This window comes from Panicum hallii, chromosome 3 (assembly GCF_002211085.1).
Source record: "Panicum hallii strain FIL2 chromosome 3, PHallii_v3.1, whole genome shotgun sequence".
Classification (NCBI taxonomy): Eukaryota; Viridiplantae; Streptophyta; class Magnoliopsida; order Poales; family Poaceae; genus Panicum; species Panicum hallii.
Window position 1 is genome coordinate 19212965 of NC_038044.1, and position 70657 is coordinate 19283621.

At 45.9% G+C, this 70657-nt stretch overlaps 5 protein-coding genes, 1 long non-coding RNA gene and 1 pseudogene across 7 annotated transcripts; 4 read left to right on the forward strand and 3 right to left on the reverse strand.

Annotated features, from left to right (window-relative positions):
- Positions 1 to 4356: 4356 nt before the first annotated feature.
- Positions 4357 to 16765, reverse strand: LOC112884941 (annotated as a pseudogene).
- Positions 16766 to 27854: 11089 nt separating this feature from the next.
- On the forward strand, positions 27855 to 30268 carry LOC112883833 (LRR receptor-like serine/threonine-protein kinase ERECTA). Of its 2 annotated transcripts, none has more exons than XM_025949078.1 (2): positions 27855 to 28482; positions 28565 to 30268. In XM_025949078.1, the coding sequence occupies exon 2, from the start codon at positions 28639 to 28641 to the stop codon at positions 29845 to 29847; it is 1209 nt and encodes a 402-aa protein (XP_025804863.1). In that variant the 5' UTR covers positions 27855 to 28482; positions 28565 to 28638; the 3' UTR covers positions 29848 to 30268. The 2 variants fall into 2 exon arrangements, with proteins under 2 accessions (XP_025804863.1, XP_025804864.1); XM_025949079.1 differs by having other exon boundaries at positions 27855 to 28460.
- Positions 30269 to 34386: 4118 nt separating this feature from the next.
- Positions 34387 to 37342, forward strand: LOC112887061 (cytochrome P450 734A6). Its single transcript, XM_025953142.1, has 4 exons — positions 34387 to 34959; positions 35813 to 36057; positions 36169 to 36526; positions 36640 to 37342. Exons 1-4 carry the CDS (start codon positions 34447 to 34449, stop codon positions 37054 to 37056), a joined length of 1533 nt encoding a protein of 510 aa, XP_025808927.1. The 5' UTR covers positions 34387 to 34446; the 3' UTR covers positions 37057 to 37342.
- On the reverse strand, positions 36870 to 39513 carry LOC112887063. The gene is made up of 3 exons (XR_003227486.1): positions 39132 to 39513; positions 37100 to 37160; positions 36870 to 37011 (listed from the first exon to the last, which is right to left on the reverse strand). It is a non-coding gene; the product is annotated as an uncharacterized LOC112887063 (long non-coding RNA).
- Positions 37632 to 38866, reverse strand: LOC112887062. Its single transcript, XM_025953143.1, has one exon. The coding sequence runs from the start codon at positions 38339 to 38341 to the stop codon at positions 37994 to 37996; it is 348 nt and encodes a 115-aa protein (XP_025808928.1). The 5' UTR covers positions 38342 to 38866; the 3' UTR covers positions 37632 to 37993.
- Positions 39514 to 40249: 736 nt separating the features above from the next.
- LOC112884673 (pyruvate, phosphate dikinase 2) lies at positions 40250 to 53889 on the forward strand. The gene is made up of 21 exons (XM_025950149.1): positions 40250 to 40405; positions 40537 to 40784; positions 46992 to 47048; positions 47157 to 47390; positions 47477 to 47614; positions 48661 to 48823; positions 48934 to 49169; positions 49320 to 49448; positions 49643 to 49822; positions 49936 to 50073; positions 50352 to 50516; positions 50685 to 50846; positions 51021 to 51110; positions 51268 to 51406; positions 51800 to 51977; positions 52189 to 52318; positions 52483 to 52611; positions 52835 to 52972; positions 53223 to 53300; positions 53378 to 53469; positions 53586 to 53889. Exons 2-21 carry the CDS (start codon positions 40566 to 40568, stop codon positions 53626 to 53628), a joined length of 2838 nt encoding a protein of 945 aa, XP_025805934.1. The 5' UTR covers positions 40250 to 40405; positions 40537 to 40565; the 3' UTR covers positions 53629 to 53889.
- A 2399-nt stretch (positions 53890 to 56288) lies between these two features.
- LOC112883786 (methyl-CpG-binding domain-containing protein 4-like) lies at positions 56289 to 58843 on the forward strand. Its single transcript, XM_025949001.1, has 2 exons — positions 56289 to 56514; positions 58140 to 58843. Exons 1-2 carry the CDS (start codon positions 56467 to 56469, stop codon positions 58644 to 58646), a joined length of 555 nt encoding a protein of 184 aa, XP_025804786.1. The 5' UTR covers positions 56289 to 56466; the 3' UTR covers positions 58647 to 58843.
- The last annotated feature ends 11814 nt before the right edge of the window (positions 58844 to 70657 follow it).

Genomic DNA, 70657 nt, shown 5'->3' on the forward strand with positions numbered 1-70657 from the left:
CGCGTGGGAGGCCCAGGGGGGTGTAGTGCTAGCAAGCAGCGACGGAGATCGAGGCGGCGGTCGCACACGTTGATGGGCGCGCGCGCAGGCGTCAACTGATGATCGATGGACTCGGCGCGCCGCGGCTGCAGTCGCTAGCTGTACAAACGGCAGGGTAGGCGCGCCGTACTATCTTACTGCTAGATTTTTGAAGTTTGCATCCAAGCAATTTATGGTTCTGGTTGAAAACTTGACGTATTTTCTGCTGGGGTATGTATCTCTGCAGATCTTTCCTAAACAGCTTCATTTATTGGAAACGTGTATTTTTTCATCGCTCAAGTATTATAAAAGCATGACAATCATCCTTCATGTTTCATTTGGTGCAAATTAATCCCTTAACTAACTTAAAATTGGTGCATTTATCATCCTCACCTTAGTTTAACAATGGTACAGTACTATCTAATGGCGATTTATGCCACACAAATCATCTGACTAATAACTAATAATCACTGCTTGGTAATGTAATGTGCTAAGTTGAAGATATAAAGCCCATAAAAAGTTCAATAAATTTTCTAAATTAGGTACCCATAAAATTTTATCCAAAAAAATATTAACATAACCGATCCACATGAGCGATTATAGCGATTGACTCAAAATTAGACGTGGCCAAGCAATGATTAGTTAGATTATTACATGACCTAAACCAATATTATATGACACTAAACTATTGTTAAGCTAAGGTGGGATGATAAATGCATTGATTTAATTAGTTAAGGGGTTGATTTGCACCAAGTGAAATATGAGGGATGAATGTCACCCTTTTGCAATACTTGAGGGATAAAAAATACACTTTTTACTTATTTATTTGGTTGAATATGGTTGAGTCAGGTTGTGTACAGATCCTAGCTAGCTGCCATAATAATCTAAAGAAAGAAAGGACAACATTGAATTTGCATATCCGTAGTTAAGCATAACCCTAATAGCTATAAAATCCAAGAGTTTAAACCAATCCCCACTCATATGGTCGTACCCATCTACTAGATTTTGCAAGATTTAAACCACATCTCAGATCTAGCAAAACGTTTGAATAATAAAGAAACGTAACGTTACCTACTAATTAAATTCCACATAATAAGAAGATGCATATACAAGAGATCATCTACAACATGCATTTATAAGGAATTCAAGATACAACCCCATTGGTGCGTGGTATACACCAATAAAAGAGAAGAATTTAACAACAGGACGTACATTTTTGTGATTTCAACATAATTTCGCATGCCTTAATTATTTGTTTACCAAAGTTTTGTTTGTAAACGTTTACATTGGTCAGTGTCCCATGTTGTCCAACGTCAACTGGTTAGGTTAGAAGACGTACACTCAGTTTGAGTTCTCAGCAAGCACATGTATGTGATCGTATTTTTCTGGATTTATTTTAGAAACAGACGTAGCATGTATGTGAGCATTATCAAATTCTGTTAAGAAATGAGGTGTGGTTGGAACTTCGCTCGTCAAGGATAATGGTGAGAATTTTCTTGTACGGTAGGAGAAAGCTAAGTAATTCTAACACGGGACACTCCACGATATCCACAAGTGCGCTCATGGTCGACAATAACGGTGATGGCTCCAAACGACATCAATCACAAGCTTTTTTATGTAAATAAAATGCGTTCAGCTGCCTCCTTCCGTATTTAAACACTTCGCCTAGCTAGCATGTCATTACTACGATTCTGTATTCATTTTCACGTATGGTAAAGGTGTTTGCCGCTACTCTAAATGGACAAGCCACGACGAAAGGATACGGGTCACACGAGACCGTGCCATTGATGTTCTTGAGGTGGGGACTGCATGCGGAGGGAGGATGATGTCGATGTGGCTCTGTTACCGGGCCGTGCTCACAAGCGACGTGCAGTCCGTATCGGACACCAACCACGGCCACGTGGATGTCGTGCCTCTTCTTCTCCAGTGCTCCGGCCGGCAAGATTCATGGATCAATGTTCTCGCAATCGTATTATTGGGGCCGTGTGGCACGCCGCGCGCCGCTGTCGAGACCTGGACCAGCGCCGCAGCAGGCAGGGACCATGGCCGCCGATGGATCCATCCCTTCGGCAGGAGCACGAGCGCGACGATGCTCCCGGGTGGTGGCGCGCCGCGCCCACCACCACCACCACCAGCGCGCCGCCCTTGGAGCTCGGAAAGCGGACGGACGCTCGGGCGGTCGGGGAAAACGACCCGCCGGATCGGAGCAAGGAGTTTGTGGAGAGAAACACGGATCTCTGCTTGTCTCGGCAGCAAGTCAATGGAAGTGAGATGAGATGGGACGATACGGCAAGGCAATAAGGGATACACGCTCACTGCTCACCAATCAAAAGTTCAGAATTGACCGTAGCTAGCAAGGAGTGCGTGCAATAATAGTAACAGGACGATGACATGCATGTCATGTAGGAGCAGAATATATTTTTTTAAAAAAAAAACATTGACCAGAAACAGCTTTAATTTGGGTTAGGTTGGTGGCATGAAAGTGACGCATGGGGATATACTTGTATGGAAAACGGTTGATAGCCATTTTATCGGGTGCTGCAACTGCAAACATTTATTTTCTATCAGACTTGTTAACAAGATGCAGGGATAAATAAAAAAAATCAATTTACTCCCTTCAAGTATAGCTAAAGTCTAAATAACCTTCTAAACTATAACTTGATTTAATTTACCTCCTAAACTATGTTATTTAGTACATTTTATCCCATAATAAAATTTGTCTTTTTGTTTCTCCATAGACAAGTTGAATTTTAATTTCAAATTTTGCAAGGTAGTAATGGACATCATAATGCATATTAAAAATTTGTTATAATTTTTTCATCGTTATATTTTCATATAATTTTAAACTTCTATAATTAATTTATTATTAAATATCCTACCGTATCAAAATAATAATAAAAAATTATGATGTATTTTTTCTAACATCTTGTAAAATTTCAACTTAAAACTTATCCTATGCAGGGAGAAATGAAAAGAACAAATTATATTAGGAGGTAATTTGAACCAAAGGATATAGTTCGAGGGGTAAAATGAACCAAACTATAGTTTAGATGATTATCCGGACTTTGGCTATAGTTGAGGGGAGTAATTTAGACATTTTCCAATACAAAATCATGAGACTGGCAAAAGGAATAGAGAGAGACTGGTCCCACTACCGGAAACCGTGGTGATGATATTTTTTTAATGGTTTTGGCAAAATCAATAGGGAAATTATATATTAGGAAATCCACTTGTATGAAGTGTGACGTGTATTCAGATTGAATTGTTATATGAATGAAATTATATGTGAGCTATTTGAATTAAATATGAGCTAATATTATCTCCACTTCAGTTTCCCTGATGGAATAAGGACGACTAAAACACTTTCTTTTGATGACAATGATAAATCCAACAAGAATATTAATTTCCCTAGCTGTATTGATATTTTTCTCTAGCGGGTTTTGATGACAGCAAAACTAACTCATACGCGGCAAAAGCAAATTTCCCTCTGAGCTAAAAACCGAAAATATTGGTGAGATGAATCGATGGGAAAATTTTATTTCCACGCCGTGCTATCCCTGTCGGCTGTTTGCCTACCAGATTCCTACTTTTCTCCGGACTTTCCAATTTTTCTTTTCACTATTTTTCCTAACAGTTTTAAATTGTTAGGCCAATTCGTATGAAGATTCAAGGCAAAATAGTCATTTTGATTCCTCAACTTTATCCCAAAAGTCAAGTTCGTCCCTCAACTTTTAAATATGCCAATATAGTTACTCAATTTTTGTTTTAAGGTCAAATTTATCCTTGTGCTGATATTATGCTCTATAATAACATGAGTTAAATGCAAAAAGTTCTTTTTACCTTTAGTTTCTTTTTTCCCTTCTTAATTTCTACTGTTTGTGTCACTGTTCGTTCAACTTTCTATAATACTTTATACTTTATACAGTGGTACGTAATTATGCAATAAGTACTTTAATTTTACTCTCCATGCATCTGCAATACAATACAATCCATGTGTAAATAAAATTCTATATTCCAAATTAAACACTTGTGATGCTAAGCTTCTAAATAAATTTGGAAGGGGAAGAAGCCAAGGGCAAAGAGAACTTTTGCACAAATCTCATATTATTATGGAGTATAATATCAGCAAAGGATGAGTTTGACTAAAAACGGAAGTTGAGGGACTATATTGGCCAATTTGAAAGTTAAGGGATGAACTTGATCCGCGGATTAAAGTTGAGGGATTAAAACATCTATTTTGCCAAGATTCAGTACAAGTACAATTTTTTCAGTAATTTCTGTTGTGGTGAGTCGGTCAAGGATATACTCTATATATATATATATGTATGATATCCGATATCCTGAAAGTACTTCCGAGACAAATCTACACGTCATCTCACATGTTCAAAGTAAGTACACCAGCGCGTGCCCATGCTTAGGCGTCAAACAAACAGCAGCCTCGGCGATGCGGCACGCCGAACTGCCGGCAAGTTCTTGCTACGATTCAAACACAGCCCAAGTGAATCAAAGTAAAATACCGGACATATGAGGAAGTACAATCAACTAGCATAGTGAGCTTTGTTAGTTCTCCTTGGTGGAACCTGTCCATCAGTTTCGTATCTCAGGAGTGTTCATATGGATAGAGTGTACATACGTGTGCTTGTAGGGATAGGTGTATGAGTCTGTGCATTATCATGGAAGATAAAAATAGTATCAACGGAATTGTTGTCGGGCCATTTTGTTTAGATTGGACTCTTTCTTTTTTTTCCATGCACTGGCACTCGGTTGTGCCAGTCGATGAAACATTGCACAATCTTAACGTTGTGACAGTTGAATTGATGCTTTTCCAACATGTTGCCTGCCATTCCCAGCAGCCGCTTGAGAACTCCGAGACAGGTGATGGCTGTCACTGTTTGATTTCTCATCTTCCTTTCGAGAATGAGAACATATGTGGAAAAAAGGATTGAACAGAACCAAAGCAATTCTGAAAAAGAAAACATTTACTGCTCCAATAACAAGACAGCATTACCTTCATTCGACTGAGACGAGTGGGAAGGCCAATTCAGTCAAGTGTGTATTATGGTAGTTCATGATCCTGACAGGCCAGATTTTAGGAACCCTTGATAATCTCCACCGATTAATGATGCACCTATTAATTTTTTTTATGTTTAGTCATGTTGAAGAGTAACATAGCAAGAAAATAGGAGGCTTTTTCCAAAAGAAAGTAGGTAGACTACTGTTGAACAAATTATGGTTGTTATAATAAATGAGAAACAGAGTTGCCTAAATAAACAAATAAAAATATTGAAAAGATATATGTATTGCATCAGTGTATGTACAGACATGCTCAAACTCTGAGGAAGTGTGGATTTTCCTACCAGTCTAAGGAGAACGAAAAGTATGCTACCTTTTTATAGGCTAGAGATCTGCTCCCGAAAGAAAACAGAACGGTTGTGCTTCTGCTTAAGCAGCATTACTACATAAAATTCATTGTTTATGTTCATGCCTCCAATTTCACAGGTGGCCTGCTCCAGATTATGGTCTGTTCTTCAAAACTAGTAATGACGGCAGTTTGCTTCGTGTTGCCTAAAGAATTGGCGACTCGTTTGTAGTATTCTTCACTACTGAAATCGCCCAATACCTTTACAGAATTTGCACTCTCCTTGTTGATCACAATCTGCCCGTCAGTGCTTATTGTGCTGTTGGAAACAATGCTTATTGACTTCGGTTGCAATGATGGTTTTATATTCAATCCTTCAACGAGGTAAACAGCACCAAGAACTTCTCCCAGAAACATATCCTACAATTTTGAGAATATACCCCCACATTGACAGGATTAGTAGTGAATCAACTAGGAAAAATTAAGAAAGATTTTCACACGCTACACCCTGAGGTAAAATAATACCCCCATTATTAACTGAAGAAAACACTTCGAACTACCGAAATGAAAGCATGTTACTACTGAACCGCGTTCCATAATAGCCCTTCGGTAGTTGACGTCAGTTACCACTAAAATTTTGTTCAGTAGGTATAGACTATTATTCTACCCAGGGTGTATGTAGGTTAGCACATGTATATTTTATGTATAATTTTGGCCATGTACTCTGACGTTGTTTAATAATTTTTAAAAAGTACAACATAGGAGTTGGACCAGAGATCCAAACAGAGATGCAGTACCCTGTTACCACCTGCTATTATAGCAGGAAACCAGTGGGTGCCCAGAAATAGGTGAAAGTATGTTATTTCAAGCAGCTTTGTTCACTGAGATCTAGATGCTATCACAACTTGTTAGAAGTTCATTGTTGTTTACCTCAAATAAAAGTTCATAGTTGTTGAATGTTTGAAGGGAAAAAAAATCTATTGGAAATGACCAGTATAGGACCCAGAACGAGACAATCCAGTTATCACTGTTCTTGAGGCTCTGATGTAATAAAAAGAAACTCCAAGATTTAACTGGGGCCGTATTGGAAATTAGGATGGTTGGATGAATCTAAGTAAAAAGGAAAGAAGGCAAGCTCCGGTCTGACTGTACCCTGCTTTCATTTGGAACACACCATCGACCCTGAATCCTGTGGCCAAATTTGGGATGCTGCGTATTCTAGAAAAAAATTGGGATGTTCTAGGACTCTCAGTAAGCAAGTTCAGTTTGAATCAGTTTATAAGTTTGTGAATTGTTCAGGAGATATATAGATTGATGTGAAAAAAGAATCAGAATGCTCAAGATTTGGTTGTAGCAGAGAAATAGAAAAAATTGCAGATGTTTACCATATGGTTGTAAAGCCGATGCTTCTGCTGAAGGTCATATAGCAAGAGCAACAAGCGGCGCACAAAACCTGATTCTGGAGTGTGATCAACATGCTTTAGGGCATGAAGGATAAACTGAAAGGAAGCAGCTTTTCTTTGAGAGACAAGAGGAATCAGTGTGATATCCAGAGATGATTCCAGGACTGTTTTCGCAGCTAGGGGATCAAGTAACACATTAAACTCCGCATATCTGTTTGATGGAACAGTAAACACATTTCCCTTCGAATCATTTTCATCTCTGATATGACCACCAACCAAATAAACCTTCTGCATACAAGGAACATTTGCATTTGCATATTAATACTAACAGTGGCAAAACTCAAATTAGCATAGATCAAAGTACAGCTGGAAAGTCACAGAACCAAAAGGCATAAAACAGCTGACCTCTATTACAGAAATTGCATCCCTGTCAGAGAGCACGATATTGGCCAAATTTGTAAGAGGTCCATTGGTAAGAATAGTGATCTTCTCGTTTGGATCAAGCTGCTCTTTGATAGTCTGCCAAACTTCAAAAGCCAATGGCTGCCGAAGTTCTGGATGGTCAGTGTTTCTAGGAGCACCATATTTTACTGAATTTTCAGCAGTATACCTAAAAATGGAAAGCATAGATTTTTTTAAGTATCTAGGCCATGCGCACTAACTTGTATGCTGTTCATCTGGTGACTACAAAAAGATACCTTCTAGGACTTCTTGGCAATGATCGAGCTAGTCCATAGAGAGTGTCCGAATCAATAAGTCCTCCACTACCTTGGGGAATAATACTGACATAGTGACAACCAAGACTTGGAGTACCTAATGCAGTGGTATTACCACGTCCAACAGGAATGTCATCGCGACCCATCATATGTAAAATGTCATAAATAATATCAATGCTTGCAACATTTGCCCAACCATTGCCACTAACTAAAATCCCCTGTAACCATTATATTAAAATTACATTTGCCGAAATAAATACAGGACCAATGTTTAAATGCAATGGATACTGTGTGAGTCCTGATAACCGTACCTTTACATCTATTACTTCAATAGGTGCCTTCAAGAGGTATATTAGGGACATAAAATCTCCGGGACTCATGTCCATGTCAACAATAACAGGTCTGCCCAAATATTTCTGTTTAAAGTCTGGTTTGTATAGAATCTCTCTGTAAAATGGGAATTGCGCTTTAAAGTCAAAACTGCCAGAGTTCTCCGGACCATTCAGTGCCTGCAGGTCATAGTTTAGTTATAAGAGTAGAAGCCACATAAATGATGCTGATGAATGTTTGGAGCAACATTTTAGTTTCATAGATTAACAATCATGTATGTAAGTGCATTAGCTCCTTCATGGCTTCATGTAAGACTTTGTGTGACGGAACCAGTTACCCAAAGAGCAGCTGAGCACCAAAGGCTAAAGCGCGTGCAGGATTGTAGGGCAAAATGACATGCTAAATGAGTTTCCATTATATTATTAGTAGACTACTGATCACAAGATTTAAGTTTAGTACTCCCTCCAGGACAAAATAGATGTCGTTTTAGCCTCTTCTACTATCTTCAAAATACATATCGTTCTACAACTTATAGACAGATTTGGCCCATTTTTTCCAGTATCCCTTCCTAACATCATCATTACTAACTTGTTTTCCCATGCATGTCTCATTTCCACTGCTGTTTCACCTAATTAAACAGCCACGCATATAACAACTAATAGGAACACTTTAGGAGTAGATGAGGGTAAGATGGTCATTTCAGCTACCTTCTAAGTTCTTGTGCTCAACTCTAAAAGACATGTATTTGAATCCGAGGGAGTAACCTTATCCAATGGAAGCACTAAGTTGAAAAAAATACAGGCTCATGGTGGTGTAATTCTGTGAATGGTAAGATGATGTTGAGTAAATAGTTTGGCACTACCAAAAAGGTGAGAAATGCAACACTTGAAAAGAAAAGTGCAACTGGCATATGCGATAAATAAAGAAGCAAGCTTATTAGATCATTTCAACTTACTTACTAGGCACAAAATAGGTACAATGCAAAAATATAAGATGGAAACCTTGTGACATGGGCCAAAAGGCAGAAAAGCGTACCTCAAGGAAGCTCTTGAAAAACTCCCTGTCCAAAGGGCTATTCTTATCCATGTTTGGTTTAGCCTTCGTTGCAACACGAATGTGGGCTGATTCTGGACTAGAGACTTCCTTAGTGTATCCATCCTAAGAAAAGCAATTGGTCAGAAAATGCATTCCCCCTACACAGTAATATTTTCATCCATCTTATACATTTGCAAAGTGAAAGAGTAGGTTTTCCAATGTCCAATACTAAATAGCAAACATTTACACTGTTCGCAGAATGTCTTCTTCATTAAATATTATATGAAATGCATGGGTGGTCCTTAAACTTGTTATGGGGTATCATCCAGGTCCATAAACTTTGAAATTGCATATCAGGGTCCTTAAACTTGTTAAATGTATCATCAAGAACCAAAGTGCCCACAATACCCCCTCGGTTTCTATGCCGCATACCAGTTTGGAGATTTCTTTTTGGCAAGTTAAACTCAAAGAATTAAAGGCATGCTGGAGATGCGGTTATTAAAGTTGAGTTTGATCACATAATTATGCTTTAAAACTTATCTACACCCACCTGCCTGGCAACATCATATAACAGATAATAAAGGTATGCACGTGAGGGAAGTGAATGGAATTTTTTTGTAAATTTAATCAATATCAGCAGCAGCTTTTTATCAGGGAAAAAGAATCGTCGAATTGTCCACGACAATTTGGCTATGTTGGAGTACCTCACATCTTCCTTTATTACTTCCCTTGATGCGACAGAAGCTATCCGTAATTCCAGTTTGAACATGGCCACTATGAACTCCACCTTTTTGAAGACCAAACTTGGGAGTGGTGCGGCCATCAAATAATGGGTTTGAGCCATCACGCACACCATATGGTTTGTTTGAAGTTATAACTGTAATGTTCATATATTCAAGCTCAGCAAAATCATTTCCAAATTCACCGTTCTTATCATTGCGCATGCTGGAGATGGCAACACCAGAAGTAAAGGAGTCCCACATAAAATAGCTCTAAACAAGGAAAAAGGAAAAAATTAAAATAACAAGGAAAGTGAAAAAAAACGTGGCAAATGAAATGAAGTAAATGGCATGAACTTACTGTGTAGAATCGATCATTGAACCAAGTGTCTCGAGCCATCTTTAAAGACTTGAAACAGTATTGTGCCTCATACGTACTTTGGTGACGTTGGAATTCATAGAAGAATTCTTCATTGATTGGAATTGTATTGGTCGCATCAAGAGGAACAAGTGTGATTGGAATGCCAGAATGAAACACCTGATGAGGGTTACATTGTTAGCTAATCGAAAAAAAAAACATCCTATGCTATTGTTTAGCTCTTCAATCCACAACCTGCCACCATATATGTGAGATTGTTTCACCCATCATCATAAACTTTTGTGTGTGTGTGTGTGTTGGGGGATGTGGGGGGGGGGGGGGGGGGAGTGGGGGCAATTAAAAGGGAAGGATATTTCTGATGGGGGTCCAAGTGTAAACAGGAGAGCAAGAAGATAAGCGTGAGAGCAAGAATATCATTGTAGTGCCATAGTGGGGCCTATCTTGTTTCATGTTCTTATTTCTGGGAAATAATGAGTAAAAATGATCTTTATGCTATATGCAGTAGCAAAATTAACAGTGAAGTGGCAGCAATGGCATGAAGGGCACAGAATTTTTGGAAACTGATGGCTTAAAAGGGAGCACGAGTTATCTGGTGGCAGATTGGTTAATTATCACACTGGCATATGAGGAATCCACTATAGCTGATTAGCTGATCTGTTACTTGAAGTGAACTAAAAATGAACTAAAGATAGATTCATGCATTATTGAATTTTATGGATTCAAGATTAAGCAAATATAGGTACACAAGAGTTTACAGCACACTTAATCATAAAACTAAATTGAGTACCAAAATGACAACTAACAAGTGATTTATCTCAGAAAAGAACTTGTCATGGAGGGTAGACAAAATAAAAATAAAAGATAAATGAGAAATAGGGGCCCAAATTAAGAAATGCAGAAGTTGAAATGAAATTACAACATCCACTTTCAAACTTCCATGAAAAGTGTATGGTAGACATTGTCCTTCGAATGTAAAGCTTATACCTGGTATGCAGCAAAAGGATCTCCAAATATGTTGAATTCTGCATTCGGATTAGTAGAGTAACTAGTAAACAAGTTACCATGGTCACCACACTGCTCTGGCGTGCATGATGTGGTAGCATTTTTTGGACAGCAACCTGTAGGATTCTTCGATCTCACTCCACCACCCATGATGTATATGTGCTCCACGTTTCTTTTCAGGTGTGGATGTGTCATAAGAAAAATGGCAAAGTTCGTATGTGCTCCTATCAGAATAACAGCTGTAGGGCCAGCAGATATTGTGTCTATCATTACTTGTTGTGCTGTAGGTTGGTGAAGTGGTGTGTATCTTCTGTGACCCTGTTTTACAGATTACAGAGGTCATAGTAAATACTAAGTTAATCAAAGTAGACATGCTTGTCTTCCATAAAGCACACTAAAGTGATCACTGAACATTGCAACAAGTATGCTTAAATTGGTTTTTATTTTGCCTCAGCCTGTCTCACCTAGACTGCAGATATAAATGCTGAGCTGTTCCTGACTGCGAATAACTTCCTAGTAATCAGGTCATCTTCAAAGTCTAAACCAATCAGACACCAGCTGAAATATGAATGATTTCCCAAGACATCAAGACACATAATGCAGAGCAAGTTCTCAAGGTAAATAATTCATGGTGATAGTTTAACTCCACTTAGCAGCATGAAATGCCTAAGCTAGCGAAAATAAAAGGGAAAACATAGGACCAAACACCAAAGTGTGTTTTGGCACATGTTCCATATGGACAAGGATCTTTTTTTCAAGTGAGAGCAGCACATCACCTGCCAAACTTTATTGTATTTATTTTAGAAATCATGTAAGCTGTCAGATGATGCAGTGATGAAGTAATTGACTAATTTTAGGACAACTGACTCTGCTAACATGTGCATTCTCATTCTGAGAGACATGAGCATCGACAAGAGGAACACATAAGTATACCTGTGGAAGGAAACCCCTTCTGATTCCGAAGTTTGTGTTTACATCCAACCGTCCACCACCTTCTAGTGGAATAGCTTGCCTGTACCGACAGCCTCCTATTCTTGCCATGCCCTAAATATTAGCGTTCATATTAGTTTCTAGGAATTAAACACGAAAACAATAGGATACATGATAAATCCCCTTTCTTGAGAAATGAATAGTCTTCTCTTCGTTTGAAAGAGAGGTAGGTCTCTAGATTACAAAGTTACAGTGGAAGGTAAAATAGAAGTTCGTACCTGATCAATCAATGGTAAATAACCACCGACATTTGGATGTACGGTGCCAGAATTTGATATTCCACCATCACCACCAACTCCAACCAGAATGTCATCACGGCCCATCATATAGAGTATATCATACAGATGATTCACAGCTCATCACTCCACGCATTTGCATTGATGGTTACTGCCTGCTTATGTTACCATGAAAAAGTTAGGGTATGTATCGTGCATTTTAGAACAAATGAAGTCTAGCAAAAGTTGCCCTGGCTCTGAAGTTTATATTGAAAAAGGGACAGAAGCAGACATAGTGATATAAAGCAATGTCTAGGGTCTGATAACAGAAACATTGAATATTCAACTCACACATGCAGCCAGGTTACTGGAACAAACAAGTGAAACAAAACAGAAACATGCAACTAACATACCAGCTTAGCGGTGCCTGGCAAAGCCTCCAGACACAACCTCTTCTGACATCAACACAACAAACAAAGCTTGACAGCACCATTGTGGTTACTGCAATGGAGGACCACCACACTTGAATTGCCCTCGAATCAATCACTGTGCATTCTCTTCCCAAACTTGAAACTCTTAACAGCACCGGTTACATTCAGCTTGCGCCCAACGGCTCTTTTAGGGACTACAACAGGCTGATCAATTGGAGCACCACCACCAGCTCACCAGCCATATCATCAGAAATAAGCAGAATCAAGCGGCAAAGTAGCTGACTAAGTGCATCATCCTAGTATGACAAGAACCCAATCTGATTTGTGACATCACAGTTCTATTTGTCTTGTGGGGGATGACGGGATGGTGAAGAAGAGAGAACCCTCCTTGGTATCTCACCATTCTGCCACTTGAACCGATTGGGCCTCTGCCGCAACCCACTCCGGCGGCGGTCCTCGTCCATCCGCGGGTGCCACCGCCGGATAATCCATGTTCAATATTCGTTGAGAAAACGCTGAGGCGCAGGCAAAAGCGCACCGAAGCGGCTGCATTTGGATTCGCCTGCCGCCGAGGCCGCGCCGCCACACGTGGTGCCCCGCAGCCGGCTTCTGCCTCGCAACGCACTCCAACTAGCGGCGAGTGGCCTTCGACCCGGTCCCCGGCACGCGTCACCGGCCGGCCGCGCGGGTGACCGGCGGCCTGGCGGCTGCGGCGGCGGCATGCCATCCATCCCCCACCCTCACCTGGCCGGCCCATCAACGAGAAGGACATCGAAGACCTGAGTGGAGTATGTACCTGGGCCTACGCGAGAGCCCAACCTTGAGCCCACATTTCAGAACTAACTGGGCTTTTCAGTGTTATGAACTCTAACTGGGCTAACCTAATGAAGAAACCTTTCAAAGATTCATCTTTTAAATGCGGAGAACTTTTTCCAGATTCTTACAGAATTGAACATTTTTTCACTATAAACCAGCCCATTGGCCATTTGCCTGACGGACAACAGTTAGCATGTGCCGAAAGGACATGATGAGGGGATGCAATCCAATCATGCAACATGCACTACTGCACTCCATGCAGCCTTGCAGGTAACGATGAAAATGGAGCGGATCCGATCCAATCCGAATCCGAATTTTGCAGATATGGAGAAATATTTTTGATATCCACATGGATATGGATAATCTAAATCTGTTGTACATGAATACGGTGTAGGATATGGTATTAACAAAATTTGGCGGATATGGATTATCTAATATTGAACATGGATAATCCGAGATTTATAATAGAATATCTGACTTTTTGAGCCTGCCTAAATATATATATATAATATTTTTATAGCTTATTAACCAATAAAAGAAGGATAAAGGAGGATTTCCTTAATAAAGTGTCTTTATTTTATTTACATGTTCGCTCTATACACTACTTAAGCCTGAACTGAGTCTTGTAATATATATTTTTTGTTCGATATTAAGTTTAAAGTGTCACCGTCAATCTAAATGTGATGTGAGTGTTTTCGTGATATTCTGTTGTTTTATGGCTGTGATTTAGAAATTATTAATCAACATAAAAAGGTACATATAAACATGTATTCATGTATTATTTGATTGTTTTAATCAGCATCTAGTCCAACACCAACCTGGCTCCGCATCGCATCCGATATCCTCAAAAACCCATATATGTAATTATATTTGTGTAATATCCGCTCCGCTCCATATCCAATCAAAAAATATGGATGAGGATGTGAAAAAGGTATTATCCGCTCCGCTCCGATCCGCTTGTATACCTACTTGTAGGAATAACAAAGGCCTGTTTGGTAGAGTTCCTGATTCTGATTCTGATTCTGATTCTGTGATAGAAATGATTATATGGTTGAAAGTGATTTTTTTTATTTTCTAGCATAAACTCTTAAAATCAGGATGGAGAATCACTTCGCAATTGTGAGAAGCTACTTTTTTCAAGTCCCAGCCTTTTAGTTCATTTCACAGAATTACTTCACAAAATCATCATAGAATCACTTCTCTCTGAAAAACTATTTGAAAGAGCTCCTGCTGGATTTAGTAGAGAATTGGTTCTGAGAGCTTCGCCAAATGCACCCTTAGGTGATAGATTATTATTGCATTCGTTAGTTTTCATATACAGTAGTAGGTTGGAGTCCATACAATATACAAGGATATGAAGAAACTGTTAATGAGAATTGGAGCAGCCAATCCATCGTTGTCTTTATTTATTTACCAAATCATCTCGTTAGTCACGTGATCAACCATTATACTTTAATTCTCATACTGAATTACTCTAGAAGTTATACGCTCTCCTTTTCGAACATGAGAGCATTCCCCATGAAATATCTCCTTATAATATCAAAGTTATTAGTAGCCTGAACAAATCGATACAGATATTCTACCGCGTAAAAACAAAATAGATCAGGAGATGATGATGCGTGCATCTTTTCGCATAAGAGGAAAAGAATCAGAAAGCTTTGCTGCTATATATAGTATACACTGCTACACACATTTTCAACCACAAACCCCCACACAAAATGCTCTTTATAATTAAATTAGGAATACAGTTCCCCTCCCGGATTACTTTTCGTCGATACGTTGTGGTGTAAATACGAACACTATATATACGGAGAACTATTTGGTCAAATAAACTCGAGATGGAAATATGGAACATGCTCATCTATCACTGTCGTCTTATCTACTGCTAGTATTGTATTTGTATCGCTTGACTAATCACAGTGCCATGGAATTTTTTTAAAGATTAAGGTTAAAAACCGACCTTTTACAGCTAAGGATTAAAAGACGCTTAGACTCTAAATCTCAAAACGAGGATTATAAAAAAGAAAACTCTCATACGAAGAAAGAAAGGTAGAAGTCTACGTTTTAATCTTTTTTTTCGTTCATATTTCAGTCTTGCAATATCTTTACGCAGTATCAATCCAACATATCTCTTGTCTGTTTAGAAACTTGATGTCTTAATTATCCGTTGCTTGCCAAAATCTTTCACGTAGAAATCACATAGATAAACTCCACCCAGGCAATGAATTTAGGTGCAAAGAACCTCCGTAGCTATGTTTCTAAGGTGAACAAGATGTTGAAGACACCATCGTCGCCCATACGACGAGCCAGAGTTACGTCTTCACTCGGAGGACTACTGACCTTTGTAGAAAGCACTATAACAGCGCCTCAAGAGAGAGAAACGACGTCCAAATAGTGTCGTTGGTGTTGGCCTGACACAACGGTGAATAGAACTTTCACTCGAAGCTCCTACGAGATAATATCATTGCCACCGTAGGCAAACAAACCATCTCACGGCCACGGCAGTCCAAAAGCAGATCCGAGTCGGGTGGATTATACCACTGACCTCTCCAATGGCCACCGCGCAAAGAGAAACTAGGAGAGGCATCAGCGGCCGCATGTCGGGACCGGGGGCGGCGTCCTGCAGCCTGCGAGCCTATCGTCCCAGCGACCGCTCTCGGCGCCCTGACGCGGCCCGCCCCGCCGCCACCTCGGTCGCCGCCCACAGTGCCATGGAACTAAATCAGTGCGTGTTGCTTTATTTTATACGAAAAGGTTTTGCAGTTGGATCGGGTGATCCTCTCTTCGATCATATGAGAATTTGTTTGTAGATCGAGGCTTGGAAATTGGAAGTTCGGGACTACAATGGTAATACCTTACGTGGACTGATCGAAATGCTGTAGCACCCCTGTTCACCAAAAACTCTAGCGCACTTGCTAAGCACTCACTGTACGTTTAACGTACGTACCTTGAGGTCGAACTCGGAGCGGTTCTGCTTGAGGATGTAGAGCAGCGCCAGCAGGTCGTCGGTGTCCGTGTCCGTGTCCACCAGGATCCGCTGCGGCGGCCCAGCCTCCGCCGCCGCGAGGCCGGCGACGACGAATAAGGCGGCCGCCACGAGCGCCGCCCTCCATTTATGCAGCGACATCATCGTCTTCTTCATCGTCCACCCGCTCACCATCACAAGACGATCGAGCCCGACGAGAGGATGGAGCTACTAGATCGGCTGCGACACGCGGGAGGCGTGCGAGTCAACACACCGGGCCGAGCTTTAAACGAGGGAACGATCGGGTAGGAGGGCGAGTGCTGGCCTGTGGGCACAAGATCGAATAGGCCAACGTTGTTAATTGCGCGCGTGCTTCGTGGCTTGGTGGTGCCCGCCATCCCTGCCCATGCCGCCGGCCGGCAAGGTTGTTACTCCGGTCCCTGTCCGGGCTCGAAACGACTGGCCGGCGCGGCGTGGCACCCGGGGGGCGGATGCGATCGCGTGCATGAGTTGCCCGGCCTTGTTGGTCCGGATCGGACAAAACCGGGCGTTGGGGAAGGTCCAGTGGTGACAACTGAAAGGTTGTTAATTAGTTTGGATATATAGAGAGATCAGCAGACAATCACGCACAAACTGATCATAGGATCATGATAATCCTACGTAAGAAAACGATGAAGTGAGTGTGGACATCAGGACCCGGGTCTTGTTGGGATGGAGCGAGAAGCAGAGGAATCCGAGCTAGCTAGATAGGTCACGATCGAGGAGACCGGCCGGACCGGATCGCGCGGAGGAGGACAAGTTTGGTTTCGCTGGATGATGGAACGCAAGCATGTGTAGCACGAGGCAAATTACATAAATCACTCAACCATGATATCCTCGAGATCTGTTTGGAGAAACTAAAGTTAAGTGCAATTTTATCACGTATTAGAGTTATATATATGCTAAAGTTTTTAAATCATGACTGAATGTTAGCCTACTCCATTAGCAACCCCATTTAGATGAGCTAATACTATAGTTTAGTACTTTTATCCATTAGCATTTAAAATCAAACAGTACCTTAATTTGTTTACATACAGCTACAGCAGCGTGCGCATGTACAATTATTGGATGCCAATAAACTTGGCATCTTTTCGGTTCTTGCGGATGATGATAAATAGTGGATTTTTTTCTCGAACTTATCACTTCCGCCCTGTCGCAAAACAAACTATTTGTTATTTTAAAAAAAATGGAAGGTATTATTATAAAGCAGCAGGTCCACACACGTATTCGTGCACTGTTAATACGTGTCGACTTTTGGTGTCAACATAGTCACTGACGTGCTATTATTCTGACCACTAATCACTAACCGAAGGCATCATGTGCTAAATTTCGCAGAGGAAAAGTCATATTAGAGTTCCAAGGTATTTTCTTCGTTCCAAATTGTATATCATTTTCTGCATAAATTTTATTATGCATCTAGATATATATTGTGTCTAGATACGTAGCAAAATTTACGCATCTAAATTTGCTAAAACAAACTACAATTTAGAATGGAGAGAGTATATATTATCAATTTATGTGCACTACAATAGTAGAACCAAATAGAATAGGAGGTCTCAAAGTAATATGGCAGTTGCAATCATTTGTACAAATCACAAAACACAGACTTTGTTGGTTACAATAGTAGAAACAAACCCCTCGAATAATATTGTAAAGATAAAAAATCATGCGACAGAATCTTGATTTTAGCAACCATGCTAGCTATAGAGTACAGACTTTAGAGGTTGAAAGAAAGACCAAATTTCCATTTGTTTGTGCACTAAATTCCATTCTTTTTATGAAATTCAGTAAGAGACGCACCTCGCTGTCAAGGCGCACGTTGCCTACCCTACTACTGAAAGAATAGTAATGTTTAATTTATAATAAAATGAATTCAATAAATAGAAGCATACGTGCTGGGTTAAGCAGATTCCACAAAAAGTTCCTTGCCAGCTGAGTTATACTCAATTCGCTCTGTGCAACTAATTCTGAAAGCTCAAAACGTTGGAAAAAATATTTTGTTCTCTTTGCTAACTTCTAAGCTCCTCTCTAGCTTATGTAAAAATCTCCTAGAATGCACACACACTCGTCCTGCCATTAGACTCTGGGCTGTAGAAGGAGCGACGGAAGCATGATCTTGTGTTTGTCTCAAATTTGGTCGGTGCCGCGTGGTTGGCCCATTATGGCATCAGTTATGGCACTCGCGTGACGGGCCTTGAATGCGACAACCAGCCCAGTTGACCCTTGGGCTTGTGGGCTAGTGAATGCTGGAACGCCCTTTTTCACGTAGTATTGTTTTTGTTGTGGTGGTGGTCCACACCACACGGCACCGGGAACAAACGCAGCGCAGCCCGTCGCCACGCGTTCTGCGTTCACGCCCGGACTTGCCGCGGCGGGCGACCAGTCCGGACGTCGAGGACGCTGGGCGAGCATGGCATCTTGCCGTCCGTTTTCTACGGCAGCCACGAGCGCACGGAACTGAAGGTGGCGCCGGAGCCGAAGGCGATCCATCCGCCCCCGCAAGGACCGGCCGGCCGGATGTCCGACGCGGGGAATTGAAGAGCAAGCAGGTCTGACCTCTGACGAAGCGAGGAGCCATAGAAACTCGGGGGCTATTAGCCATCGCATGCGTGACTGGAAGCAACGGTACCGCAGAAAGGAAGAAAAATAGGATGAACGAGCCCAAGCAAAATAGAAAAATCTTATTATGAACCTTTTTCTTTGAATCTTCATTTCCATATTGATGCCAGCATGCAGCTCTCAGCTTATATGGGCCAAGTACCAATCATGGGCCAGGAAAAACGCATGTGCCAGCCTTTTGAGACGTACCTGCTACCAGTCGCGCGCGCGATCTCGAATATTTGCGTTGCGCGTACGTGCGACGAGCGTGTAGGCTTTGGCGGCCATCCGTACATATCCGCCGCGCGAGAAGGCCCATCCGGGCGGGTGGTGATGGCTGGCGTACGGGTCGGTTTCGTCACGCCAGGGCGGCGACGGCGACGGCGACGGCCGTTCGTCGCGGCATGCGTGCGTGTGTGGCCCGACAAGCGACCGTGGCCATCCAGCCCAGCTAGCCAGAGCCGGGACGATCTCGGCCGGGAGGGAGGAGGAGACCACCGCGCGCACCGGTGGCCGCATGGACGTCCACACACAGGAGCCAGGACTAGGTGCAAACGTGATAGCGTACGTACGGCCTGACGGCTGCATGCATTACCAGTGGTCCGCGCCAAAATGGTCGTGGAAAAAAAACTCCAAGTCGCGTTGGACGGATCGAATAATCCAAGTTTTTTTTGGTTTGTTTTGAAACTTGCTAGGAGGCTGGAGCACTGGCTATCATGTAAAAAGAAGATGAGGCACGCGCATCGGCCAACGCTCGAGCACGGGTGGGCTCCAGCGGGGCAAGCCTACCGAGCCCCGCACCATCCAAATATGTGAAGTCTTTCTTGCAGGGGATGCTTTTATTGAAAAAATGTTGTATGATGATGCAGGGGTGGAGCTACGTGTAATCGTCGTTGTCAGCTAACAACGGCGACATTCTTGTACCTGTATGCAGATCACGTACTCTTAACATTACCGGTGAAAATGCATCCCGACACCGACAGCCTAGCCAGCCCAGCAGGCAATAGCCAGACGCCCAGCATGTAGGCCATCTACCCAATCCGCCATTCATGGAGATAATGGCCACAAGTCTGAGAGCCTCTCATCAATCCCTCCGTAGGCAGCAGCCACAGACCTGTGTTACGATGCCATGTTTCTAATTTTCTATTTGCATCTTCTCACCTTGCGGCAGGTAGCTCGCTAGCACCATGACAGCCGGGCCCGAGACAAACCCCAGGACCATCTGGTGATCTCTGTGGTCAGATTAACCTAAAAATTATCCAATTCGCTGGTGCAATTTCTTTACTTGACGTGGGGAATGGATTAAGGATTTCATCTTAGGATTTTTTTTCTCCTAGACGGTTCAATTTCTGAAGTATTAAATGTTATTGTTTCAATGCTGTTAGCTACTAGTGCTATGAACGAAGTTTGAAACAAGTAGTGGCCAGAAGAGCTTAGTTTCATTCTTCATTCTTCGATCTACTTTTCCTTGTAGCAAATGCAAAATGTCAGGTAAGCGACTAATTATTTTGATAACTCAAGACAGTGATTCTTGCATATTTCACATATTCCAAATGATGATGTTATTGTTCGCTTTTCACAAGTTGGATGGCCATAGTGGTAGCGAGGAATTGAAATTGTAAAGGATAATCACTATTGTAAAACTTAATAATGTCACAATATGTCATCTTTTAGTTTTCATTATGTTATCCATAAAATTATAGTATCAAAAGTATGAGTTAAGTATATTGTACCGATACCGGTGATAATATTTTCTGATTTTGCTCCTGTTATGATGTCCTGTAGTACGTCCGAAGTTTCCGAAGGTATGGTATGCAGGTGGCCTCTGTGTGCTAGGCTGCTGGCTACTGGGCGATAGAGGGGGCCGGGCTTCATCTTCAATTCTTCAAGCACTCAAAAGCCCCAAATGATGGTGCTAAGTGCATCCTGCGTGGCCAGCTTTCGACATTGATGAGCCTTCTTTGCTCGCGTCCACCGCAGCTAACTCCAATCCATGTCTCCATGGCTCCGTCCAGCCAAGTACGCTATTCGTGCCTTCGAAGATTTCGGCACCATGATGGCTGGTGTCCTGCGAAACGTTTGTTGGCCCGGCAGATCGAGCGCTGTTTGGCCAAGAGGAGCGAGTACAATCATTGCCCTTTCAGCTTCCCAACCCATTACCTGTTCATGCACCACCTACTAGTGTGGCAGTGTTCTTGGATGCCAAGGACTGCCAGCCGCCACACATGCTGGAGCAGCGACGGCTCTTCTCATCCACTGCTTGACCACCAACTCATCACGAGTCAGAAACGAAAGGCAAACAAACCAAGGATTATCCTGCTGCTGCTGCTGCTTCGCGTCGGGTCGTTGGAGAGATCGTGCTGGATGCGCTGCGTGCTTGTTTTGCGCAGTGCGAGCAGTGGGCCTCCTTACTTCAAAAAACAAAAGCAGTGGGCCTCGTGGGTGGTGCCGATTAAAGTAAAAAAGGGCCGGTCAAACGAAGAGCGGCCCATCTCTCGGCTCGGCATGAACGTTAGTTTTACCCGATGCGGTAATGCTCGGCCACGTCTCCTGCTTGTCTTTTCTTTTTTTAACCCGAGTCCACGGCCTCCCCCACCCCAAACAGCCAGGTGAAGCCAGTGGCTCGGATCCTCTGACCCTGGGAGTTGATGATCGATGATTTCTTTTTCTCTTTTTGAAGAAAGGATGATCGACGATTCACTGTGAGGTCTGTGAGGCTACAGTGATCGTGCCCGCACGTGTGCACGCTCGCCGCACACCACCGCCGGTGAATCGTACCGTTGGCTTCCCCGGGCCCCAGGGACCTGACGCCTCCCTCCCCGAGGCCCCCCTGCCTCCTCTCCTCTTGGCTGGGCAGAGGTGAGGTCAGTCACCCCATCCCACTTGATGCTGCTGCCTCCACCACAGCCCACAGGAGGAGGGAACTGCCAACGCAATGCTAGAGCAACACGACACGAGGCCGCCACAAAAATCCAGCCAGCAGCTTCCCTGTTTGCCACTTTCCTCTTGCCTTTGCCTACCCTGTTCCACCGCCGTTGCTCTGTCTGGCTCGTGGGCCCGCTGGTGGCCCCACTACATGTCGGTCCACGCCAACCGGGCGGTCTTGGCAGCGACGCTGTGCCCTTGGGTGAGAATTGAGATCGAAGGAATTGAAAACCCATGCTATTCATGTCCAGTCCACGGTACTGATTGCAAGTAACTTTTCCGTAGGAGTACGTGTGTGGCCATGTACTAGTAGGTATATATATTTCGGGAATCATCGAGGATCTTGCCACCACCTCGTGGCCAGGGCAGAGGACCCGGTATGGTAATATAAGGCGACCGCTATACCTTAAATTTTTTCGTCAGAATCCTTATGTTTGCAATTCAACTATCCGTCAGCCGTCACTGGAGATCCAATCCTAATCTGAGCGTGAGGAAGACAGGTGCACAGAGGAAGAAGAAGAAGCCTCGGGCTAGATTGATGAAGTCGAACCGTTTTTGTGCGAACTGGGTCAACTTGTGGGTCTTTTTGTTGTTGTTTATAAGGCCAACTCTAGCTCATTTGCATATGTAGTTTGCCCCCACCTTGGTGACTCCTTGACTTCCCAGAAACGCACGCACAAGATTGACCGATTGGAGAGACGGAGATGAAATGATGAACCCTAGCGCAGCTGCGCTGGGCAGCCACCAGCCTGCAGGCTTCACAGCCCCGCATTAGCGCCGGGCATGTGTCGGGTGAACTATCCGTCCGCATAGAATCTGAAAGTGCATTTAGCTCCTTAAATGGATTTTGGTGTTGATGACATACAAAATTAAGAGCTAATAAGTTTATCAAATTATGGATAGGTTAAAATCAATGAAATAAAAAAGAGTAAGAAAAGACGTCAAATTTGTTTAAATGATGGTGTTGGACTTAAGACAAGATCTTTTACTATTTTGAACTTGAGTTTAGAAAATACCGTACTATTAAGAGGGATACGAATGTATAACATGAAGTTGTCAAAGTGTTTATTTGATATGTTAACCATCAAGGAGAGATACAAAATCGTACACTTGTGCACCTAGTCTTCTGACTGTTTCAGTGTGTGTCGGAAGTTCCGACACTTGTCGGAAGAAGCTAGATTCTTCTGATAAAGGGTCCTCTGCCAGCTGTTTTTAATTGCTCGGAAGTTCCGACCCTGTGTCGGAAGTTTCTACAATCACTTAACCAGTGCACTAACGGCTAGTTTTTGGGTTTGGGTATTTATACCCCCTCAGCCTCACCTTCACTTGCTGCTGATCTAATCCGAGACAAACACCTCCAAGAGCATTTACTACTCCTTCTCAATCCCTCTTTGAGCTAATTCTTTGAGCTAATACTTTAGTTGATTTGAGGTAGGGCTCGAGTGAGAGTAAGATTGAGATGTGAGACTCAACTTTTTAAGTGAAAGGGCAGCCAAGTTCATATAAGAGCACTTGAAACATCTTCATCCTTTGATTCACATTTGTTAGACTTGAAGCTTACTTCTAGACGGTTTGGTGTCGCCCATGGAGCGTCCTTTCGTGTGTGTGCGTCCCGAAAAGTTTGTATTACCTTATCGTTTGTGGATTTCATAGTAAGTGACTCAAGCCTCCTTTGAGGTTGATTGAGCGAGGTAAAAGGTTAGTGGAAGACCCGGTGTCGGTGTTTTTACCGTCGACCTACCTAGGGATACCCTAAGGTAGGTGATTATTTGGTGATGAATCGCCGGATCTGGAACTTAAAGGTGAAAGCAAGGATACAAGACACAAATTTAGACAGGTTCGGGCCGCTAGAGTAGCGTAAGGCCCTACGTCCTGCTTTGGGGTGTTGTATATTGCGCGCCTGCGCTTGGGTGTTGAGTTGTCTGTTGGCTGCTCTCTGTTGGTTCACTGCCTATCTAGGTATCCCTGCCCTCCTTTATATATCCCAGAGGACGGGGTTCCTGGTAGGATTACAAGGTAGGAGTCCTAGTAGGATTACAAGGTATGAGTTCTAATAGGATTATAGTGGAATTCTAGTAGGAATCAGAATTCTTTTTCCTCACGGATAGCTTCCTTGCGGTACCTAGGGGATATATCCCTGACACCCGGCTCTTTGTGAGCTCGTCAATGGAGACATAACTTCCTTAGTGGAAGTGAACTTCGGTAACAAATCTCTTGTATCTTGTGGTTATTGCATTTATTTAGTTCCTATTGACCTAGAGTTTGTTTTGTGCCGATCTACGTACTCGAGTTGTTGTGCTTGCAAAGATCACCTGCAGTAGTCTTCTAGTATCATTGTGCAACTTTTAATTCAGTCAGATTCTGCAGTTTCAAGTTTAATTTTGATTTCGTAGAAGAACTTTAGTTTTGTCGGAAGTTCCGATCCAGTGTCGGAAGTTCCGATGGGTGTCAGAAGTTCCAACCTATCGGAACTTTGTACACAGTGTCGGAAGTTCCGACACATTTAATTGCTGCGAAGAATTTTTCAGGTTTTCCAGGTACGCATGTTCACCCCCTCTTTAGACATCATCAAGATCCTTTCAGAACCTTATCAGACCATTGGTCGGTATTTTATATTTTTCCAATTGAACATCTGTCGGTATATCTAATTATGTTTACCGACAAACCATCAGTCGGTAAATCTTAATTTTACCTTGAACCATCCATCAGCATAAGTGCACTGGACCATTTCCCTCCACACGCGCGCTCCGGTCCAATAACTACACGTAAAATTTTTCAAGAGACCCACTTATCAGTAATGCTAAACCCTAGCTTTCCTCTCCTTCCACTTTATCAAAATTTCACTGCCGCCAGCCCCAGCTCTCCCCCAAATTGCCGCCAGCCCTCCAATTCACTTGCCCTCCAAAATCGAATCTCCACTCGCTGCTTCATTCTCCACTTCCTTCCCTCGCCGCCAGGCCTAGGCTGCCATCAGGTGCAGGACTCCGCCCGACGCCCCGAGGCCCCGTCCAAGCCGTCGGCCGCGCCTCGGAGGCCCCATCCAGGACGCCTCCTGGCGTCCACTAGGCCGAGGCCCTGCGCCCCGCACGGTGCCTGCCCGGGTCGCCGCCCTGTGCCCCACGACGCCTGTCCAAATTGCGGCAAGCCGCCGCCCTGCACCGCGCGCGACGCCTGTCCAAGCCGCAGAAGGTCGTCGCCCTTCGCCCCGCGAGGCGCCCATAGAGCCCCGAGCCCGACCCCATTGACGCCTTCACCCGCACGTGGAGGTCACAGATCCGCACGGACGCCCCCACGCCGTCGCCTAGCTGCTGTGCCGTTCTCGAGCAGGACTTAAGCGGCTGCCTCCCTGACTTCCAAACCAGCCCCACATCCCTGACTTCGACATCGAGCACGCCACTAAAGGTTGAATCCCATCGACAGTGTTTGTAGAAATTACACTAAGATGTATGTGCTCTGCTCACACATGCACAATGTTTGTAGAAATTACACTGAGAAGTCTCTTTGGTCCAAGTTCTTATTGGTTCAAGTGGGGAAATAATTGAAGGTTCAGTACAGCTTTGGATTCTGGCAGTTGTTTTTATTGTTAACTAGATGCATTAAGCCCTGGATTTCAGCATTTCCATTAAGCAATCTGACATGTAATTAGTCAACTATATGTAACCCAAAGATTTTGTACTCATTAGGCTCATGTATTCAATTTCTTGAATTCAATGGTGGCAATCTTCTTCAAGAGCACCGGAATAGAATAGTATTTCTTTTGTTTGCATGTCTTGTGCTAAGTTAGGTGCTGCTCTAATGACTAAACACATAAGATGCTTGTGTAGTGTGTACATAAGTAAGGAACCACACTAGTATGCTTAGTTAGGTGTTGCTCAAATGAATAAACAATTAAGATCACCTGTGTTCGATGATATCCACTAATATGACAGTAACAACATTTGAGTGGTTGTATGTCATTTTCTTTTTTCATACTTTGCTGAAAACTGTCACTGATTTCATGCTACATTCACTTTCAGGCAGTTCTGGAAAAAATGCTAGGAAGGATGCTTGAAGTTGTTTGCAAGCTGGAAGAGAAGTGTTCATGCAAGTTTTTATACTTGTTTTGTTTTGGAGTTCTAGGAGATGAATATTTTGCACAAGCTTAATGGCTGTGGTGAAGTGTGATAGTTTGACCTGTAATGGTAGATATGGAAATGTTAACAACTGCTCATAGATGCAGACCTGATGGCTGTGAGTTAGCTTATTTTGTATTGTTGTAATGTGCAATTGGACTAGCTTAGCTAGCTACCTCATGTATAGAACTATGGATGACTTAGTATCATTGTTATATGCTCATTTTCAATGAATCATTATGGATGTTTCAATTGTTGATTTATCTTGTGATTCCATTATTAACAGAATAATTTTGAGACATATATACTAAATAATAATTTATATTGTGTCCATTTGAATAGTTGTCGTTGGATTGTTGGTCGGTATTTCTTTTCCCGCTCATCAGACAGTTGGTCGGTAAAAATATGTTGGTCGGTATAGATTTATTCCGACGCTATTTTACCGACAAATAGCTAGGGTCGTCATAACTTTATGCCGACCGATGATCCATCGCTACAACAACTTATAACGACCACAATGGAGTCGCTATCTTGGGGCTGTGGTATAGTGTGTATGCCGTGCCCGTGTTCGCCAGACAGCAAGATAAGCAGACGCAGGCAGCACCACAATAGGGTGTTAGACGTCGGTGCATCGATCGGCAATTGTGGTAGCGAAACTGGTATGGATCAGAAGGGCAAGTGTGAGGCTAATGGGATAAGGTGAGAGATGTATACTGAATTTTCAACCATTGCAGTTCAATTAATTGTTTTTCATTTGTTTTTTATTTGCTTTGTTGAATTGATGATGTTTTTTATTTGAATCTTACTTTTCAACGATTCAGCCTTGCCACACCTTAATTTTTTTTCGGTCCTACGGTACTACTTGTGGCGATAGCTACGGCGTGCCTACGCTCCTGTCCTGGACCAGCCAGCGTCCTGCGATGCAGACCGGTAAATTCAGTTGCCAAGATGTTCGCAAAACCACGGTCGCTGCTCATGCCGTGTATTTTGCCCATTCGACAACTAAGAGAGTCCCAACGACAGCTAAGAGAATCACATGATCCTGCGCCGCAATCTCGGTGGCTACCTGAACGGCATCCAGTTCCGGCCCTGTTGTCACGACCGCGACGCTCGTCGTGCTCATCCCCCTGATCCCCGCACTTTGTGCATGATTGTACACAACAAAACCGGCGCGGCGCCTTCGCAAGCCAAGCGCCCCCCCCCCCCCCCCCCAACCCCCACCCCCACCCAGTACGCGCGTCGACCTATACAGTTCCTGGCGCCAAGTGGTAACCCAGGCTTCAAGCTGCTTCTGTTCCGGCGCTTTTAGCCGTTCCCATCACAGGCGACAAAGCCTAATCTAACCCGGAGAAGCCTTTTTCACCCTGTCGCCAGCGTGGCGAGCCAGAGTCAGAGAGAGACACGAACGCCAAAGGCGGCTGGGCCCGGGCTGGGTGACCGGCCCGTTACGCCCGCGTCGTGTTCCGGCGGCCCCTTCGCGAACCCCACACCTCCACCACCTCCAGGAGGGGGTAGATCAGATCCCACGAGCCCACCGCCCCGCGCCAATGACAAATGGGCCCAACGTGCTCCAGGGAGGCTGCCGTTTCTCGGTCTCTAGCGCCAGGGAGGCTCGGGGCCGAGAGCCCCGAGGCGGTCGCATTGATGGCGGCCACCTGCCACGTGAGACGGGAGCCCCGCCTGTCATACGCAGACCTGGGCGGCGTGGACCCACCCGAGCCTCAGGGTCGGACAGCCGTTTGCGTATCCGAGCCTGCCGCGCAGGGGGACGCCGACCCCGAAGCCACTAAAGAATTCGGAGAACCAGCGGAAAAGCAGAGGAAGCCTATGGGAGGAGGGGAGAGAAGGCGGAAGGGGAGTGGCCTGGTAGTAGTGTAGTGGTGGGCTTAGTGCTCGCGGAGGCGGAGCAGAGAGCTGGGAAGAGCGAGCAGAGCAAGCAAGCAAAGCGTAGGCAAGGCGAGGCGAATTGATTGCGCCCACCACCGCACCACGTCTTCTCCACCTCCGTCCGTCCTCGCCAAGCCACCATCATTGCCGCCACCGCGCCGCCCGCCCGCGGGATCCCAGCGGAGCATTCTTAACTGTTCCTCCCTTGGCTTCTGGGCGAAGTGTTGCGGTTGCGGCGGTACGTGTTCTGTGCTGTGCTGTGCTGAGGGAGCGAGGAGGGAGCTCGAGCACCACCCACCACCACCTCCATTAAAGGCGCTCACGCGCCGCCTCCGCCTCCACGAGAAAGAGAGGCGAGGGAGGGTGAGGGCGTACGCCACCCTGAGCGCTAACTCGTCGTCAATCCCTCTCTCTCTACCTCACTTCCCTCACGGGGGGCAGGCAGCCACGTACAAAGGCCGCTCGCCAACGCCTAGCGCCCCCTCGCCGCACCACCCCGCACCACGCCGTGCGCCTTTAAAGTGAGCGCGCGCCATCTTAAAGGTTCCCACGCCACCGCTTGCGCTCGTCTTTGCGCCACGACGAGGTTGATCGGTGCTTTTGATTTTGCTCCTTGTCGCTGCAGAGGTCAGAGAGAGAGAGAGAGGGAGGGCCGGCAGCGTCGCGCGCGCGCGCGGAAGCAGAGGAGGAGCGGCGGCAATGGCGGTGACCGCGCGGCGGCTCCGCGCCGTCGTGGCGTGCGTCGTCCTGGCGGCGGTGGCGGCGGCGCCGCGCCCGGCGGCGGGGATCCTCGACCCGAACGACTTCCTGGCGCTGCAGGCGGTGCGGCGGTCGCTGGACGACATGCCGGGGTCGGCGTTCTTCGACGGCTGGGACTTCACCGCCGACCCCTGCGGGTTCCCCGGCGTGTTCTGCGACGGGGACCGGGTGGCGTCGCTCGCGCTCGGGGACCCCCGGGCCGGGTCGCCGGGGCTGACGGGGCGGCTCGACCCGGCGCTGGGCAGGCTGTCCGCGCTCACCGAGCTCTCGCTCGTGCCCGGCCGCGTCGAGGGGCAGCTCCCGGCGTCGCTCGCGTCGTGCTCCAACCTCCGGTTCCTGGCCGTCAGCAAGAACCTCCTCTCCGGCCAGATACCGGACGGCTTCGGCGCGCTGTCCAACCTCCGGACGCTCGACGTCAGCTTCAATCAGATCTCCGGCGCCATCCCGCCGTCCATCGCCGCGCTGCCGTCGATCACCAACCTCATCCTCTGCCACAACCAGCTGACCGGCGGCGTGCCGTCGTTCCAGGACTCGTCCCCGCTCCTCCGGCTGGACCTCAAGCACAACGCCCTCACCGGCGGCGTGCCCACCCTCCCGGCCGGGCTGCAGTACCTCTCGCTGTCCGCGAACAAGCTGAGCGGCACGGTTGACCAGGTGCTGCCCCGGCTGACCCGGCTCAACTTCCTGGACCTGAGCATGAACCAGCTGGACGGCCCGATCCCGGCGGCGGTGTTCGCATTGCCCCTCTCCGTGCTGCAGCTGCAGCGTAACTTCTTCGCGGGGCCCGTGCAGCCGTCGAGCGACGTGACGATCCCGGTGGTGGACCTGAGCTACAACCGGTTCTGGGGCCAGCTGTCGCCGCTCCTGGCCGGCGTCGGGCAGCTGTACCTGAACAACAACCGGTTCACCGGCGAGGTCCCGTCAAGGCTGGTGCAGGAGCTGGTGGGCTCCGGCGGGCTGCAGGTGCTGTACCTGCAGCACAACTTCCTGACGGGCATCGAGATATCGCCGTCGTCGTCGCTCCCCTCCACCGTCTCGCTCTGCCTCATGTACAACTGCATGGTGCCGCCGGTGTACGCGCCGTGCCCGATCAAGGCCGGGTCGCAGAACACGCGGCCGGCCGACCAGTGCCCGGAGTGGAGGGGCTGAGCACCGAGCTCCAGGCTGATCGATCGTGCCTCAGCAACGCCAATGCCGGATCGCCTCGGATCATCGGCCGGAAATCGAAGAACTGAAGAACAGTGGAGATTGCAAAGCGGTGGTCTCTGATTCTTTGATTGATTTGTCCAGTTGTTACTTGTGTTCTTAATTCTTTTTTTTTTGGTTTGGGAGGATAGTTACAGACAAGTAAGTGCCTCAATAATCGGGTGTTACAGGTGCATTGTGTCTCCCCCCTCTGCTGTATAGTGAGCTAGCTACTGTCACACCGGCTCCGGATGCTGTCGGATCAGACGATGGATGGATGGTGCTGGAGCCGGTGACGCTATTTATCTATCTCATCATGTCACTGAAACTGAACAAATCAATGTGAACAAGCATGCACTGTGCTTGATTTTTGTTTGCCTCGTCAGGAACTCCGCACAGCGCGTTACCGATCCTTTTGTTTGTTGCTTCTTTATTAGCGTTGCCTGCAAGGATGCTGGTGGTGTCATGCTTGCGATCTTATCCCTGAAATCATTGGATGGCTGGTGGTGTGGAAAACCCCCGCCGGTGTTCTTCTTCGCTGCATTGGGGGGTAGGACTATCAGGTGTGGGCAATCATTCTACTCTAACTAAGCAGATCTGCCTCGCTATCAGATCATGTGGGGTTTAGGGAATGCGGATTAATGTCTTCGTTGTAGTGAATGTCAAGCTACAATGATGATGCTCTGCTCTCTCTTGCCTAGTAGTCTGACTCTTCCCCGTTATTCTCTGTCAGTGTAGGCAACCGAAAGCTCTCTGCTCCGTACTCCTTTTCCCTTCGGATTGTAGCAGTTTACTTTCAGTCTTTCAGAGTTCCACCACCATTGTCCTCAGAGACACGCATCTGCCTCAGGATCGCCCTCGCGCGCTTCCAGTGACGGCAATCTGAACCTCCACTCCTCTCTGAATCCGGAGGTCGCCACTCGCCACGTAACTGTTCTGTTAGAACAGGACGGGTAGCGGTAACATGGGTGGCCTGGAAGCTGAAACCATAGCAGAGCAGCATAGCTTAAGACACACTAAACACCACCCGAACCGTACCGATCGGCACGGCTACCAAATCTATCTCGCCCTAGTGATTCAGTGTGATCCGACGCAGCACAAGCACGCGCCCTGCCTGGCCCTGCTGCTTTTACAAGCGAGAGTCGGACACCGGACGGTTCCCGTATCGCGCGGTACCATCACGTCCGGGCGCCCCGGCTCGAGTGGCTGCCTGGGAACGCGTACGAGGAGAGCCGGCCGCGAGGTGGCCCCCCCGTACGCCGGCCTCCCGCCCGGTTCGCGCGTCGCGGGCGTGCAGGCCGCGCGGCGCACATCGACGCGATCTCGCGGGATCGGCGCTGCCCCTGCTCCCGCACAGGCACATGGCCGCCGATCCGACTTGGATACGTCGTACGCCGCGCGTATTGTACGGTTGCCCCGGTGTACAATTAATTGTACAGCCAGGCCAGCCCGTCGTGGCGAGCGGCGGCAGCAGTTGGTTGGGTGCGCCGCTTTACTGCCCCGCCGGTGTGCCGGGCATGATGGGCATTTACGTTCTTTCCTTCTGGCTCTCGCTTCTTTGCGTGAAGCCTCGCCGTGTCCCGGCGACACGGCCGTACGGCAGGCGGCTGGCTCCTCGTCTCGCCGCCGACCCGCCATCGTCAAACTGTAAAGAGGCGGTTATTACAGCTCGACGTCGACGTCGACGCAGCCGCCGGCCGCGGGGGGGGGGGGGGGGGGGGGCGTGCCGCTGCCGGGTGGGCCACATACGATGGGTGTTAAAGGGGATAAGGACGGGCTGTTCCGTGGTGCCCTGGCAAAAGCTTTTGGTGGCAATCGGATTGCCAAAAGATGTGCTGGTTTTGCTGTTGCTTCGGCGGGCAGGCACCTGCGCCGCTGCAACAAAGCGGAGCTCCGAGAGAGATCGCTACGCTTTGGCATGTGCGGCTCGGCTGATCTCCGGCTCCGAACGAAAGCCTGACGGCGACCGGTCGTCCACGGTGCTGGCTCTTTTGAGTTTTGACTGCCCGGCCGGCGTGGCGGCGCCCTTTTCGGCGCTCATCCCTCGCCTGGGGCACTGACGGACGGACGAGAGAATTTTGCGCAGCGGCGTCAGAGTGGAAGACAAGAAAGCACGTTTTGTCGCCGAAGCAGAGAGGACGGGGGGCGTGAAAGAATAATCCTGGTTCGGCCCGGCCTCGCACTGGTAACTTTTTTCTTGATGATGGTCACTGGACGGAGGATTGATCCACGCGCCGGCGACGGTGGCGGTGGTTCATGCTGCCGCGTATAACTGTACGCACCTTTCCTTTCTGTTTTGTTTCGGTCTGGCTGGCTTTACCGTAACACCATGGCTTCCTGGCAGGCGCGTCTGTCTCCTCTTCCTCCACTGTTTTTTTTTGCGGTCTCTTCCAAACGAGTCGTGGCGAGCATTACCGCGCCAGGTAAGCTAGCAGCACGACTGCACGAACTCTCCGACTCATTTTCCCGCGTCTGTTCATGCCAAGAGATGGATGATGGGCCGTCTCGGTCGTCGACGTCGAAAGAGAAGTCACTACTACATGTAAGACGTGGTAGTTCGAAAATGGAATGGTTCAGCTGGGAAAAAAAAAACAATCGTTGTACTCGCTCCCTGTCCCTTCTCCCAAACAGCTCTCATTAGCCTGACCAAACACCAACGTTTTGCAGGACACCATAATGCTACCGAAATCTTCCGAGGCAAGAATGATAGTGTACTTCTTCTTATTATCTGGAGGAGTTAGTGGCGCAGACAAAGGTTGATCAATGCGGAAAGCTGGGCGCACGGGCACCATCACGGAGGAGTAGAGGACGATGCGCACGGGATGGCTCACTGTACCAGTACGTCCCCGCGTTTAATCGCCGGGATCCGAAAGCCCGTAACGGTTTCATTACTGTCTCAACACCCAACAAATTCCTCTGGCATCGCCTGTTTCCCGGGCCGGCCGACCTGTTCCGTTCGTACATGCTGGTACACCATTCTCCCTCTGCAGCTAGCCGCAGCTGCTGCTCACTGCTCAGCACCAGCTCTCGGCGCGTACATCGCGCGCGCTGCAGGCAGCAGCAGGAGTGTCGCCTTTGGACCCATCATATCAAAAAAAGAATCTTGCTATTTCGAAATATTAAATAAAATCTGTTTATAAAACTTTTTGCACAGCTGGATGCTAATTCGCGAGACAAATTTAATAAACCTAATTAATCCATAATTTGCCACAGTGATGCTACAGTAATCATCCGCTGATCATGGACTAATATACCTCATTAGATTCGTCTCGCGAATTAGCACTGGGGTTCTGCAATTAGTTTTGTAATTAGACTTTATTTAATACTTCTAAATGATAAGATTCTTTTTGATGTGACCCTCTAAAATTTAGGCCCCAGGAAACGAACACACCCTTAAGCAAAACACGCTGCTACCGTGAACCGGCAAAATCTGCGACGCCAGTGGACACGTTGTTGAGCAGCACCAGTGTATAAAGCTATCTCCAACCGTCATTCTCTATATCCGTCATTTACAGACTTCTCTACAAGATTCTCTCCTCTATATCTCATTTCTCTCCAACAACGTTCTCTAAATCTCGTTTTCTATACATTAAACCCTATATTAGAAACATATTTTGTTCCAAATTTTATATTTAAAACGTAAAGAAAAAATAGAGAAGAGGAGAGAGAATCTCTATATACAGAGGAAATCTGTAGCGTTCTATATTTTAGAGAACCATTTAGAAAACGCTGCTGGAGCATATAGAGAACAGAATCTTCTCTATATATAGAGTAGAGAACGGTTTAGAGTCTCACGTTGGAGACAGTCTAAGTCGTGAGGTACTGCTAAGGTTGGACACATCATCCGAGTACTATCTAGCACAAAACTTTCCAGCGTGCAGCTAAGCATACCAAATCCTACCTTTAAACAAATATTCAACTATTCGTTACCGTCTACTTCCCACGAGTTACCATGGTACAATTTTATTTTATTTAAAGCATGAGGTGCAAAAGCAAGGCTACGCAGTTAAGATGGTTTCGTAGCACCCTCATCTTCCGCGTATAGCCAATAGGGAATCTTTCTCCAAAAGGGAAAAGTTTAGAGCACCCGAAAATTCCTACGCTGGAGCTGCAGTGCACACCACCTCTGCTCTGCTGTGTCACCGCGCGCACACATCCGATGCAGTGTTCCTTCGATAATTATTGGTCAAAGTCCTTCACGACGATCTAAAGCACGTCTCGTAAAAAGAAATTCAGATCTCATAAAAAGAAATGTAGGGAGAATAATCTTTTCCTTGTCTCTTCCTGTTCTTCCTCCTCCCTCGTTTCACTCGTGCAGACATGGTCTCTCTGGACTCTGAACCGGTATGATGCCATTGCAGGCTCCCCAGGAATCTTCTTTTCATTTTTCTTGTCATGGCCTGAAGGCTGACGCGGCGTGTACGGTGTACATGTTGCTTGTTGGCTCTAGCTTCACACTTACAAAAAGGTCAAAAACAGCGGCCCACCTAGTCAACGCGATGCCTCTCCTGTAAATCGGAGCCAATTCCCCGTACCAGAGTAGCAGAGTAGTACTGGCAGGCAATGGCCACCCTCTCCTCCGTCCTCCTCCTCGCCGCGCTCCTCGCGGCCGCCCAGTACGTGCTCCGCCTGCTCCACTCCTTCCTCTGGGTCCCGCTCCGCCTGGAGCGCCGCCTCCGGCGGCAGGGCATCCGGTGGCCACCGCGGAGCCTGCTCTCCGGCAACGCGGCCGACTACCGCGCCCTGCTGGCCGCCGCCCGATCCAAGCCCCTCGCCTCCTTCCGCCACGACGGCGTCGTCGCCCGCGCCACGCCGCAGTACAGCGTCTGGCCGGCGCGGTACGGCCGGCCGTTCGTGTACTGGTTCGGCCCCCGCCCGCGGCTGGTGATCTCCGACCCGGAGCTCGTGAAGGCCGCGATGACCGACTCCACGGGGGCCTTCGACAAGTCGGGCGCCGGCCGCAACAACCCGCTCGCCAGGCAGCTCATCGGCGAGGGGCTCGTGGGGCTCACCGGGGAGACGTGGGAAAGGCACCGTCGTGTGGTTGCGCCGGCGTTTAACATGGAGAGGGTGAAGGTGAGGATGCGTTTCTTGAACTTGACTTGAGACATGAAAAAAAGTAATCTATCTGATGTAGAATGTAACACACCATAGCCTATAGGGTGTATGTTACTGCCTTACTGGTCACAGAACCCGTGCATCTTGGTAAAATCTTGTGCTAATGTAAACTTAAGCTGTTAGTTGTGTCGTATGTGAGACCAGCGTTATTTAACTCTCCTTTATGGAAGATCTAGGTTTGTTTTTGTTGATAAAGACAATATACAGACTTTCAGTCAACTTTTTTGAAAAAGAACTTTCAGTCAATTTGGCTGAAAATGTTACTCCCCAGTAACAGTGATCCCGAATTCCCGATGCTCCTTTGATGTGACAAGTGTGGAACTTAGCTTCATTTTTAATAATGTACAAGAAGAGCCTTATATGGATTGGTTAAAGATCCACCTTTTGCATTTAAAGTTATAACAATGTACAGTTACAGTATATCTAACTCCTTAAGCTATGTCTGTGGTCAATGTTTCTTCTTTGTTATCAGCATGGGGTATCTGATGAACATTTTGTGCTTTAGGCAACTAAACTCGGGCTCTGTTTGGTTCCCGCTGACTAAAGCAATCTGACTGAAGTTTAGTCAGTTTAGGCACTAAAATCCAAACAAAATGATTAAAAGTGACTAAAGACGTTTTAGTCCCATTAGCTCCCAAAGAGTAGTTAAAAGAGTTAAAAGGAGGAGTTGAGAGGTTTGCCCTTCATTTTAGTCACTTTATTTGGAACTTTAGTCACTTTTAGTCACTTGATCTAAACAGGAGTGACTAAAATTTAATCACTGCTTTTACTCACTTGATCCAAACAGACCCTCAATCTTTGTCCTTTGTAGGCTTGGATACCAGAAATAGCAGCTACCGCCTCATCTGTGCTGGACAAATGGGAGGCCGAAGGTGAAAGCCGCACTGAGTTTGAGATCGATGTCCATAAAGGATTCCACACTTTGAGTGCAGATGTCATTTCCTGTGTGGCATTTGGAAGTAGCTACGAGGAGGGAAAAAGAATTTTTCAACTGCAACAGGAACAGATGGAACTTGCTCTTCTGGCAATGAGGACGGTCTATATTCCTGGCTTCAGGTGAGATTGTCTCTTTCCGTTGCTTTCCTGGGACACATGCTCTTGAAATAGCATGGCCTCTTTATAGATACATCATACATCATTATAGGACATATGACCTTTTGCCCATAGGTTTGTACCAACAAAAAAGAACCGAACAAGGTGGAGCTTGAACACAGATATCGAATGTTCCTTGCGCAAATTGATTGAAATCAATGGAAGAAAGTGTGAGGATTCCAAAAATTTGCTTGGGTTAATGCTATCAGCCAGCAAAGCAGGGAGTGAATTCAAAATGGGAATTGATGAGATAATTCATGAGTGCAAGACATTTTACTTTGCTGGGAAGGAAACAACAGCTAACTTGTTGACATGGGCAACACTTCTTCTTGCATTGCATCAAGAGTGGCAAGATAAGGCCCGTAATGAAGTTCTTTCAGTGTGTGGAAAGCATGAGCACCCTAATGCAGAAAACCTGAGCAATCTTAAAATTGTGAGTCTATCTCTTTTAATTATTCATACATTTTTAGTTCTTCTGAATTTATACTATCTTTTTACTTGAATAATGTAATGAGTAACGCTTTTGTTATGTTGCCATGAGATCAGGTAACTATGGTGTTAAAAGAAACCCTCAGGCTTTATCCTCCAGCTCTATTCATCAACAGGACTGCCACTAGGGATATCAAGCTGGGTGAACTAGACATCCCGGCTGGCACTCGACTTGACTTCCCTATTATTGACATTCACCATGACCGTGATGTCTGGGGCACCGATGCAGAGGAGTTTAATCCACTAAGGTTTGCAGATGGAAAGAGCTATCACCTTGGTGCATACCTGCCCTTTGGGATCGGTCCTACAATCTGCGTTGGCCAGAATCTTGCGTTGGTTGAGGCCAAGGTCGCACTTGCAATGACCCTTCAACGATTTGCGTTTACTGTCTCCCCATTCTATGTTCATGCACCAATGCTGGCGTTCACCCTGCAACCCCAGTACGGTGCTCAAGTTCTTGTCCAGAAGATATGAACCTTCTATGTGGTAAGCTAATAAGGGCATAAGGCTTCTGTACCTTTGTGAGTAGCCTGAAGGAGCCATGAGGCCTCTACTTGTTTCAATCGTTCTTGAAAGACCTGTATAGAGTAGGCTTGTTCTGTACAGTAATTTGCTAAAGTCTACAGACACTTGATGCTAAAAGAGCATTTTTATTGTACAAGGTTGTATGAATCTACCACAAATAAGTTTCTGTAACTGTAAACCTCTTTACCGCACTCTCTCTTTTTGGAAGAGGATTATGTGCTTGGGTTTGTTGAAATTCTTGCATAAGGCTTGTGATTGCCCTTTTACTTTGTGATTGTCGAATTGTGAATGATGATCCGATTCAAATTGGACAGAATCCAGAGTTTCATTAATAAAATCCCAATGCAGTTCGTTCCCGGTCAAACTTCTGGAGGGACTATTGGCCACCAACAAGTTGCACAATATCCCATGAGATTCCAGAGCAAACCTAGTTTTTCTTCCCCGCAGACTTTAACTTCTGTCAAATGTTAAGAGGAAATTAACCGACAAATGTAGAAGGCAAGGAACTCCGATCAAGATGCAGCTGGATGTCTAAAGATTTTCCTTTAATATAATCAGATTAAATTAACCACATGACATGAAAATGGCGTCTCTCCCCTGTAGCACGTTTAGCTCCCTCCCCGTGTGTCTCTGACGACCGAGCCACCGCTCCTCGCCTCCCTTTGCCCTTTCACAAAAAATATCAGGCAAGGGAGGGCACTTTTGAAGCCGGCGCGCCACGGCACGGCCGGGCAACACCGCCGGAGAAACAGGGGCCGCGAACCGGGACCGGATCGATGGATGAGACACCACGCGTCTGAAATCTCGCGCGTACGTGTTGCTGGGCTCATGGACAGCCATGGCTACCTCCCCCTTTACTCTCTTTACAAACTCGCCTGGTCTTACGTCAGTGGAGCCCCAGCAGCCGCCGAAGCTCCCGCGTGGCGGCGTCGTCCACGCCCGGCGCCGCCGGCGACGCCGTCCTGGCGGGGAACCGCGGCAGGGGCAGCGCCCGCGGCGACGGCGACATGGCGCCGAACGCCGGGCCCGCGTACGCCTCCGCGGCCGCCACCTTGGTCCGGACCTGCCTCGGCGCCGTCACCGCCGCCGCGGCGGAGGGGCCCCGCGCTTCGCCGCCGCGCGCGCCGTGGCGCGGGCCCTGGTGGCGCGCCGCCCTCCTCCCGGCGGGGCCGGGGCGTAGCGGCCGCCTGGCGCGGGCGAGGCAGTCGTGCGGGCGTAGCACCTCCGTCCCCATCGGCGCCGCGCCGCGTGGTGCGTTGGCGGAGGAGGGTGGGGGGGCTTCGGCGAGGGAAGCTTCCACTTCCACCCCCTCTCCCGGCGCCGGTCGTGCCTAACGGTGTTTTGCTTCTATACGCCGATCGCCTCCGTGCGTCTCCTCCGCCGCTTTAAAGGCCGGCGTGGTTCGCGCCCGGGGTGGCGGGGGTGGGTGCCCTGTTGGCGCGCCGCGGAAACGGGCGAAGGCGCGGAGACTTGGGGGTGGCGCCCGCGGAGCGCGGCAGCGCGCGCGCGCGCACCGCTCGTTCTCTCGCCCGTTTCACGGCGATTACACGCGCGAGAACGGAGCGGGCACGAGCAGGCCTAGGCGGACTACAGGACAGAGAGCGCAACGGGTCCTAGGGGGCGAGAGAGTTGGCATGCTTGAGGGAGCATGCTAGACACTTGTAGCTTCGTGGTTGGCCTGGTAGGCGTCGTTTTGGATTTGAAACTTCAAATTCACTTTTCTCCTAAACCGTGACCTTATATTTAAATCATTTTAAATCATTGTGTTATTAACAATTAATCCAACATGAATATATTTTAGTATTTTTAAAGACCAAACACTTTAGATATACTGCTTCAATATTTTCATAACAAATGTTGAACCAGTTAACTCAAAATATTGATTTGATTTGAAAAAAAATGTTAAATCTAGTACTGTTAAAATATTAACTATACCAATTTACTATTTTGTATATACTAGGTCAAAATCTTTAACAAGAATAACGAAACAGTATACAGATTAGAGGAAAAAACAAGAAGCGCACCTGTTATTTGCGCATTGCGCTGCTGTCCAGCCTGCATGTGCACGGACTTTGGTAATTCCTAACCATCACTCGAGTGATCATCATTTCGCTTTGTCAGTCGATTTTTTACACCACAATATCTGTGCTGGTTCTTCCGCTTCTGACGCGTTTTCTCACAGACCGGCTCATCAGCGCGCTTGTGGCCTACGCGCCTGGCATGCACTGTTGCTGGCTTAGTGGCTTGGCTAGGCACCTGCAAGGCTGCAACGCGCGCTGCCGCTGCTGGCCGCACACACAGCGGTGCCATCATATATATCTCAACTGGATTTTAGGGATTAAGGAGGCAGAGAGATTATGCGTGGAGTAATTTATCCAAAAAATTTCAAACTGATCGTTTGAAACAATTCAGCATGTTCCAAAAAGTTTCAAGCTGATCGGCCCACGAAGGAATAGAAAGAGGAAGAAGACGAGTAGCTTAAAATGGGCCGTCCTGGTTAACGGGCCTTGAAGAGATGAAACGGATAAGACATCATATGCAGGAAAAAACTTTGCGCGACTGAACGGTGCGGCCGCGCGCGCGATGAGTAGACGTCACAGTGGGTGGAGGACAATGAAGCCTCGAGCCTGGGCGAGCGAAACGGTTTTGACTGTTCCATCTTCTATTTTCAGTCAGATTTTCATTTGTCCTACTTCTCGGAGTCGATCGAAATTGATATACGCCTCACCCAGTTTTGCTTTCTCCGATACCGACGTGAATACAAAAGATAAAAAATCGAGTGACACGACAAGAAAAAAACAATCGGATGTTTTGGAAGCTACCTACCACTTGCGTGCGGCTGCGGCGCTGCATACAGCCCATACAGGTGCCTCATTGGCCCGTAGCGTGCGCCTGTGATGGGCCGCTGCAGGCCGTGCGACGCCACGGATTCCCATCGCACGGAAGCCACATCCACGCGCGCGCCGAGCCAAAAGGGATTAATTTCCTGGAGCCGGAAGCCACATCCACTGGCGCGCCGAGCCAAAGGAATTCCCTGGAGCCGGGAGCCTCGGCGTCCGGAGCCACAGGCCGCGCCGCGGCGGGTTCCGGGCGGGGGATAAGGTGTCGACGGGGGCGCCTGTGAACCCCGTCGCGCCACATGGCCGGGGGCCGCCGCACGGAAACTTTATATTCCGAGCGCCGGGATTCACCCGGTCGTCTCTCATTTTCCGGGCTCTCACTTGGCTTCCCGCCACACACACCCCAACCTTCCTCGCTTCCCCAGCCTCGCTGGGACTCACCAAGGCTTCCTAGTCAGGTAAGCTCTCGCAGCCAGAGCTCATCGGTTCTTCTTCTTCTTCTTCTTCTTCCCCTTGTCCGTGAATCCTGAATTCCTCCTGATCATGGCGCCGATCGAGCTGACGCCTCCACATGAATTGGGCGTGATAGGTGGGAGCGTAGGGGACAAGCTTGGAAGGATGGCGTCGGTCTCCAGGGCTGTCTGCGGCCTGCAGATGCCGTGCTTGAACGGCAGGGAGGCGCCCGCCGGCCGCCGATCGGTCGCGGCGCCGAGGGCCCGGAACGCCAAACGGGGCGTCATCCGCTCCGTGTCCGGCTCCGCCTCCGGCTCCGGCCGCGGCCAGCATTGCGCGCCTGCCAACGCCGTCGCCGACGCCGCGCCGATTACGGCGACGAAGGTAACCGTGCAACTCTTACAACCCAATTCTCTTGCTGCCGATTGCCGAGAGAGCTTGGTTTGGCAGGAAGTTGCCGAATAGGCGCGTACATGCACACAAACCAGTAGGTCTGAGGACAGTTCCGTTAGAGGAAGTTTTGGTTCGTGTGAGCACCTCTGGTTGAATTTGTATCCATCACAAGGGTGGACCAAACAAACCGTTGTAAGCTCACAGCCCAGTGAACGTAGCAGACTGCAAACGGTATTCAACAGCTCCCGTTCTGAATTCTGTTATGCTTGTTTTTTTCCCCCTACCAAATGAGAAATGACTATGTGTCGGCTCAATAGGCAATAGTAGTGAAGTTCCCACTCCTCTCTCACCACCGTCACACAAAGTGAAGTGATAATGCACTAAGAATGTACTAGCAGTTTTGGGCGTATAGCAAGCTTTTTCTCATGTTTGAATCACTTTTAAAATATCGCTCCTCTTTTGAATTACTTTCTCTTTAAAAGAAAAAAGAACGCAACCTGACCTGGGAGCTGTAAATTTTGTTAAAAATGAGAAAGAACATGTTTGATTTTTTTAAAGGAACCGGCAGGCTACCTATTGTATTAAAAAGAAGGTGAAAGTTTGATAGGTCAAAAAACATGTTTGAATTACGTACTACTTATCTTGTGCCAACGAAGATTAGCTGAACAAATTTGACTAGAGTGTACGGTCGACCCAGAGCAAGGAGATCAGTTTAGATTGTAAGAATTCTGCTATCATTTCCACATGCCTGCTAGACAGACAAGAAAGGATCGAGCGGAGCAGCAGAAAGCAACGGTCGCAGTCGCAGTCGCAGCAGCATTTCCTCACCTTTTTGGGCCTTGATGGGCCCTCTCCTCTCCTTTTTTTTCCGAAAAAGTGGATGGGCCTTCTCCTCCGCTGACAAGACCCACCATCACTCCAAAATCCAAACAGAAACAGTCCATGCGTATACGCCAATACGGTATATACCCTGCCGCTTCCTTTCTTCAGCACCAGACGCAGAGCAGAATCAGATCGGTTCCTTTAAGGCTAACAGTTAAAAGCACAGTTTTGGCTTGGCTCGTTTGCAAAGCTCAAGCCAGCTCATTTGGCTCATGAGCGAAGCATAACCCAACATTAGTGTTAAGAACTTAAGATCAGTGATGATACAAATCATATATCATTATTTTAAACATATTAATTTAATTGTATCTGAATGATATCTGACGATGACATTACAAAAATCACTAACACGTGTCAGTAAATGAGAGGAGTTTCGAGACTCGAACATCAATACTATGACATGTCTATGGAATGGCAAGTCATTTTAGAATTTAGACAATCATAACAACACCACACTACCACAGTGCTAATAGAACTGGAATTTGGTAGAGTCATTTTATTGAGCCCAATAAGCCAATGAAACGAGCTGGCTTGCTAAGGCAACGACCAACTAGATAAAAATGGGACTCGGCTCTATTTGTTTGAAAGACCGAGATGAATTGAGTCGAGCCAAAATAGTTGCATTTATGTGACAAACACGGCGTAAACCTAAGTAAGACTTCAATCTCCTGTAAACATAGGGTACAATTAACTACACGGAATCTCTGGTAGGCCTGATCACGGGCCGGGCAACCATACGAACCCGACCCAACCCGCCCAAAAGAATCCAACCAGATCAATAAGTGGGCCCGGCTCGGGCTGAAATTTTTTATCCACAACAAGAATCGGACCAGGCACAGGCTGATTTTTTTACCCGAAATCCGAAAAGAACCTGACCAACCCGAAAATTATACACAAAAATTCGGGTTTAACCACTAATAAAATTAGAAAAATAATCAGTGATCTTGGTGGTGACCTAGTTACTGTAGCTCAATAGTAGCTAGGTTCATAGGTCCAAACTGCTGAATCATTCCGATCCATTATTTGGAATCTTTGGAGCAAGACAAACTGCCGCATGACTATCAGTATAGAGTGACGCCGTCTATTTTGTAGCGATTCCAATTACCCATTTACCTTGGACAAGGATAAGATAAGCTGCTGCACGCTGGATTGCACGTCAAGCGGCCCATGGTTTCACCAAAACCAGAAAAACAGATGGCACCTCAGCTCTGCCCATGCATGGGAGGAACTTTTTCCATGGTTTGGCACACGCATCAGGAGTGTGAAAGGAATCGGGCATGGAATCCACGGTTGGACAGGGGCCAGATGCACCTTGGCAGCCTAGCTGTTTGATTACGCCGGCAGGGTGCTCGGCCATCCGGCAAGTGGCCGACGCTTGCTCTGCGTCGGCGCGAGTGAAAACAAGAATCGAAAGTACCTTCCTCCTGCGGCTGCGGCGTCCGAGAAATCACGGGGAGCTTCGTGCAGCCTAGCAATTTTTTGCATTCTGACGCATCATGTGCTCGTTGTTTGCTGCCCCAAGAACTCACTTGCACACTAGAAAACGAGGCATCTCCACTTCCCCACAAATTCTACCGAGAATAACCAGGGGCAAATTCTGCCGTCAGGCAGACAAGGATGCTGAGGTAGCGCTCGTGCAAGTTTTCCGCGGTTGTCGTGTCTGAATTCTGTCAAATGTTTGTCTCCCAGGGCTTGCATCTTTCAACTTCAATAATGTGTCTGGGATGAGGTCATAAGGCCTGAAAATCTCATTGATTTCGACAGATGTTAAAGGCCGTATACAAGCGGTACATGATAATTTCGCTGAAAACGGGCTAGTAGGTGATACCGTAATAATTCCGCGATTCAGACCCATCCCTTAATTTTTTTAAGGGAAACAGTAGGGGATTCCCATCTGAAATTATTTGACTGAATGGATTGTCAGATGCCATATTCCGATAAAAAAAGGTCTGGTGCCATGCTGTTCAATAATTTCACTTTGAACAATATGTGATAGAGGACATATATATAATTTTTTAAACAAATTTATGATGATGCCTGGAGATTTGTTTTCAGAAAAAACTAAAGACTTCAACTGCAAAAAAGTTGTGGAAACAAACACATTTAGCCCTCATTTTAGCAAGCCTGACAATTTGCTGTGGTTATAAGCTCTCAGAAAGAAAGAAGAAGAAATAAATTTGAAAACTATTTCAGAGAGTCGTGAACCATAAACAGCTCCCATCTGATGTTGTCTGCAACCACATATTTTGACTGAAGCGTTAATAAAAAAGTCACTAACCCTGTTAACCATACAAGTTTATCTTAGAAAACGTTGTGATGCAGAGCTGTGGACTATCTCAGCTGTGCTGCATTGAAGTTTAGGAATCAGGTTTCATGGTTCAATTGAACAATTTAGTTTTGGATTGGGAGTTGTGTAATTTCAATTTCATACCATTTTCTTTTTTGCGCTGTGGAAAGCTGAAACATTCAAGTGTGTGAGGCGGACGCAAAACAGCAAGGCTAAGGTAGCTGATAAACCTTTTCTTTTTGCCAACCTTGAGGTTCACTTTGAGTTGGCCATTTGATTAAACACATGGAACACGTTTTGCACGGATTTTCTCCCCCCTAGATGAGATTTTGCAGCGAGATTCAGTTTCTCGTGACTTTTAACGGGATGCGCGCCATTTTCCTTGTGGACGCGTAACAACGACGGTCCACTTCATTCACTGATACGCAAGTAGGTGGATCCGGATAAATTTCTTAAGGATTTGCCTGGGAATTTTAGTTTCTCTTCTATTCTTTCTCTGAGCTGCACACGGATGCGGGCAGCGAGTTGCCGTATTTTTACCGGCGCGCATGCACCGCGCGCGGACGAAGCCACGGCAGCAGAGAGCGGCTCGCGCGCAGCCGCGCGGCAAGCAGACACCCGCGGCTTGTCATTCTCCTGCACGGCGCGCTGCGTCGCCTCGCCGGCCGGCACATGCGCGCACGGCGCTCTGCTCCTGCTCGGCTCCTCGCGCGGACGCCGTGGACGGGGGCGAGCCGGCGAGCAAACGGGATACCAGGCGGGGACGGCCGCGCGCCCGCGGGTTTGCGGCAGCCGGCGGCGTGCCCTCCCTGCCCGGATGGTTGTTGTCGCGGCCGCTGCGCCACGCCGATCCAAGACTTCAAAAAAAAAGAGGGAAAAAAAATCACAGCAGCACTGAGCACACGCCCAACCACATCAACCACACATGCGCTGCCCGAGTCCAACTATTAGTTGGATGACGTGAGTGATCAGACTCCGCGTAGCGTAGGCTCTCCTCCTGATCATCAGAAAAAGGAAAAAAAAAAAGATGGCGCAATCCGTCAATCCTTGCCGAGAGCAGGGGCGGACGTGTAGCTGAGCTGCGAGCCGCGTCGCCCGGCGCGCACGAGACGGAGCGAGCACGCACGCACCCATCCGGCCACGGCGGACGGCGCTATCCGCTGCGCCGCCATGCTCTGCCTGACGGCGGACGTGTGCTCGACACTCGACGACCCCCGATCCGGCCTTATCTTACTACTACTGCGCATAGCCAAATCCAAGTGCCCGTGCGACTGAAGAATACTATGCCCATTCACACCTTTGAGCTCGCCGGTGTCGTTCACAATTCAAATTTGATTTCTGCAAGGCTGCTCTTAAGCAAGAAACTTTCTTATTAGGAGTTCCCTTAGGACCTATTTGGAGCTTGAGAGATTCAGACTGCAAACATTTCATACCGTTCAAAAAAAAAAATAGAGAGGAAAAACACAGTTCTTGCTCGGCTTAAAAAAAAATTGAAACAGCCTGGATAAAGTGTTTTTGGGTGCATCACTGAATACAAATTTGGGTAGCAGAGAAGTACAATATTGGTTCGAGTATTGTTGCTCCCAAAACCAGCTAAATTAAAAAAACTCTAATTAAGTACGCAACGGTCCATCACCGTGTGTCCTTCATGAAACAGAAAGGGCCCTCCGGTTTGCACGCACCGCCTCACGTATGCCGGCGGTACACGTATGAGCAGTTAAGTTCCAGAGCTTTTTTTTTTCTCCTGAGGATGGAACAAGGGTAGGTGACGGTGGTGTTCTTGGACTGTACCGGGCGCAGCGTTAGGTAGACGTGTAGTTAGCATGGGCATTTTACTTCAGTTTTTGAAACTTTAGATCATAGTTCAATTGGTGCGGTTATATATGCATGTTTAATTTGTTTTAAGATGCGCACACTAATTTCGTATAAATTAGTTCAAATTTTTAAGAGATCTCACTTGAAACCATAAAAAAAACTGACGGGAAGGGCAGGCCGCCCCCTGCTTTGATATTAACAGGATGCAAGTCTCAAACCCGGGTTGGCTGACCGAGAGCGCACTCCAGTCATCACCAGCCCGCGAGAGTGCTTGCTTGAAACCACTAACAAATATAAGTAATGAAAAACAAGCTCAGACATGATCACTGAAAGCAAATACCAGTATCACAGTATTTCTCGTAAAAACAGCTCGCACCCGATTTGGGAAAAAGGTAAAACAGCCTGCGCAGCAGTATTTTCATCATCAGACAACTAAAGTGAGAAGCTCACACACAGAAACAGAGCGTTGGTTGGAGCATCGTTGCTAAGCTGCTAAAGCACCAGAACAGCTTGCACGCAAGCACTGCACATCAGCTAGCGTTGGTGTCTTGCACGTACGCCGTCCGTTACATGTCTCTACGTATCGACGATCATGACTCACCCAGCGTCGTGGATGAGACCAATTCAGTTTTAGAGGTGGAGACAGCAGCGGCAGTCGTGACGTGTTGGGATCATCGGCACGCACCGGGCACTTTTTTTCTCTCCCACCTTTTCACTTGCCTTGAGACCACCTCCAACTTCGCAAAGTGCTACTAGTTTCGTACGTGTAAAGCTCATCCGAGCTGGGATCCCCCCCCCCCCCCCAAAAAAAAACCCACAACCGATTTTGTGCCCGCGCGTTTCACTTTTTTTTTTTTTTTGCTTGCGATGGGCCGCTGACCCTGGGTTTGCGAGTGAAAGAAAAAAAAAGTGTGGCATGCTTGCAAGTTTCCTCGCACTGTTGGTTCGTTGCGGGCAAGCGGCTCGTCGCGCCGCGCCGTCACCCACCCGGGGCGGTGGCGTCTCGGCGCAGGCCGATCGCGCCGGCTCGCCACGCCACGTCACCTTTCACGGCCTCGGGTCACCTCGCCGGCTGCTATAAATAGCGGCCGGGGCCGGGGCTCTGCTTCAGCACCCACCGCGCGCTCCTCCCTGTTTGTTTTATACTCTCTCTTTGAGCAGCCAAGTGCTCGCGCTAACTAACAATGGCGCCCGCTCAATGTGTTTCCGCGCAGAGGGTGTTCCCCTTCGGCAAGGGCAAGAGCGAGGGCAACAAGAGCATGAAGGAGCTGGTGAGTACTACTAGTGCTCTGCTCTCGTGTCTTATGGTTAGTAGTGATCCATGGCGATGATATCAACTGAGATGATGGGTTCAATCGGGTGCGTGTGTGTGCATGCAGCTGGGCGGCAAGGGCGCGAACCTGGCGGAGATGTCGAGCATCGGGCTGTCGGTGCCGCCGGGCTTCACGGTGTCGACGGAGGCGTGCCAGCAGTACCAGGAGGCGGGGCGCTCGCTGCCGCAGGGGCTCTGGGACGAGATCCTAGACGGCCTGGCGTGGGTGGAGGAGTACATGGGCGCGCGCCTCGGCGACCCGCAGCGCCCGCTCCTGCTCTCCGTCCGCTCCGGCGCCGCGGTGAGCACGCGGCATCCTCCATCCGTCGTCGTCTCGGTCTCGCCACCGCCGGCGTTCGTTCTGATCTTGTGCATGCATGCGTGCAGGTGTCGATGCCTGGGATGATGGACACGGTGCTCAACCTGGGGCTAAACGACGAGGTGGCCGCCGGGCTGGCCGCCAAGAGCGGCGACCGCTTCGCCTACGACTCCTACCGCCGCTTCCTCGACATGTTCGGCAACGTCGTGAGTACCACTGCCATCTCTGCTAACGCTGCGCTGACTCGGCACCTCCATCTCCATCGTCGGATCGGAGACCAGCTCGCATGCCAAGCTATTAGCTCCGATCCGGTTGTTGATGATCACTCTACTCGCTTACTTGTACGACTAGCTAGATAGCTAGGTTCTACGTCTGCCTAGTTTTGCGCGCATCGACCCATGCCCGCCGCCGTCGGCGTGGGGTGACCCGCGTCCGTCCGGCTCGCGCGTCAGCTTGGCGGCTGCCCGCGTCGCACTCGCGCGCTTGCGGCCGCCGGTGCCGGTGGGACCCACCAGCGTTGGGGTTTTCGTCTGTTTGTTTGCCAGGTAGGACGCAGCAGGACGGTTGGAGGCACAGTACAGTGCTCTGTTCTCTTGGGTTAACCGAACGTCCGGCGCTGCTAGTATGCCGTCCTAGAGCGTTGGAGTTAACCAGTCAAGTGATTGGGCCAAGCACCTTGTTGCCAGAACAAGCAGGGTCCAAATCTGACGAACTTCTCTCTCTCTCTCTCTCTCTCTCTAAAAAAATAAAGAATAAAAAAATAATTTCGAATGCAATTTGACGAGGGAAACTGACGGTTCAAGAAAGAAACACAACGACGGCATCGTTGTATCAGCTAAAGAAAAGAATTCGAAAGGGCGCGCATATGTGTGTATATTCCTCTGCAGAGATTAACATAGGCGGAGCTCATAATATATGTAAGGTCATTGTCAGTGTTGAAGTTCATGCTAGGGAAACACACAGCCCTGTACGGCATGCCGGAGGTGCGCTTCGTTTGTTGGACTGAAGGACCGATGACCGCGACCGCCTGTCTTTACCAGCAGAGTTTGACACTCCTTTTTCACTCGGAAATTTGGACAAAATGATGAGGCAAAAGAAAGGAAAAAAACAATTGCTTAATGTAGAAAACCGAAAGTAGACATGGCCTAAATTATTGTTTTTCCCCAAAACATAAATCTTCCACGGATGATTCCGAAAGATTCACCGACCTGTAGTTTCTGCACTCTAAGCTCGCTCCTTTCTTTACCACTAGGTCATGGACATTCCCCATGCACTGTTCGAGGAGAAGCTTGAACACATGAAGGCAGCCAAGGGGGTGGAGCTTGACAATGACCTGACTGCCTCTGACCTCAAAGAGCTGGTGGCTCAGTACAAGGATGTCTACGTCCAAGCTAAGGGGGAGCCATTCCCCGCAGGTATGCTCACCCTCACTCGATAATATCTGTGTGAAGAATTGTCTGCTCTGAAACTAGAGCTGTTTCTTTGCATCAAAATTATGCATGGCTTACCTTTGTTTGCCTTGCAGACCCCAAGAAGCAGCTTGAGCTGGCAGTGCTGGCTGTGTTCAACTCGTGGGACAGCCCCAGGGCCAACAAGTACAGGAGCATTAACAACATCACTGGCCTGCGAGGCACTGCTGTGAACGTGCAGTCCATGGTGTTTGGCAACATGGGGAACACTTCTGGTACTGGTGTGCTCTTCACTAGGAATCCTAGCACCGGAGAGAAGAAGCTGTATGGCGAGTTCCTGGTGAATGCTCAGGTATGGATCGGTTTCTGTACATTGCTTCAATTTGATTCTGAATAATCTTAGCTGCTGTGCATGTATATATGTTGCCATGTTTGATCAGATTACCTGACACAAGTTATGTTAAACATGCAGTGAAATAATGTATGTGTGTTTCTTGTTCAGGGTGAGGACGTGGTTGCTGGAATCAGAACCCCAGAGGATCTTGATGCCATGAAGGACCAGATGCCGGAGGCTTATGCAGAGCTAGTTGAGAACTGCAACATACTGGAGAGCCACTACAAAGACATGATGGTACCTTGTTTTTGCATCTTCAACATTTACTGCACCATTTGTTTTTTTAGTCATATTTAAGCATGGCCTCTTTAATAATCTGCAGCACTTGAACCCTGACGTTGCTTCAATTGTGTTCTATAGATTGCGGTTGTGTATCTATTATTGCCATTGGCCATGATCTCAGACTTTCTTGCCTTTTATTTATGATGCAGGATATTGAATTCACTGTTCAGGAAAATAGGCTCTGGATGTTACAGTGCAGATCAGGAAAACGCACAGGCCAAGGGGCTGTAAAGATTGCTGTGGACGTGGTTAATGAGGGTCTTGTTGAGCGCCGTGCAGCCATTAAGATGGTAGAGCCAGGCCACCTGGACCAGCTTCTCCATCCTCAGGTAGTAACGCATAACCACCCATAAACTGATTGTGCCTTACTTGAAATTCAGTTTATAACTAGTACTGGATATGTACTGACACCATTGTTTTAATCTTTTCTAATGAAAACCAGTTTGAGAACGTAGCAGCATACAAGGATAAAGTAATCGCTACAGGATTACCAGCTTCACCTGGGGCTGCTGTGGGCCAAATTGTATTTACTGCAGAGGACGCTGAAGCATGGCATGCCCAAGGGAAACCTTGTATTCTGGTAAATACCATTTATCATCATTTTTTAATAAAAAGAATCTTCTGCAGTTTTTGTGTCATTTTGGTCTGGACTTTTACTTCGATGAAAAGATCTTTAATTGAGGAAAAAAACTTGTCTATTTACTGGACATGTTAGGACGGTTGCTTGCAGAGTTATAGGCAGTAGGCACAAAATCTCACTTATCAGAGACAGCCTTTCTTGAACTGCTTATAAAAGCTCCATATTGTATTGCTTCAGCTTTTGCATCCTGAGAATTTTTTTTCTTTGCAAATATATAGGTGAGGACAGAGACCAGCCCAGAGGATGTTGGCGGCATGCACGCAGCAGCTGGAATTCTTACAGCAAGAGGTGGCATGACATCTCATGCAGCTGTGGTAGCGCGTGGCTGGGGGAAATGTTGTGTCTCGGGATGCTCAAGCGTTCGCGTAAATGATGCTGAGAAGGTGAATTGTGTTCTTGTTTGCACATCCTCATCTAATGCTCCATTAGATAGAAAGTGACATGGCATGTTAAAGTTTGTAACAAGATTATTATGAGGTTGCAGATGCTCCTACTTTACGAGATTACAAGGATGTAGATGCTTTCTTACTCTGATATGTCTACATTTACAGTCCGTAGCGATTGGAGACATGGTGCTGCATGAAGGCGACTGGCTATCACTGAATGGATCAACTGGTGATGTGATCCTTGGGAAGCAGCCACTTGCCCCACCAGCCCTCAGTGGTGATTTGGAAACCTTCATGTCCTGGGTTGATGAAGTTAGGCAACTGAAGGTAAAATCCTAGAAATAAAAAAGCTGTAGCCCAACATGGATACAGACTGGCTGAAGTTAAAACCAACTAGAAAGGGCATCGGTTTGTTTATTCAGACAGGTCAAAGCTAGTCAACCCCATTACACATTTTTCAACAGAAATGCTTATCCGTGGTACATATGTTCCATCTTCTAGGTTATGGCTAATGCGGATACCCCTGAGGATGCACTGGCAGCAAGAAACAATGGGGCACAAGGAATTGGACTATGCCGGACGGAGCACATGGTATGTATTTACCACTTATTAGTTACTGTCCAATACATTTTGGGTGGGATACATGGAGATTCTACTCTTGACTTCCTTTGTCGAACAGTTGGGGTAAACTCTAAGAATCCGCCGTTCTAGTCTCATCACGTGTGTTCTTTTTTTCTCACTTTGGCAGTTCTTTGCTTCGGATGAGAGGATCAAGGCTGTGAGGCAGATGATTATGGCTCCCACACTTGAACTGAGGCAGAATGCACTGGATCGTCTTTTGCCTTACCAGAGGTCTGACTTTGAGGGCATTTTCCGTGCTATGGACGGTACGTGTAAATCATGGAGTGTTTATTTACATGCTCTCTCCAATTGAACTGGACGCACTAGTTGTACTGATCATAACAGGAAAAACATTGACTACTAATGTAACAGGAAAAATTTAGATAAGTTTGCAACCTTAGGATGCAAAATACTTCAAAAATAAGAACAATCAGGCCAATACCATGCTGTTTAACATCAATTATTTAACTTTGCAGCATAAAGTTTTGCCATGGTTTGTCCATTCTTTTCTTTCATCTTTTATAGCAAGTGGTATATGTAACATGTTTCATGGAAACAGATATGGCAGTAAACAACTGGAAAACATGTACTGTAATTGGTTCCGCAGTATGTATTTTGAAAGTGTAGGACGGATTTGAACTTTCTTTTTTGCATTTCAGGGCTTCCAGTGACAATTCGACTTCTGGACCCCCCACTTCACGAGTTCCTTCCTGAAGGAAATGTTGAGGACATTGTGCGTGAATTATGTGCTGAAACTGGAGCCAATCAGGAGGAAGCCCTTGCAAGAATAGAAAAACTTTCAGAAGTAAACCCAATGCTTGGTTTCCGTGGGTGCAGGTCGGTTTTCTTGCTATGATATTCACTGTTTAAATCAGTTTCTCCTGCTCCTGATCCATTTAGTTGTAGGTTATGTCCGTTGTTGAACAATCGTTTTCTTATGGAATATATAGCTGTCTGTCTTGTTAAGTTGTTAGTCAAATATTGAAAAAAATAATAAACTCATGAATATATTTACCTGAACTAATATTGGAATTGCTAAAAATTCCAGGCTTGGTATATCATATCCTGAATTAACGGAAATGCAAGCCCGTGCTATCTTTGAAGCTGCTCTAGCGATGACCAGCCAGGGTGTTCAAGTTTTTCCAGAGATAATGGTTCCGCTTGTTGGAACACCTCAGGCATGCATCTTTATTTCCTTATTTATGCATATGCTATCTCTGCGTATATGCTGTTCAAAATGACAAAATAAAAATTGAATAAACAACTAATTTCTGTACACATGTAATGTAAAATTTTCTCGGATTGTACAACACATATTTATGTAAACATTTGATTTTTGCAGGAACTGGGGCATCAAGTGGCTCTCATCCGCCAAGTTGCTGACAAAGTTTTCACTGCTATGGGTAAAACCATTAGTTACAAAATTGGAACTATGATTGAAATTCCCAGAGCAGCTCTAGTGGCTGATGAGGTAGGAATTTACACCAAACTCCTATCAGAAAAGTCTTAAATATGGCTGTTTAGAGTTAGCTTGTAGACCTTATTTACATGAGTTGGTTAGAAACAGAACCTACCGAATTACCTGAAAACATGTGAAGTATGTGATGGTATGAATATTTCAAGTGTAAATAATAAGTTTACAACCATCTAACTGAAAAATCTGACATTGTTGTTTTGGTTTCACAACCTGACAGATAGCAGAGCAGGCTGAATTCTTCTCTTTTGGAACGAACGACCTCACACAGATGACGTTTGGCTACAGCAGGGATGATGTGGGGAAGTTTCTCCCTGTTTATCTGTCTCAGGGTATGCTCCAACATGATCCCTTTGAGGTAAGATTTTAGCAACTCTGCCCCTTCAATTTTAGCAACTCTGTTCCTTCAATTTTAGATGAATAATAATTTTAGTATACTTGTATTTACATTATTCACTTCTGTTTTTTCAATTATTAAAGGAATAATTTCCATCACTCACAGATGTGAGAATCTCATGTCCTCTAGGCATTTTTTCATATCCTCTTGACTTTCGGTGTATCAAATTCTACCTAGTAACTTGCCCATTGCATGTTGCTAAACAAAACAGGTGCTTGATCAGAGAGGAGTGGGTGAGCTGGTTAAGTTTGCTACAGAGAGGGGACGCAAGACTAGGCCTAACTTGAAGGTTAGTTTTGGGACCTGTGGACGTTGCCTTGTTTCCTTAGAAATCATGGTTTCATTGTTTGGTGCTGTCTAAAACAGGTGGGCATCTGTGGAGAACATGGTGGGGAGCCTTCGTCAGTAGCTTTCTTCGCAAAGGCTGGGCTGGATTATGTTTCTTGCTCCCCTTTCAGGTTGGTCAAGCGATGAACTCATATGATCCGACTCCCAGAGTTATATCTCTTTACTTCTTGGTTATGCTAATTCTAGCAAAGTCTTAACTGCCTTTTATGAAAACTATCTTCTGCAGGGTTCCCATTGCTAGGCTGGCTGCCGCTCAGGTGCTCATCTGAGGGCACTTACTCATCGGCAACCGGATCGTCTGCTGTTGGTGCATCTGGTGAAGAATGATCATACAGGGCCATGGAACGGTGGAAACTCTGCTGCCTGGCAAAGGCTGTTGTATGTAGTCTCCGTGTGTGTGCGCATGTAAGCCTTAATGGGTGGTTTTCTGAATTTCCCTTTTGAACTGCCATGGTAATATATAGTACCAAATTAAACAGCGATGATGACGAAGAGCTATCGAATAAATTGGCGATTACCTATGCTGTCAATTTGCTTGCTTGTATGAGTTACTAATGGAAGTGATGCATTTCAGGATTTTTGGCCAAGGTGGGCATGGTAAAATGTAAAATATGAATGCAACCCACAGTACTGATTGGTACCTTGATGCTTGGGGTCACTATTGAATGGGTGCTATTTCTCGGACCTGTTAAGGTATCCAAGTCACATAAGAGATAACGTAAAAGATAATCTCTATGATGCAACAGGACTATGTAGTGCCTGTTTTTTCCTGGATGGATTATATAATGCAGCTCATACGTGCTTGATTATATAATCTAATCCAGATTATAATTTGAAATAAGCATTCCTTGGGCAGCTTATGTGAGATTATATAATCTAGGAGGCAAATAATCTGAAACGGACATGACCTTTATTTAGTCTCTTGGCTTAAGCAGTATACGCTGCACATCGATCACCGTTTGCCGTCCTCTACTTGAAAATTTCCACACTTCTGGTAGGAAGGAAAGTACTGGGTCATTCGGTAAACTAGTTGGCCATCCTTAAGACGACATGCAAAACCTCATAAAGAATACCGTGAGTGCGGAGGGTCTCTGACCTCAGAAAGTCGGATCATCCGGTTTATACGGATGCTCTGGTGGTCTTTGCAAAATATAAAAAATACAAGTTAAGTCAAGTGTCTTTCGTGGATTGTTAGAAGAATCCTGTGAACACTATGAGACCTCAAAGACAATCAAGATGCACCCACTCGATAGTATGACATATATTTATACTCAATTTCAAAAGGAAAATATTTCAATTCGAGTCCCAAATTTTGCTTTTGTATATTTGAAGGGTCGTCAATCTATTTTACAATGTTGTACATTTATAATACGAATTTCACCATGTAGAGAGAACCATGGTAGTTAGGGTGTAGACTAAGTTATCTCCTAGACAACTCTAGAAAATTGTAGCGGCTCTCAGATCCCCATGGCGTGTGGCTTTTTTTTTTGGCTTCTGGTGGATGGATGATGGTTTGAGGACGTCTTGGGACGTGCTTCACCTTCCTTTGAATGAGTCCTTTACTTGGGGATTAGATACAACTTAATTTTCACGAGATCTAATACATTTAGAGTTTCATTGTCCCCAGCCCTTTCTTCATGACTTCCCTTGCAAATGAAGTTAAAGATTTCTAAAATCGCGCCGCAAAATAATCTGTCTTATTTCGAACTGCTTTGTGCAGCATGCACTTCAGGGACAATATCCTCTATCTCCGTAATCCAAATTATTCTTTCGATACGTTCAAATTGAAGCTCTCGATGATATCTACAACTTTTATAATTTATATTTGTCTGTTAGATATTAAAGATCTCCGACTCTGTAATAGAAAATCATTCTATTTTAGGTTGTGCCAACATCTATGAGTTGAATTGATCTCATGAATATCTTTTTCAAATCTATATTTTCTTCGTACTTAAATCTCACTAGCATGAGGTTCAATGAATATGAACGTATCAAGATCATGGGTTATGCTATGAAGCTCGTATAGCCCATTGGGAGATCGGCTGAGCTAGACACGATTCATTCACGTTTGTGCTTTAAGGTGATCTTGTGCAAATTATTCCGTTTGATCTATATTTTCTATTTTTTTATAATACAATCCAAAATATGACACACGTACGGGTTTAGGTTATTTCCTATGCTAATTAATAGCTTAATGTAAGAATTAATATCTTTTTTAGTGACCGCGTCTGAGCACGTTTTAGTAGTTATTTGTAGGAATCAATATCAAATAACTACTAAAATAATATTAATAAAGTGCACGTAACGAGCGCCAACGGCACCACCTGAGCGGAGAGAACATTAAAGATCGGACGCTTGCAAGCAGCTTAAACAAACTTGAAAACTTATTCCGTAATTGAGTGAGGTGTTTGTTTAATTCTTTGCTAGACTTATCAATACGCTTGCGACGTAGTATCCATTAGAAACAATCTCAGCCCGACCTTAATAAGTCAGCGACCTTACTGGCTAAGTTAGAGGTAATATTATTTCACATCCTCTTTTGTACTTGCTCATATCCTCCTCTCTCACATTTTCTCCATCCAGGTGAGATCAACTACCTCTTATTTTATCACTAGCGAGTCTTCTCTCTTATTTTTACTCCATCACATCGGACATGTATCCTTATTAGTCGTTGAGAAGACCTTATGAAACAACTCTGGAACAACCCTACGATGCGTCATCCCTTCACCGTTAATAAAGATTAATTCTTTTATAAAAAATGATGTTATTATGAGATCAGATCTAATCAAAATTAGTCGAGTCTCGAATCTGGAGATGCGAGAGCATTGCACTTGCGATTTGGGTTTGGTGCCTCCCTCTCCGTCGGTCGCACGCGAAGTGTGACGGGGCCACGGGGGTGATTCCGGCCGGGGGATAAACCCTTTCGAAAACCCCAGTGTGTGCATCGGCACTTCCGCCCCCGTCTTGGTCTAGCCCGGGGCCACCGACCGCGACGCGATTTCTGGCTCTCCCGAAATCCTGATCCCCTCGCCCTCCCGTCGGTTCCCCACTCTCGCATCGACGGCGACACCATCGCCAGTGGCCCCTTCAGGCACCCCGCCGCCGGCATGACCTCCGGGTCGCCGCCGGGTTCGCCCCCCTCCCAAGGCTCCCAGGTCTGCCCTCCCTCGCACCGATCCCTGCGGTACCCTTGTTTGGGGATTGATATTTTCCGTGGCTTTGGTTTCTCGCCCAATTCTGCTTGGTCTGCATGTCGATTTGTGTGTGTGTGAGTTTTTGTGGCACTGGCCAAATCATGATCAGGTGTTGATTTGGTTGGATTTTGGGGGTGACTCTTGTGATCATGGTTGTTTCGTTTGGAAAGGTTCGGATGGATTGTGTGCTCGAGATCGTGGTACGCCTATTTGTTTTCTGATGCGAAAAATGTTGTCTGCAATTTTAGTTCCAAACGGACTAGAGGTTAGGATTCGGTCGATTCACACACGGATCCTTCCGTATGGATAACATTTTGATGAAAAAAAAAATCTTTGGGGAAGTTAGTTCTACAGCACCTAATGTTACAATGTCGCGTTCTTTAGGTACTGTATAACCGAATAGCTGTTGCTTTCATGCACGGCTTTTGTTAGGTGAGTCAATGTAGACGAGAAGTCTGACTTTAAGTTCTCGACATATGTTTTACGTCTGTTATTACAGAAATTGTAGGTGTGCTGGTATGTGTTAGTTCATATTTTAGGTATATGTATTCCTAAGGCTATATGCCAGGGAGGTAGAAACTGAATAGAACAACAATGTATTTGCCCTTGCTCATAGTAATCATCCTGATATTATGTGCCCCGCCATTGTGTGAATATTAGTAATTTTGCAATTCTTATTAGGATTTCATGATATATGTTCAATAACCAGCAAAAGCGGTAGAATGTCTGAATGAAAGTAGTGGCATTAGTTTTGCCAAGAGTGATTTTAGGTGCTGCTGGGTACAACAGTGTTGGATATCACTTCTTTTCCCACTGTATATCAGCTAGAGACAACTGTTTCCATGGAAGATAATCTTACTTTTGCAACAGATTCATCATTTATTTAATATTTCCCTTTTTTTCATGTTCATGAGCACCTTTTGTTTGATTGGAGTGGTAACAATGCTGCGTGTATTTATATTTTATATGCTTTGCATAATGCATACACATTTTCTGCCATTCACGTACAATTGAGAGAGGTGGAGTGGGACAGATTTCAGGGAAGTTAGAATAACTGGGAGCCTTAGTATACTTACATGTTGTTTATACCATTGCTCTTACAAGAATGTTGTTTCTGAAGCTATTTTAATTATGTTCTGAGCAGATTTTGAACAAATGATGGATGAAAATGGGGGATTCATGCTTATTTTAAATTGGATCCACTTGTTCTTTTACTGCAGTTATTTCTGTGCAATGGAATATGACTTCTGTACAGCAGTATGCAAAAGTTGCTATAAACACTGTGCAACATAAGGATTGCCATAAACAAAAGCCATTTGTGGAATGTTGCAAGAAAGAAAATCAGTCGGATCATATCAGCAGCTTTCATTTTCTTTTTCCAATGTGCATGCTGAAAAGCAATGTTCTTTATTCTACTAACAGAAATGGTCTATGTAGTAATTATATTAGCAGCTTCCAATTTGCTATTCTTGTTCAAAAGATTTTTTTACTATTCTGCTCTACTGAAAAACTGTTCTTACTATAATCTTATCATGCTTTCTGGAAATGAGACAAAGAAAATAACAAATACCTTTCTGATTTGACAGAGAAAACGAGGTTCAACCAAAGATTCTGTTGGCTTGTATGCGGTGCAATGCAATGTGTGCTACAAATGGCGTATGATTCCAACTAAAGAAGAATTTGAAACACTTCGTGAGAAGTTCACTGAGGATCCATGGTTCTGCAGCAGAAGACCAGACTGCTCTTGTGATGATCCTGCTGACATTGAGTATGACAGCAGCCGTATTTGGGTCATCGACAAGCCCAACATACCGAAGCCTCCACCAGAGACGGAGAGGCTAGTGATTATGAGGCGTGATTTCACTAAAATGGACACCTACTATGTCATGCCAAATGGGAAGCGTGCAAGGTGTGCTGGGGATGTGGATAAGTTTCTGGAGGCAAATCCAGAGTACAAAAACCGCATATCTGTTTCAGACTTCAACTTTGCACCACCCAAGGTTGTTGAGGAGACTGTTTCTCACAACTCTGCCTGGAAGGCTGCCAAGGCTAAGAAGCAGGACAAGGCAGACGCATCGAGTGCACAAAAGTGATAGAAACTCTGAATCGTACCTGTGCTATGTTTAGGTGATAGTCCTCTCAGGATCATGTCACATTCCTATCTATGTCCAACTGAAGTTAATGTAGGTTTTATCGCTGTGACTTTGCTCTGAATGCTCTGATGCAAGTGTAACCGAACCCTTGTGTTAAGATTCCTGGGAAATCTCTGAGGTGGTTAATAAGTTCTGTAGGCCTCTAGCTCTTTTCCAATAAGCTGCTTGAATTGCTGCTGTTGACGCAAAATCCGGTCAACACACCGAATGCGCTAGAATGCGCGGATCACAAAAAGGTCGGATAGCTGTGACTCTGACCGGTTCCCTCAGGCTTTGCTGGAATCGGTCAGGATAACGGCCGCACTTACGTGATGGAGGATGACTAGGTTTACAAGCAAACCAGCAAAGGATAACCAACGCACTTACGTGACAAAGAACGACTTGTTTACGAGCAAACTAGCAAAGGTCATCGAAACTTTCGCCCAGGAGGGACCCGGTTAGGGCGTGGATGTCATCGACATGCCCTAGGTCGACTAGCAAGCCTAAACGCCATCTATGGTCGTGGAGATCAGTAGATGAACAACAAGAGAGAATGGAAGAGAAATTTAGGGTTTAGGAGATAAAAATGCATAGTTGATTTATTAGATTGGATGTATCTCAATCGGTTGTGGCCCTTTATATTTATAGGGAGGGGATGTCTTACCCCATCAGGAGTCGAAACTCATACAAATCTCGTATCAAAATATAACTCCTAACTCGGACTATATAGCTTTGACCAATCTGACACTTCACCACTGCGTAGCTCTCGTCGAGACGATCGAAATCCATATATAAAACGTCCGATTTGGAGTTCGGATGAGAGAGTTATAACTTCGGGAAGACTTGATAATGTTATTCTGACCGGCTGACCGGTTTACATAACCGGTCTGACCGCTTTGCCCAGATTGTCCAGCAAACCTGAATTGTGCCAATTTTGGTTGTCAACATATGCCCCCCTGTTTCTTGGTAAAAGCTTGCGTACCAAGAAACATTCTCGAAGCCGAAACTGCACTGAAACAATGAGAACACCTGTACACCAATCATGTCTTGTTCCTAACGAAGATGGGATCCGATTGACCGCATAGCTTGATATGGCTCAAGATAAGGGTTTCACTTTGCTGCCTGCATTCCTGCATTTTCAGTGAGATAAGGGCCTGTGTAGATACCACCTCGGCTATGAATATTTGAAATGTGATTCAAAATCACTCTCACACCTTCAAATTACTCATCTTGCCAATACTTTGCCCCCGGAGCATTAAAGTCATCAATATGGTCACAATCAGCCTCTTATCAAGGAGCAAATGCTTTAGGATGGATATCAAAAGCATTCATCGGCCGTATGTGTTGCTAAGTAAGATAATGCAATATTGGCCAGATTTGATCAATCAACAAGATATGTACAGCTGAAATAAATCCAATAGAATAAAATAAATATAAGCATCAAAATCCTCTCTAGAACATAGATATTCGGCTTTTGAAGGTTAATAGCATTAATCAACTTTCATCACAATTTGGTAACCACCCTTTATGATATAGAGACCCATATGGCATCCAAGAATAAAAATAAGGGTATGGAGGGTAACCAAACATATCTAAAGATGAACTCCAAGATTGAAGCATAGGTAGCATTTGTAAAGTATATGATGATATGATGATTGATAATTTTGGTGATTTGGAGCAAACCTAGGAGTTGGAGATTGTCTCTTAGTTTTTCTTTTCTCTATTACCTCCATTGCACCTTTTACTTGAATACCATCTTTTTTTTGTACTTGCACGCTTCCTTTAGGAACCCACGCCATGTTCCTTTCTTTCAGCTCTTTGGCACTAAGTTTCTGCAACTGTCTTCTTTGCCAACTTGATGAACCGAGTAAGTATCTTGGTTGTACTTCAATTTTGGGCAACATTAGTTCATTCTTGATTTTTGGCTTCTTCAACTCCTTTTGTTCAGATTTAGCACATGGAGGATCAACAGCTAATTTCTCCCTTTCTTTGCTATTAATAGCCTAAGTCTTCAACACATTAATTGGCTTTTTATCAATTGAATCCATATCTGAACTCTTATCTTTGCGACCATCTCTTTTCACTCGATAAATTTGTTTGACAATATTTTGTCAGACCCGTGGCCACGGGACTGTGTACATAACGTAGCTTAAAGAGGTTTAAGAGATTAAGTCTATCTTATCTCTTATTCATCTTGTTTATCTCTTATTTATTCCGTTTAAATAGGAGATAAGGCTAACCGATACAGAAGGAATCTACTCGAGATATGTTCTGGTACGATTCCTTGGCTGGTGTTGGTTAGTATCTTTGTAACCCTGGCCTCTCGTATATATAAGGGAGGATAGGGACCCTCTCAAAATAGAAGAAGATCTCCGGAACACTAAAGGGAATACAAACCGCTATACAGGACGTAGGGTATTACGCACCTTGCGGCTCGAACCTGTCTAAATCTTGTGTTCCTTACACTTTCGAGTTCCTAATCTCGGCGTCACCTCACCCGAAACTTACACCTTGGGTATACCCCTCGGTGGGCAGCCGGTAAAACACCGACAGCTGGCGCGCCAGGTAGGGGAGCGCATCGAAGATCCACCGGCGAACTCGATGGCATCTTTCCAGTTCACCGGTCGGAATCAACTCCGACTAGTCGAGCTTCATCAACAAACCATCGCAGAGCGCCAGGAGGCACAACTGGTGACTCAGCAACAGTAGATGGCAGATGGATCACCAGGCACATACTACACGTATTGAACAGGGAAGATTCCTTTTCTATTTTTCCTATATTGGATACGATCCGTGGCTGTTCTAGCAAGGATTATTATACTGATCTATCTTTGCTAACATGATTTATGCATGGTATTCTCATCCGTGCGGAGCTTGCTGAGGTGCTCTCACAGACAAGGATAGCACGGGGCTGTTGGTGGCAGCGAGGAAGTTGCATAGCAAACTGACCTAGTGCCGCGTCGTGACTCTGCGACGGAATTCCGCCGCAACTGGAGCTGGTTAGGAGCGAGTGCCGACTGGTTTGCCTCATCAGACGCACTGTCGCCGACCTCGACTACACGGCTCGACTTCACCTTGCGCTGCAACGTCGATGCACCGCGGCCGTCGACCTCGATGACCCGGTTCAACTTTGGCTTGTGCCGCAATATCCGCGCGCAGCAGCGATGAGTTCGACTACTTCGACTTCACGAGGACGATCGGCAGCCCGCCGACGACTACTTCAACTACTCATCTTGACTTGAAAACTAGTCGGAATCGACTCCGACTAGTCGAGCTTCATCAACAAACCGTCGCAGCTCCATCAACGAGCTCCACGGCTTTGTCGATATTAGTCCACGAATCAAGTTAAGTGATTTATACCTTTTCCAACTTGTTCTTCACAGGATCGGCTACCTTTTTGGGTACGCCTCTCGACGGGCATGAAACCCTCGGGGGCTACGCCGTGATCGACTACTCCTGGGATGCTGGACCGACAGCCACAGCTTTGGTGCACCGAGTACTGGAGGCTCTGCCATAGACTTAATGCACTGAGTGCTGGCGGCATTGCCACGGTCTTAGGACACCGACTACGGAGGCTACACCACAAGGTTGTGTTCTGAGTACTGGAGGCTTCATGGGACTACACCCTATGGAAGTATAGATCTTTGCGTGTTGCCACACACGCTCTCGCCGACTACTTATGCGTGTACGTCTCTCGATGGGTATGAAACCCTCAAGAGCTACACATCGCTGACTACTTTATGCGCACCGCGCATCCTCTTTGTCGCATGATGACTTCTTTGTCTTCTCTTAACGGTTGCTAAAAGTACTCAGGTAGCACACGGCTTAATCTGTGAAACCTCGACTCTTCTATAAGCCTATGCTCCTACGCGTGCATGCGGCTAAGCTCCCTACGCTATGGTCTACGGCCATCAGGGATCAGGTGCTTAAACGTAACAGGCTAAATGCCCGGGGAAATTACATGGCCTAGCAAGAGCAAGACGCGAAATTTTTACACCGAATAAATTTTGGTTTCTTCACATTATTACTGAGTACTACTCGATATTTTCGCATTATGCTACATAATGTATGCATTGTCTTTTTTCAGATCAAGCTTCGGCAACAACTCTCCAGGCAGCACGGCGTGTCATCACAGTTCCGCTAGTCCCCAGGCTCGGGGGCTGGGCGATGCACACTACTCGACATGGCTCCTTCGGCTCTCCTGGCTCGTAAGCTCGGGGGCTGGACGCCACAAAACTACTCGAAGATGACTCATATGAAGACTGAGAGTGCACCTTAAGTCACCGCGCGGTTAAATAAACCAGCGGGAGGCTTAATTTTACTATGCAGAAGGTGAAGAATTTTTCTCAAGATTTTAGAGAAACGCCAATGCCATGATTTTTGGATCCTTATCTCCAAATTTGGGGGATTTGGATTCAAGGCTCGAGGGCTGAGGGATACGTGGCATCGACTATTTATTTTTTCGAATTTATTTGAAGAGTAAGTAAGGAAGATTCAAGCTTAATTTGACCCTCAGCCTGATTCTCCGATTCAACCTAAGGCTCGGGGGCTACTCCATATGGAGTGCGATTTTCCAAATCGCACACCATATTAAAAATATAATTGGGGGCATGAGCACCTCATAGCTTCGATGCAGCCAAGCAAATATTCGAAGAAGGATTTCAAGACAGAGCTTCAGAAGAAGCCGAGGACTACTTCGAATGTACTCGATAAGCCTGCAGTACTCAGCTACGAAGAGTTCGGGGGCTTGTCAGACCCGGGGCCACGGGACTGTGTACATAACGTAGTTTAAAGAGGTTTAAGAGATTAAATCCGTCTCATCTCTTATTCATCTTGTTTATCTCTTATTTATTCCGTTTAAATAGGAGATAAGGCTAACCGATACAGAAGGAATCTACTCGAGATATGTTCTGGTAGGATTCCTTGGCTGGTGTTGGTTAGTATCTTTGTAACCTTGACCTCTCGTATATATAAGGGAGGACAGGGGCCCTCTCAAAATAGAAGAAGATCTCCGGATCATTCTACACTAAAGGGAATACAAACCACCATACAGGACGTAGGGTATTACGCACCTTGCGGTCCGAACCTGTCTAAATCTTGTGTTCCTTGCACCTTCGAGTTTCTGATCTCGGCGTCCCCTCACCCAAAACTTACCACTTTGGGTATACCCTTCGGTGGGCAACCGGTAAAACACCGACACATTTTTCTTGTTTTGAAAAGAAAAAGGTTGTCAAACAAGAAAAATATTGTCAAACCAATTCTTTGGCTTAAAACGGTCATTCTCAACATGTAACTACCTCACGTACACTGGTTCTCTTGGGGCTGCATACTCTACATAATATGGTCTGAAATACGAAGGAGTACATGCCCATGGATCATTCCATCCCCATGGTGAGTAAGGATGAACACTAGCTGGATGTACACCATATTTCATTGGCATTGGCGGCCTAGAAGGAGAATATGGCGCTGCTGAATATAATTCCTTCTTTTGCCAACCCCAATTTCTAGGATTATGTTTGGGAGGTATTTTTGCTGATTTACCAAAATCTGACCGACTAGCATGCTTGGCTTCATTCTCTTTTTGGTATTTAGCCAGAAGTACGTTGAAACTGAGCTGGGCTTTTTGCTCTTGTGCTTATTATGGTCTTTAACCCCATTCACATTAGGATGTACAGATTTTGACATTTTTGGTTTCTTTAGACCAGGAACGGTCTGACCGTTTGTGAGACCGGTCCGACCTGTTTGGCAAAATCGGTTAGACCGGATTGGAAAGCCAGTGTGACCTGATTCCTTAGTACAACAGAAGCGATAGGTTCTTGGTCTGATGGGCAAGAAGTTGCTTGCCCTGCAGTAACTTTTGGGATTTTAATAGGGTCATTGTCCTCATGAATATCGTCGCTTTGCAACTCATGGACGATGCCTTTATCATGACTTAAGGAGTTAGAATCCTCCTCTTCACCAATATCTTCATTGTCATATGAACTGGCCGGTGCTGGCCAGTTTAGTAACTTTTTATCATCAAGGCCAATTGGAACCAACTGGTCATCCTCTCGTGTTTGAGCAAATCTCAATTGCCCTGTATCAATGGCCGATTGTGTAATTTGGCGAAACATATTACAATTGCTAGTATTATGATCAAAGGAATTATACCACTTGCAGTGCTTTCGCTCTTCTAATTCAAGAGGTGATGGAATAACTTTGTGATCAAATAGCTTAATAAAATTATGTTCAAGCAAGATATCAAATAACTCATCACACAAAGTCAAATCAAAAGTGTACTTTATTTTCTCTAACCGATACTTTTGTGGAGAAGGTTTTAAGGCCGAGCAAACGAACTGTTCAGATTTCTCATTAATCCATTCGGCTATACATTTTCTTATGCTTCTCATGCCCGATGCTTTAGAGCTTATCACTATATCATCATCAGATTTCTCAATGCCTTTCGGTTTTGGTGTTTTGCTTTTAATTCTAGAATGACCATAAGTAAACCATGTAGAGAAAATTTTTGGCAATGATGATGTAGAAAGCTTAAATGCCAAAATACGGCTGTTATCGCCTTTCTAACTTTTACAGTACAATGACCGACACATTCTGAAACCATGCTACTTTTAACAAGTAAATTATTCCCTTCAATGGATCTCTCAGGATTCCTTATCATAATTTTGCTACTATATGTATTAACTGAAACCATATGATCTGACTAGGAATTAAATAAATTACTTGTGCAGCATACCTTGTCAAATATGTTGGAGAGACGAGGAACCTGATGTGGATGATATCATGCTTCTCCTCTTGATGGAAGCCCACAACCATATCTTTCATGGACCGGTCAGACCGGTTTATAGAGCTGGCCAGACCGGTGCTTCCAGAGTTGCTGGAAATCACCTTGTGCGGACATGCCAATGTTCCCTTTTTGCCTCCATTGTCATGTTCTTCAACACTTCGATGTTTTTCACCGCTCAAACTTTCCTCAGCCAGAACTTGTCATTTAATAAAGCGGCAATTACTGGAAAAATGCACGACACCTTCGGCTTTAGAAAAATCAAGTATGGCTGTTTCATTATGTTTATCATGTTTTCGTGCAGCTGTACTTGTCACTTGTAGCATAGCAGTTTAAAAACATACATTATTCGGACCGGTTGTTGTATTAACCGATTTTCTGCTCATGTCCAAACTATTCCTCTCCTCATTATTAGCCGATAGAACAACCGGCTTCTTAGCTTTAGATATAATCACTTCTAATATATCATGACAGATGGCAACTCCATTACTTGCAAAAGGCATTGCCCTGTATATTGGAAACAAGACATAAACAATCTTAATTGTGCCTCCATAATTTTTCCAAGCTTATATTCACATTTTTTTATCTAGATTTGATCTTCTGACTACATGTTCCTTAAGCTTAGTAAATTCTTTATCCCATCCAAGGGTATCTGGTCGTATTGAGGCAATTGCGAAGCTAAGTGGTATGGAAATCTGCGTCACTAACATAAGCTTTCAGTAATGAGGAATGAGTAATACCGAAATTCTGTTATGACATTAGACAAAGTATATGCTTGATCAGCCTGTGGAGGTATATGTATGTTTGCTGAATTTCCATTAACTTGGCTATAGTTACAATGAACATTTGAAGCCAAATCATGATTATTAGCATTTCCATATGGTGCTGAAAAAGTAGATGCGAACTCCACTCTATTATCATTTTGTGCAGCGTATGATGGTTGAGAATAACTGGCCTGATAGCTAGAATTAGCATGGCCAATTTTCTCATTCACCGACATGTTTTGTGATGTAACCACATATTGTGAATTATCAGCCGATAAATAAATAGACAAACTGCCTTGCTGAATATTACTAGAGTCATTAGTATGCGGCGTTCCATAAAAGCTGGCCGAACCCACCATGTTAGTTTGGCCTTGATAATCACTCACTGGCATTTGACCTTGTTGTACAGCCGATGTGTGAGGGTAAATAGAATAGGTGCACATTGTATGTTGCTAGTGGCATTGAAATTAAAAGCATGCATATTATTTGACAATGGCTTTTGCATATAACATTCAGTAAGTATAACCATCTGAATAATTACTAGCCAATGCGATATGCCTACTATCACTATATCTAGCAACATCAACATGAGAATTTGTGGTATTTGCAAAATAACTATTAGACAAAGGTAACGTATTTGCAAATTGTACCTTGGGCTCATTATAGTTGAACTGATGTGAGGTATATGGATAGCCCGCCATAATAGATCTTGATGCTTCTGATCTTGTGATAAATAAATCCAGATATTCTTGATAATCCAAGCAACCAAGATATTCTTGATAATCCAAGCAACCAATGACTAACACTTTGCTTCTCTTCTAATTTTTCAATATGTAGCAGCAAGCAAAATACAATGCAATCGCCTGAGTAGCCCGATGCAAGGTCACAAGTATAGATGCAATCAGTCCAAAAAGACCAGATGCAACAGTAGTGGCGAATCAAAATAGTAAATCAATGGATAAAGTCCATTTTTAGCCATCCAACTATCACCTGAGTTCGATTTTGGTCATCCAACTCCAAAATCGAGTATTCTTGACCATTAACCTATCAAAACCGTTTACATTTGGCCATCGGACGGGTTTGTAGTACAACAATAACTTAGTACAACAATAAGAATCTTGCACTCTTTATGTGGCTACCCTACCTGTCAGACCTGGGGCCACGGGGCTGTGTACATCAAGGAGTCCATATTGGGCTAGGGGATAGGACGTGTCCTGTACCTTATTTATGTTGTATTCTACCCGCATGCGGAGTAGAACTAGTCGATACAGAAGGAAACTACTCGAGTTGTACTTGAGTACGATTCCTAAGCTAGTATCAGGCTAGGATTCATGTAACCCTGTCCCCCCGGATATATAAGGGCGGGCAGGGACCCCCTCAAAATAGAAGATCACCAGATCAACATCAAGGCAATACAGACCATCACACAGGACGTAGGGCATTACGCATATTGCGGCCTGAACCTGTCTAAATCTTGTGTTGTCTGCACCTTCAAGTTCCTGATCTCGGCGCATCCCAACCCAAAACCTACCACCTTGGGTATACCCCTCGGTGGGCAGCTGGACAAAACCCGACAGCTGGCGCGCCAGGTAGGGGAGCGCATCGAAGATCCACCGGCGAACTCGATAGCTATTTCCAGTCCACCAGATGGTGCCTGTGGGGCCGATCGTCGCGATCATTGGGCGAATCTGAAGGACCTCTTCATCAACATCAATCCACTCAAGGTGGCGGATTGCTACTTCGTACATATGCATCGGCGGATCGATCCATCGAGTTCGAGATCGGATCCTTCAGCGAACGGCTACACCGACCTTGACGACTCGGTTCAACTTTGACTTGTGCCGCGATGTCCGCGTGCAGCAGCGACGAGTTCGACTACATCGACTTCGTGAGGATGATCGGCGGCCCACCAACTACTTCGACTACTTATCTCGACTAGAAACTAGTCGAGGGTGAGCCTTACAGCAACGACTACATCAATTACGCGTCTTGACTTGAAAACTAGTCGGAATCGACTCCGACTAGTCGAGCTTCATCAACAAACCGTCGCAGCTCCATCAACGAGCTCCGCGGCTTCGTCGATATTCATCCATGAATCAAGCTAAGTGATTTATACCTTTTTCGACTTGTTCTTCATAGGATCGGCTACCTTTTCGAGTACGCCTCTCGATGGGCATGAAACCCTCGGGGGCTACGCCCTGATCGACTACTCCTGGGATGCTAGACCGACAGCCACAGTTTTGGTGCACCGAGTACTGGAGGCTCTGCCACAAACTTAATGCAACAAGTGCTGGCGGCTTTGCCACGGCCTTAGGACACTGACTACGGAGGCTACGCCATAAGGTTGTGTTCTGAGTGCTGGAGGCTTCATGGGACTACACCCTATGGAAGTATAGATCTTTGCGTATTGCCACACGCGCTCTCGCCGACTACTTATGCGTGTACGTCTCTCAATGGGTACGAAACCCTCCAGAGCTACACATTGCCGACTACTTTATGCGCACCGCACGTCCTCTTTGTCGCATGACGACTTCTTTGTCTTCTCTTAACGGTTGCTAAAAGTATTCGGGTAGCACACGCCTTAATCCGTTAAACCTCGACTTTTCTGTAAGCCTATGCTCCTACGCGTGCATGCGGCTAAGCTCCCTACGCTATGGTCTACGGCCATCAGGGATCAGGTGCTTAAGCGTAACAGGCTAACTGCCCGGGAAAATTACATGGCCTAGCAAGAGCAAGAGGCGAAATTTTTACACCGAATAAATTTTGGTTCCTTCATATTATTATTGAGTACTACTCGGTATCTTCGCATTATGCTACATAATGTATGCATTGTTTTTTTTTCAGATCAAGCTTCGGCAACAAGCCTCTAGGCAGCATGGCGTGCCATCACAGTTCCGCTAGTCCCCAGGCTCGGGGGCTGGGCGATGCACACTACTCGACATCGCTACTTCGGCTCTCGTGGCTCGTAAGCTCGGGGGCTGGACGCCGCAAAACTACTCGAAGACGACTCATATAAAGACTGAGAGTGCAGAAGAAACCCTAAGCCACCGCGTGGTTAAATAAACCAGCGGGAGGCTCAGTTTCACTATGCAGAAAGCGAAGAATTTTTCTTAGTAACACTGCATGCCACGACTTTTGGACCCTTATTTCCAAACCTGAGAGATTTGGATTCAAGGCTCGGGGGCTGTGAGACACGTGGCGCCGACTACTTATTTTTCGAAAGTACTCGAAATATAAGAAAATAAGACTCAAGACTAATTTGACCCTCAGCTCGATTTATTCGATTCAACCTAAGGCTGGGGGGCTACTCCATATGGAGTGCGATCATTCATCGCACCCCATGTAAAAGAAGGAATACGGAGCATGAGCACCTCATAGCTTCAATGCAGCCAAAGGAGTACTCGAAGAAGGATTTCAACACAGAGCTTCGAAAGAAGTCGAAGACTACTTCAGAAGTACTCGAAGAGCTTGCAGTACTCAGCTACGAAGAGCTCGGGGGCTTGTCAGACCCGGGGCCACGGGGCTGTGTACATCAAGGAGTCCATATTGGGCTAGGGGATAGGACGTGTCTTGTACCTTATTTATGTTATATTCTACCCGCATGCGGAGTAGAACTAGTCGATACAGAAGGAAACTACTCGAGTTGTACTTGAGTACGATTCCTAAGCTAGTATCAGGCTAGGATTCATGTAACCCTGTCCCCCCGGATATATAAGGGCGGGCAGGGACCCCCTCAAAATAGAAGATCACCAGATCAACATCAAAGCAATACAGACCATCATACAGGACGTAGGGCATTACGCATATTGCAGCCTGAACCTGTCTAAATCTTGTGTTGTCTGCACCTTCGAGTTCCTGATCTCGGCGCATCCCAACTCAAAACCTACCACCTTGGGTATACCCCTCGGTGGGCAGCCGGATAAAACCCGACACTACCATGACACAACTACACTACATGGCTACCATACCACCTCCTACTTGAGACCTCTTATGCCATGGTATGGCAAGAGGGGAGGGGAGCACCTCTATTTATATGTGCTCATAGGTGTTGTGGTGTTGCCATGTGGCACCTTCCACACTCTTGTTTACAAAATATCTATCTCTAGAATATTCTCATCCTTATCCAACCATGCTAAATATCTCATTCAAAAAAATTCCTACCTTGCCATGAAGCATAGCAACTCCTTTCTTTTGCTATTTCCAAATTATTTTAGAATCTTCTCAGGTATGCATTGTTATTTTCAATAGAGTACAAGTTAGAAAATGACCAAGCGGATGATGGGAGTTCAGATGAAGGGTCATTGCAATACTTCATGCGTGGCAATTTACTGATGTAGTCTAAAGTGGAAGATGGTTAATCTCAAGTCATAAAATGATTGTTGGGTTACACAAATGACTGAAATATTACTATGCCTTATCTTAGATGT

Excerpts from the sequence above, each read along its gene's own strand:
- LOC112883786 (XM_025949001.1), top strand. The coding sequence starts at position 56,467 with ATGACCTCCGGGTCGCCGCCGGGTTCGCCCCCCTCCCAAGGCTCCCAG. Across the intron at positions 56,515-58,139 it reads CCCCCTCCCAAGGCTCCCAG|AGAAAACGAGGTTCAACCAA; the intron begins GTCTGCCCTCCC and ends CTGATTTGACAG.
- LOC112883833 (XM_025949078.1), top strand. The coding sequence starts at position 28,639 with ATGGCGGTGACCGCGCGGCGGCTCCGCGCCGTCGTGGCGTGCGTCGTC.
- LOC112887062 (XM_025953143.1), bottom strand. The coding sequence starts at position 38,341 with ATGGGGACGGAGGTGCTACGCCCGCACGACTGCCTCGCCCGCGCCAGG.
- LOC112887061 (XM_025953142.1), top strand. The coding sequence starts at position 34,447 with ATGGCCACCCTCTCCTCCGTCCTCCTCCTCGCCGCGCTCCTCGCGGCC. Across the intron at positions 34,960-35,812 it reads TTAACATGGAGAGGGTGAAG|GCTTGGATACCAGAAATAGC; the intron begins GTGAGGATGCGT and ends TGTCCTTTGTAG. Across the intron at positions 36,058-36,168 it reads GTCTATATTCCTGGCTTCAG|GTTTGTACCAACAAAAAAGA; the intron begins GTGAGATTGTCT and ends TTTTGCCCATAG.
- LOC112884673 (XM_025950149.1), top strand. The coding sequence starts at position 40,566 with ATGGCGTCGGTCTCCAGGGCTGTCTGCGGCCTGCAGATGCCGTGCTTG. Across the intron at positions 49,449-49,642 it reads GCCACTACAAAGACATGATG|GATATTGAATTCACTGTTCA; the intron begins GTACCTTGTTTT and ends TTTATGATGCAG. Across the intron at positions 51,978-52,188 it reads CTTGGTTTCCGTGGGTGCAG|GCTTGGTATATCATATCCTG; the intron begins GTCGGTTTTCTT and ends TAAAAATTCCAG.